This window comes from Eucalyptus grandis, chromosome 11 (assembly GCF_016545825.1).
Source record: "Eucalyptus grandis isolate ANBG69807.140 chromosome 11, ASM1654582v1, whole genome shotgun sequence".
NCBI lineage: Eukaryota > Viridiplantae > Streptophyta > Magnoliopsida > Myrtales > Myrtaceae > Eucalyptus > Eucalyptus grandis.
The window spans coordinates 16,753,605-16,804,777 of record NC_052622.1 but is presented as its reverse complement, the minus strand read 5'-3'; the positions used below and the strand labels follow the sequence as shown (position 1 = coordinate 16,804,777).

The following is a 51,173-nucleotide window of genomic DNA, read 5'->3' as shown; positions in this document are numbered from 1 at the left end:
GCGGTGGTGATGTGCATTAATTATTGTCCACAGTGGTACAATTATTCGCTAAATAATCAATTGCTAATTTTTTATATTTTTAATATTTTTTTGGCTTTGTGTAATGTCACATCACTTATCAAGATGACCAGAATAAGTGGTTCGAGCCAGACAGGCCACCAAAGCAACCGCTTATCTGAGAAGTCCTATTTTGGCTTTTTCTAGTCAGTTGCAATCGTAGGTAAAGAGAAAATAATTTATAAAATTACACGGTCAAATCATTGATTGGAAGAGAGGTAATGAATAAAAAGGCTGACAAGGGAGCTCGTTTAAAGAGTCATTTATGGCGAATTTTTAGGTCCAATCTACTTTAAACGAATTGCGTGTATCTTTTGTGTCAATAATACAACAAAGATATTAGACCCAAGCTAATAGACAATTGATTTATCGCAAGCATGATGAAAATTAGATCTAGATAAATATGTTGCAGATTACTTATTCGAGATTTTTATAATATAAAAAATTAATTTGAAATAAATATGCCGTAAACATGCTAATTTGGACATTGCAGTTGTGAGGACCGGTGCTACTGTGATCAGATAAGACATGTTGGGCGGCGGAGAAAGATTCCCTTTGAATTATAAGTACAGGAAACTATATGATAAGCATCAATCATGAAGCTAGACTAGAGATTTAGTTCAGAAAAAATAAAATAAAATAAAATAAAAATAAAACATAAAAGAAAAACCTGCGAAACTTAGGCATCGAAGCAAATGGTATACGGCCAGCGGGAACGTGATCCTGCACTGCAGCATCAGCTTCAGATCGTGCGCATGGTCAAGATTCTGATATTTAAACGCCAATAATACTTATGCTAAGTGACAATAACTGATATTAATCAAAAGATTCAAAACTCATCTTCCTAGGTATCTAATTTTCTTAATAATACTGCTATTTGAATAATGGCAACCCGTTTTCTCGTGCATTACCTATATGTAAGTATGTAATATGAATGTATTTTTAAGGATTGCTTCTAAAATCAATACGTAAGGTTCTGATTTACAACGGATTTATCTTCTTTTTTGTTTGCAAGAAATGTGTAATTTCCTTTTGCCACCTATTTAGTACCCTTGCCTCTCTATCGTTATTTCTTATATTCCAATATTAACTACTTTATATTAAAAAAAAGTTTTCCCACCTTGATATCAACATGAATTTTATATCTATTTATGCAAGTTCATTCGCTAAAATAAAAAGACAATAGTCGTGTTGTACTTAAGACGTGGTAAAGAACAGACGAAGATTGAAAGATCTAAATATTACTTTAATTATTTTACTATAGAAGTTGTTCAAAATGATTAAAATTATGTTAGCATTGGGATATTATGAAATAGATATGTTAATATGAGGTGGGAATCTGATTTAAACATCCGTTGCTTGATGGATATGCACATCACTTTGTTGAAGTCGGAATCTTATTTTGAGATTTTTCCAATTTTGGCAATTTATATGATTCAAAGAAATGAATCGATAAGAAGTGGTTTTATAATCCACAATAGTTTATGCCTCATTTTTGCTAATAGTGAAAAAAATTTCCACTCGCTCACTTTTCAAACAATACAAATGATTGAAATTAAGAAAAGTAATTTTTTTTTTTTTGTAAATTTATGCTTTTAATGGACAAATAAAGCTTTAAAATTTTGAATCACCTCTATCCAAATCCAAAAATTGAACGAGGGTCTTACAGGGTTGGGATGCACCCTAGCCCCGAAACCCAAGTCAGCATCCTTAGGCCGGTAGATTAAAGTGTGTTAGGTGATAGACAGGCAAGGTGCCAACACCTTATGAAGCATCTCGAGTTTGGGTTGATTTAACATTAGAGTTTCGAGGGCAGTTCTCAAATGAGCCAAGTAAAGTCATAGGTAAAAATATCATAGATGGACTAGTTCTCGAGTGAAATTGGCTTTTAATATATATCTATCTTATTTTAAAAAAAAAAAGAATTGTAGAGAAGAAGAGATTAGATCCGACGTGGCTCGAGAAGCTTTTGGAACTCCAAAAATTAAGTTTTATAGTGACAAGTCGATAAAAGCACCCGCAAACTGGTTCTTGGGTTCGCCTAACTAGTTTCAGTTCAATACCTTATAATTTGAAAAAGAACCGACGGTTTCGGTCTCAGGTCTACCCGAGAATTCTTGTTCGATTTCATACCTCAGCCGCTTCAGTTCTTGATCGATGGCAGCCCATCTCGGAACAGATCACCCCATTAAGGTCGAGAGAAGACTCGCTTGGAACGAACGCGGCCACAAATCCGGCCGCGTCGACTTCCGGGGGCGTAGAAATTTCCTTCATTGGTCCCTCAGCTTTGCCCGCGGCGGCCCCCACTTTCTGCCGCAATGGGGAAGAGGGGGACGTGTCCTCCGCGCGTCTCTTTCTCCCCATCCACCCTTGGATAGGTCGGCAATACCCAAGGCGACCGACAGGTGGGGGAAAGATAATATTTCTTTTATCATTTAAAATGCATGGGTTTCATTTATCTTGCTCTCGAATGCGTGACTCCCTCTCCTCTCTCTTTTGTTTTTTTTTTTTTTTTTTTTAATCTTAATTTCTGCTAATCCCTAGGTAACATTAAATGCTCGGTACGTGACATCCTAGGAATTCTCAGGACCGAACGGGCACAATCCGATAGACAATTTATTGATGACGAAGGCGACCGATCCGCGCACTCGGTCCAACCGATCGATTGGGTTTGTAGACACAAATAAATAATATTATTACACAGCAAGTGACACGATATGTTAATATGTCATTTATAAAAAAAAAATAAAGAATTTCAACATGTTGATATTCTTTATGTATTAAATAAATATTTATATATATTATTTTATTCAAATTTATAAATAAATAGCAGTAAAAGAGTTTATAATGAATTTATACTAAAAATAGTAATCGATCATTTGTCAATATCATTAATTGTTTCAACTTAATAAATTCAACTCCATTTCAATAATTCTTGAAACTTTGAGCAAAAAGAAAAAAACAATTCACATTATGAACTAGCATGTTCGAGCATGTTGGAAAAGAAGAAAAAATACAAACTTGGAGTGAGCTGTGTGTTATGGAAAGTGAGAGTTCAAAGATAAGAGAATATTAGATTTTTCTTATTTCTCTTTTATTATTTTTATCGTTTTATATATTTACATTTTGATATTCCATTTATTGAATATTTTTTAAATTGACTCTGTCGAAATCACATGTCGGAATTCTAAACCCGCATGTCAAAATTGCAAACTTATGCATCAGTGTCGAGAGAGTTGATCATGTGTCGAGAGTGTCTAACACATGCAAGAGTATCGAACACGATACGAAAACTCCCGAATATTGTTGGTGCTTTCTATGACACGATACGATCTCGTGTTCAGGTTGGGTCGGCCGTTGAGCGGGCTTGCACCACACTCGGTTTGCTAGGGCCTCGTGTATTTCCTCGCGTACGATGGATTTTAGTCCGTCGGTATTGCAGCGAGCTGCTGGGGATGCGATCTGGAATGGGCATCCTTGTCCCCTGCTCCTTGCGGGTGAAATTGAAGAGGTGTCGTTATTGTCTAGTCAATCGAGTTCTTTATGTTTTTTAGATATGTGAATTTATCGTTACTTGATTGGTCGATGATACACATTCATTCTTCCTCAAATTTCCGTCACATGATGATTTAGTCAAAATAATATTATTCTGAATATCATGTCAATACTGTTTATTTTCCAATTTCCATGTAGATGAATTTTAATGGTGCTTATGGGCAAATGTGTCACATATACAAAAAAAAAAAAAAAAGTTTAGAATAAATGCACAACACTGCACATAATTTTGGATTTTTTTGGGTGATTTTGGCACTCTTATTTTTACCGTCGTTTTCCTCCCAAACAAAAACCCACGAACTGTACTGAAGCCGCTCGGATTTCGCACAGTGATTTAATTTGACTTCCATGGGCCCCGTTAATCAGTAAGTCAAAGCTTAGATTTGGTTCCTCAACCCGAGAAGTCAAATCGGATTTTGAAACAATCGCAAACATTATCATCAATAGTTATAAGTCTAGACAGTTCCATTCGGATAAGATCAATCCCCTCTGATCACTAATCCAAACACAAAACGAATTCCCCAAAAATTCTCGTACCCTAAATTTATTTTATTCCTAGTGACCACCCTTCCAACATGGAAGAGGGAGGTGAGGGGTTCAAATCCCCACTTTTTTAAGGGAGATGGAGTGGGGACGCCTAAGTTTCAGGAGTGGGTTTCGACTCTCACGTTCTGCAAGAGGCAGGGCAAAAATCTTAGAGTGAGTGTAGAGTAGGAATAGAGTAGGACTGACAAAAAAAAAATTATTTTATTCTTTGGCCACTAGAAAATGGAATAATTCAGTTCACGAAACCGTCGAGATATCGATAACAATCATGGGGTCCCTCGAATCCTAATTTGAAAGAAGGGGGGAAATTTTATAATAACGAGAGGCCGTCGTAGTAGAAAGAAATTTCTTCGATGCTTCGTATGCATGCAAACTCAATACGTTTAGATTCCCATAGATCAAGAATGATATGTATTGGATTCATGTGTATCAAATCTTCCATCGAGTGGACGTTGGACCACGAAGCCTGCATGAAATCAGACTCGGGTTTTTTGCTCATCGAGAATCGAAATGTGCAGACGCACGGGGACAATAGCCCCATGTCCAAAAGCGAGGGGAGAGTTGCTGCGAAATTTCCCGTTGGTACTGGCGTTGATTACCCGTCAATTACGAAGCCGACAAGGTTTCGGGAAAATTCAGGAGATGGCCAGATCGCGTTCTCACGTTTCCATTCCATCTCCCGCCCGGAGTCGTCTCGAAGTCGAAATCTAATGCTAGTAAGGCGTCGAAATCTCTCCATTAGATCTCGAACACTACAAGAACACGACGCGAGTGCCGATACCTTGCCGATGGTTGTGGTACGATGGTACGGGTCGGTATTTTGCGATCGACGAGGTCACGGGAGATAGATAACACATGCATTTTGGCTTTGCATGAGAGTTTTGAATTTTAAAATGTGCCTCAACGTGCTTGGTATGACAAAATTGACAATCTCGTGTGCTCAGGTCATTATTCATGCCCGAGATGCTTTCCATTAAACAGTATCCATCAACAAACATGAAATCCTTGTGTTAGTGCAAGGAAGAGCTATTATATCTAGGAGTGGGTGAAAGGAATCACTCGAATCCAGAACCAATCAATTCTAGGTAGTTTCCAATTCCATAAAATTAGAAACAGTGAATTTCACTTTAGTTATCAACTTCAAGGGTGAAATCGTCTAACTAGACCGAATCATTTTTTTATATTTTATATTTTTATAATTTTATTACTACTTGAGTAATGCATAATAAAGTTCTTAGCTACATCCTCTTGAAGCGTTTCTTAACTTAGCGGAGAAATTTAAAAGATTATATATAGATTTTTGTTTATATAAGATGAAATGGAAGATGTAATCTGTTGATAAAAATGTCAATATGACTGACACTAGGACTTTGAGGATGGACAAGAGAAAAATTTTCCCCTTCGCTTTGTGGAGCATTTTATAATGCAATTGATCTCAAGCGAAATTTTATCCATTTGGAAGATAGATTCCTATTTACTGAACATAAGTAGGGGTCAAATTGAGTCATCCCTTCTCGTTCCCTTTATTTTCCCAAACTCATGCATTTCGGCTTTGATAGTAAGGAATTTCGGATGGCCACCTGGTCGCTTGACGTAATCTCCTGGTGAAACTACGTCACGCCCGGTCTCCGGTACCTTTAAGACACTAAGGGGCGTTTGTTTTCGTTTATTTTTTTTGTTTTTAAACAACTTTTCTGTTTTTTTTTGTTCCTGGGAACAAAAAAGGAACAGAAACATGTTTGGGTGCGTTTTTGTTCCAAAATTGTTTTTTTGTTCCTAGAAACACATCTGGAATAGAAACAATAATTAAAAAAAATTGTTTCTTGTTTCTGAAACAAATTTTAGAAACACTTTTCTTCTTCTCTCTTTTTTCTTTCTTTTTTCTTTGGCCGGTCGCCGGCCTCGACCAGGCCGGCGACCGGCCATCGAGGGTTGGTGTACTCGCCGAAGTGTCGGCGCCCTTGGCGAACCTCGGGCTCGCCTTGCACGGGCGAGCTCGCCCGGATCCAACGAGCCCGACCTCGCCCGGCGGCCGGCGAGGCTCGGCGTCGCCGGGCCACCGCCAAGTCGGCTCCTGGCGGTGGCCCGGTGAGGCCGTGCCTCGCCGGCCGGCCGGGCGAGGTCGGGCTCGCCGGATTTGGGCGAGCTCGAGCTCGCCCGACCAAGGCGAGCCCGACCTCGCCCAAATTCGGCGAGGCCGAGCTCGCCCGGCGGCCGGCGAGGCTCGGCCTCGCCGGGCCACCGCCAGTCGGCGTCATAATTAATAGGATTAATACAAGGATAAACTCTAAAATGATATACTATGACAAAGTTATTTTAAATTAATTTTTAACATTAAAAATATCAAAAATGGTATACATGTGATTAATTTATTATTTGTTAGTTTCCATTAAATTTTAGCATCAAATTATTGAATTAACCAACACGTTACGGTCAACGAATGTACTGGTTTGAAATTTCATATTTCATTTATTACAAATACACCAGCTTTTTTTACTTTTTGTGGATTTATTTAATTGTACCAATTTGGGATTTTTGGTAGTTAAAAATTAATTTCAAATAAAATTATTATAGATGTATCAATTTAGAATTTTTAATGATCAAAAAATAAGTTTGGAAGTAAATTGATTGCAAGTATATCAGTTTGGAGTTTTTTGTAACATTAACCTAATAAATATCTTTGATCACCTTTTTTTATACCGAATTTACTTGGCTGGATCTCCTTAAAATAGGTAATGCTTTTGGCTGTAAACTTCTGTGATTTGCACACTAGCTAGGGCATTAGGAAATTTCCATCTCAAATTACAAAGTTTTTATTATTATTTTATTTTGATGATCCAGGGAAGTCCCATACACCGCGGATAGCTAGAGTAAACCCTGGGACCTCACGGGAGGATCCACCACCCCCATGGAACAGGTAAGATGCCAAGCATCTCCGTGGCAAGTCGAACCCTCGCCCTCCGAGAAGGGGTCAGTGGGTCCCCCCACGATAGGGAAGACTTGCCAACGGAGCCACCGCGGCTGATGGTATCTCAAATTACAAAGTTCGTCTATTCAAATTCCACAAATTACGTGCAAACTATTATGAATCAAATCCACACATACATATCAAGGGTTTAACTTTAATCCTTTTATGGAACTATTAAGCCATTCTCTGGGTCTTCGAGTAGGACGGGTTTCCATGCCCGTTTCCTTCCATTAGTCCCATTCGCCAGCAAAAATCATCGGGTGAATGCGAACAAGCAACTCCATGTAATTGAGCCTTCGACGCTTTGGTAAGACAATTGGCCACGTCTGCGAGCCATCGTTTCCTTACAGGCGACATTTGTAATCAACACCTAATCAACGATTAACACATAATTAGTTCCGAGATTAGAACTGACTCTACTTGGACTGGAAAACAGTACTCACGACCCTTCCCTTTCAGAGGGTGAGATCTCAAGTCGAAGGTGTCCAGATTGCGTGATCAATCAGAAGGCTTCCACGAAAAAGGGTCGCACGAATTGATTGACATAATTCCAATCACCTTGTACAACGTGAGACATGAGGATTTTCATAGATTGCTTTTTTTGTTTTCTTGTGTGTAAATCACGAATTCTCGATAATTAGCCTAGGCTAAAGCTCCTTTTTGTTGCTAGTTACAATCGTAATTCCTAGGATATTGCCAATTATATAGGAACACACTTCATTTGTTATGATCTCCTTCACTTTTGAAAGCCACCGTATTGCCTACTTATCAACTTTCAACGACTTAAATGTAACAAAATAATAAGTAGTTTAAACATTCGGCGAGAACGTAGCTCGCAATAACAAGAGTACGTTGAAATGATATTTGATCATGTTGAAGAAATGATGGTCGACCCGAAATCAAAGCCGGGTTGTTAGGATTAGTCAGGAGCGAATATTACAACTCTCCTAATACGTATTACCTTGAGCTCCAATGATCGATCGTGCACCGACAGACTCTAATTTTAAGATAAATGATTTTTTTGGCCATTTAATTAACTTAATAAATTTAGGGTTAACTTAATTAAATCCGGAATATCAGCAATCAGATCTGGGGCCAAGAAAAGCGATGATGAAGTGACAGCGAAATGTGCGGTGGTGATGTGCATTAATTATTGTCCACAGTGGTACAATTATTCGCTAAATAATCAATTGCTAATTTTTTATATTTTTAATATTTTTTTGGCTTTGTGTAATGTCACATCACTTATCAAGATGACCAGAATAAGTGGTTCGAGCCAGACAGGCCACCAAAGCAACCGCTTATCTGAGAAGTCCTATTTTGGCTTTTTCTAGTCAGTTGCAATCGTAGGTAAAGAGAAAATAATTTATAAAATTACACGGTCAAATCATTGATTGGAAGAGAGGTAATGAATAAAAAGGCTGACAAGGGAGCTCGTTTAAAGAGTCATTTATGGCGAATTTTTAGGTCCAATCTACTTTAAACGAATTGCGTGTATCTTTTGTGTCAATAATACAACAAAGATATTAGACCCAAGCTAATAGACAATTGATTTATCGCAAGCATGATTAAGATTAGATCTAGATAAATATGTTGCAGATTACTTATTCGAGATTTTTATAATATAAAAAATTAATTTGAAATAAATATGCCATAAACATGCTAATTTGGACATTGCAGTTGTGAGGACCGGTGCCACTGTGATTAGATAAGACATGTTGGGCGGTGGAGAAAGATTCCCTTTGAATTATAAGTACAGGGAACTATATGATAAGCATCAATCATGAAGCTAGACTAGAGATTTAGTTCAGAAAAAATGAAAAAATAAAATAAAATAAAACATAAAACATAAAAGAAAAACCTGCGAAACTTAGGCATCGAAGCAAATGATCTACTGCCAGCGGGAACGTGATACTGCACATCAGCTTCAGATCGTGCGCATGGTCAAGATTCTGATATTTAAACGCCAATAATCGTTATGCTAAGTGACAATAACTGATATTAATCAAAACTAATCTTCCTCGGTGTCTAATTTTCTTAATAATACTGCTATCTGAATAATGGCAACCCGTTTTCTCGTGCATTATCTATATATAAGTATGTAACATGAATGTATTTCTTAAGGATTGCTTCTAAAATTGATATGTAAGGTTTTGATTTACAACGGATTTATCTTCTTTTTTATTTGCAAGAAATGAGTAATTTCATTTTGCCACCTATTTAGTACCCTTGCCTCTCTATCGTTATTATTTATATTCCAATGGTAACTACTTTGTATTAAAAAAAAAGTTTTCCCACCTTGATATTAACATGAATTTTATATCTATTTATGCAAGTTCGTTTGCTAAAATATAAATACAAGAGTCGCGTTGTACCTAAGACGTGGTAAAGAACAAACGAAGATTTTGAAATGTCAAAATATTACTTTAATTATTTTACTATAGAAGTTGTTCAAAATGATTAAAATTATGTTAGCATTGGGATATTATGAAATAGATATGTTAATACGAGGTGGGAATCTGATTTAAACATCTGTTGCTTGATGGATATTCACATCACCTTGTTGAAGTCGGAATCTGATTTTGAGATTTTTCCAATTTTGACAGTTTATATGACTAGTAAGAAGTGTTTTTATAATCGATAATAGTTTATGCCTCATTTTTCTAATAATGAAAAAAAATTTCACTCGTTCACTTTTGAAACAATACAAATGATCAAAATTAAGAATATATATTTATAAATTACTGCTTTTCAAGAACAAATGAAGCTTTAAAATTTCCGATCATCTCTATCCAAATCCAAAAATTGAACGGGGTCTTATAGGGTTGATATGCACCCTAGCCCCGAAACCCAAGTCAGCATCCTTAGGCCGGTAGATTAAAGTGTGTTAGGTGATAAACAAGCGATGTGCCAACACCTTATGAAGAAGCATCGTGGCTTCAGGTTAACTTAAGATTAGAGTTCCGAGGTCAATTCTCAAATGAACCAAGTAGAGTCGAGGGTAAAAATATCATAGACAAACCAGTTCTAAGGTGAAACCGGCTTTTAACCTGTATCCATCTTGTTTCTAAAAAAGTTATAAAGAAGAAGAGATTCGATCCAAGGGGGCTCAAGAAGCTTTGGAACTCCAAAATTTAAGTTTTATACTGACAAGTCGATAAAAGCACCCGCAAACTGGTTCTTGGGTTCGCCTAACTAGTTTCAGTTCAACACCTTATAATTTGAAAAATAACCGACGGTTTTGGTCTCAGGTCTACCCAAGAATTCTTGTTCGATTTCATACCTCAGCCGCTTCAGTTCTTGATCGATGGAAGCCCATCTCGGAACAGATCACCCCATTAAGGTCGAGAGAAGACTCGCTTGGAACGAACGCGGCCGCAAATCCGGCCGCGTCGACTTCCAGGGGCGTAGAAATTTCCTTCATCGCTCCCTCAGCTTTGCCCGCGGCGGCCCCCACTTTCTGCCGCAACGGGGAAAAGAGGGACGTGTCCTCCGCGCGTCTCTTTCTCCCCCAACCACCCTTTGATAGGTCGGCAGTACGCAAGGTGACCGACAGGTGGGGGAAAGATAATATTTATTTATCATTTAAAATGCATCGGTTTCATTTATCTTGCTCTCGAATGCGCGACTCCCTCCTCTCTCTCTCTCTCTCTCTCTCTCTCTCTCTCTTATCTTAATTTCTGCTAATCCCTAGGTACCATTAAATGCTCGGTACTTCGTGACATCCGAGGAATTCTCAGGACCGAACGAGCGCAATCCGATAGACAATTTACTGATGACGAGCCAGAGCGACCGACCCGCGCACTCGGTCCAACCGATCGATCGGGTTTGCCCATGGTCGACACAAATAAATAATATTGATATGCAACACACAATATGTCATTTCTAAAAAATGAAGAATTTCAACACTCTAAGACATTTTATATATTAAATGAATATTTTTATATATGATTAGATTAATTTGATTCAAATTTACTAATAAATAAATAATAGTAAAAGAGTTTAGAATGAATTTATAGTAAAAATATTAATTGATCATTTGTTAATATCATTATTTGTTTCAATTTGATAAATTCAACTCCATGAAATTTTGAGAAAAAAAAAAAAACGCAATTTACATTATGGACTAGCATGTCTGAGCGTGTTTGAAGAGAAAAAAAAATACAAAGTTGGAGTGAATTGTGTGTCATGGAAAGTGAAAGTGAAAAAAAAAGAAAAGAGAACATTAGATTTTTCTTTTTTTCCTTTTATTATTTTTTTATATATTCTGATTTTAATTCCTCGTTTATTGAAAAATTTTAAAATTCACTTTGTGTTGTTGAAACCACATATCGGAATTCTAAACTCACATGTCAAAATTTCAGACTTGTATATTAGAGTGTCAAGAGAGCTAACTAAGTGTTCAGAGTGTCCGACACGTGCACCACATGAAAGCTTCTAAATATTGTTGGTGCTTTCTATGGCACGATTCGATCTCGTGTTCAGGTTGGGTCGGCTGTTGAGCGGGCTCGCACCACACTCGGTTTGCTAGGGCCTCTTGTATTTCCTCCCGTGCGATGGATTTTAGTCAGTCAGTGTTGCAGCGGGCTGCTGGGGGTGCGATTTGGAATGGGCATCCTTGTCCCCTGCTCCTTGCGGGGGAAATTGAAGAGGTGTCGTTATTGTCTAGTCGATCAAGTTCTTTTATGTTTTTTAGATATGTGAATTTATTGTTGCTTGATTGGTCAATGATACACGTTTATTCTTCGTCAAAGTTCCGTCACATGATGATTTCATCAAAATAATATTATTTAGAGCATCATGTCAATACTGTTTATTTTCCAATGTCCATGTAGATGAATTTTTAATGGTGCTTATGGGCAACTGTGTCATGTTCACTAAAAAAGTTTAGGATGGATGCACAACAATGTACATAATTTTGGATTTTTTTTGGGTGATTTTTGCACTCTTATTTTTACGCCGTCGTTTTCCTCCCAAACAAAAACCCACGAATTGTACTGAAGCTGCTCGGATTTCGCACAGTGATTTAATTTGACTTCCGTGGGCCCCGTTAATCAGCAAGTCAAAGCTTGGATTTGGTTCCTCGACCCGAGAAGTCAAATCGGATTTTGAACAATCGCAAACATCATCATCAATAGATATATGTCTCGACAGTTCCATTCGGATAAGATCAATCCCCTCCGATCACTAATCCAAACACAAAACGAATTCCCCAAAAATTCTCGTACCCTAAATTTATTTTATTCTTTGGCCACTGGAAAATGGAATAATTCAGTTCACGAAACCGTAACCACTAGGATTCGCTCCAGTGGTCATCCTTCCAACATGGTAGGGGGAAGGGAGGAGTTCAAATCCCCACCTTCTAATGGGGGATAAGGTGGGGACACGTAAGTTTCAGGAGTGGGTTTCGACTCCCACGCCCTGCAAGAGACAGGGTAAAAGTCTGAGAGTGAGTGTAGAATTGAAATAGAGTGGGACTGACAAAAAAAAAAAAAAAGTTCACGAAACCGTCGAGATATCGATAACAATCATGGGTCCCTCGAATCCTAATTTGAAAGAAGGGGGAAATTTTATAATAACGAGAGACCGTCGTAGTTGAAAGAAATTTCTTCGATGCTTCGTATGCATGCAAACTCAATACGTTTAGATTCCCATAGATCAAGAATGATATGTATTGGATTCATGTGTATCAAATCTTCCATCGAGTGGACGTTGGACCACGAAGCCTGCATGAAATCTGACTCGGTTTTTTTGCTCATCAAGAATCGAAATGTGCAGACGCACGGGGACAATAGCCCCATGTCCAAAAGCGAGGGGAGAGTTGCTGCGAAATTTCCCGTTGGTACTGGCGTTGATTACCCGCCAAGTACGAAGCCGACAAGGTTTCGGGAAAATTCAGGAGATGGCCAGATCGCGTTCTCACGTTTCCATTCCATCCCCCGCCCGGGGTCCTCTCGAATTCGAAATCTAATGCTACTAAGGCGCTGAAATGTCTCCATTAGATCTCGAACACTACGCGAACACGACGCGAGTGCCGATACCTTGCCGATGGTTGTGGTACGATGGTACGGGTCGGTATTTTGCGATCGACGAGGTCACGGGAGATAGATAACACATGCATTTTGGCTTTGCATGAGAGTTTTGAATTTTAAAATGTGCCTCAACGGGCTTGGTATGACAAAATCGACAATCTTATGTGCTCGGGTCATTATTCGTGCCCGAGATGCTTTCCATTAAACAGTATCCATCAACAAACATGAAATCCTTTGTGTTAGTGCAAGGAAGAGCTATTATATCTAGGAGTGAGTGAAAGGAATCACTCGAATCCAGAACCAAGAACCAATCAATTCTAGGTAGTTTCCAATTCCATAAAATTAGAAACAATGAATTTCACTTTAGTTATCAATTTCAAGGGTGAAATCGTCTAACTGGACCGAATCGGTTATTTTTTATTTTTATAATTTCATTACTACTTGAGTAATGCATCATAAAGTTCTTAGCTACATCCTCTTGAATCGTTTCTTAAGTTAGTGGAGAAGTTTAAAAAATTATATATAGATTTTTGTTTATATAAGATGGAATGGAAGAGGTAACTGTTGATACAAATGTCAATATGACCAACACTAGGACTTTGAGGACGGACAAAAGAAAAATTTTCCCCTTCGCTTTGTGGGAAAGCATTTTATAATGCAATTGATCTCAAGCGAAATTTTATCCATTTGGAAGATAGATTCCTATTTATTGAACATATTTTGGACTGTTTGAGAACCGATTACCCCTAATTACGTCAAATTGAGTCATCCCCTCTTGTTCCCTTTATTTTCCCAAACTCATGCGTTTCGGCTTTGATAGTAAGGAATTTCGGATGGCCACCTGGTCGCTTGACGTAATCTCCTGGTGAAACTACGTCACGCCCGGTCTCCAGTACCTTTAAGACACTAATTAAAACAACTACAGGAGCCTAGAAAGTGAATTTCTTTCCTTTCTCGACCGTCTCGAAAACTGTAGAAATTACACAATTTTTAAGGAAGCCGTTCACTTCGCATGAAGCGGTTAAGGACAAGATGGTTAATGTTTTCTGATTCCCTCATCAGAATGTCCCACCGCAGGAGTAAGACCGCAGTTACAGTCAATCCCTCCCGCCCTCTCTCTCTCTCTCTTCTGCGTTGACGGTCGGGCGAGGTAAGTTAAACGAGTTCTCAAGAAAGCATCTTCCGAGATGCCGCGCACGACCAACCGGCAATCCACGCTCCTTGAATGGAAGACGAGCCGACTACGAACCCAAAAAAAAAGAAAAAAGATCGAATTTTTGAGAAAAGATTAATTTCATAAAATTGGGAAAAAAAAAAAAGTCTTCTTTTTAGCATTTTCTCGATCCTTATTTAAATCTCGATTTCGACTTACGGAGAAGATAGGAAATTATATGTTTACCAGGAGACCTCCCTGGAAAGCTTCCCTTCCGAGCGGATCAACCCCGATTCTTCCTCATCTACCTTTCCCTCCTGTTCCGCTTCTGCGTCCAAGTGTTTTCCCCCCGCACGAGCGCTCCTGCGCGCGCGTACGTATACCCGTTTCCTCTCCCATCGTCGTCTCCCTTCGTCTGCTCTGGCTTAACGCTGCTTCCGGCATTTTCCCCTTCGACTTCTCGATCTTGGGTAACGCGAAAGATTCCATTTTTACGTGTCTTTTTTCCTTTGGTCTTTCTTTCTTTTTCGGGGAGTTCTTCTCTCGCGAGTTCTGGTGCTTTTTCGTACCGCTTCACGTGGACGGCAGCGATTTCCGGGCTGCCCTGCCCTTCACGGGGCCGCTGTTGCGCTGGTGGAAGATCCATGGACGACGATGGGGGGGCGGCCATGTGAAATTTTTCTCCTTTTTTTGGCTGACGTTTCCGTGCGCTTAAATTCGTGTCCGGCGCCGGTTTGATAGGTTTATCGTGCTGGGTGGGGACGCTCTGGTTTTGGGTTTTCCGTCGTTTTCGGGTCGGTTGATAATTGGTACTCGGGCTCTGCGTTCCTTTTTTGCTTTTTGGGTTCGTCGTTTTGTCTTCCTGCATTGTCGAGGATTCGAGTTCTGCCTTTTCGCGTGACGCGTTTCTATTTTCGTTCTTGACGGTGCAGATTTGAGGGTCAACCGAAATTGGTGAACACGGCGAGGATTTGGTCCTCGGCTCGAAGGAAGTCTCGAACTTCTCGGAATTCGGACTCGACGGTTCGCATTTGAGAAGGTTCGAGCTGAATTTCAACGAGGATTGGAGGCCTAATCAAGCTTTGATCGTTTGTCGTGAACTGATTGCTCCGGAGGTTCCGAGGCGGTACCGGTGGATGTGCAGAGGGAAAGTCTCCTCTGTGAAGGCCGGAGAATATGCAGAGATTTCTGGCGATGGTGGCGGAACCGCAGGTCGGGGGGGAGTCGCTTATGGGGACGATCAAAATCGCGGTGCTCCCGATTGCGAAAGTGTTCACCATGTGCTTCTTGGGCTTTCTGATGGCTTCCAAATATGTCAACATCTTGCCCGCGAGTGGGAGGAAATTACTGAACGGGGTAAGCTGAATCGTATGCTTGTTTTCGGTTTCCTCTGTACAAGCAAATATGGAAAGATTTAGTGGAGTAATGGCGGCTGATTCTTCGTCACAAGAACATGGATTTTTCTCCATAGATGGTGACGGTGATTTTTTTCTTTTATGTGTTTACTGTGTTTTGCAGCTGGTCTTTTCCCTTCTGCTGCCATGTCTGATATTTTCTCAACTTGGACAATCCATCACTTTGGAGAAAATGATTGAGTGGTGTGTAATTCTGCCTTCTTTATTGACGGTGCTACTTAAAAGGAAAAAGGAATTGATAGCTAAATGTTGATTTCATCTTCTTGCAGGTGGTTTATTCCAGTTAACGTTGTTCTAGGAACAATATCGGGATCACTTATTGGTTTAGTTGTGGCGTATATTGTCCGGCCGCCTTACCCTTTTTTCAAGTTTACTATCATACAAATTGGAATAGGTAAGCTACTGTTTTGAGAGAGAGAGATAGAGAGTTTCCAGAAGCTTTATCGCTTTCTTGTTCATTCACCATGGACAGTGGCAAGATTAAGCTAAAGTCTGATTAAAAATACTTGACTAGAGAGAATTCTTATAAGTTTGATTATCATGCCCATTTTCCAACGACAAAATTTGTGGAGTATGGTCTCATACGATGCTATGGTTTCTGGACAGTGTATAGTCTCTTGATTTACATTTTGCAAAAAAATGACCTACTTATGTTGCATTGGCATTTAAATTAGTTAGTTCCCTTTCATGATATAGCTGTTGCTCGCAGGGAACATTGGGAATGTGCCACTTGTCCTGATTGCTGCATTGTGTAGAGATAAATCCAATCCATTTGGAGATTCAGAAACATGTAGTACAGATGGGACAGCCTATATTTCATTTGGGCAGTGGGTAAGTTTCATGCACATTTCTTTTAACCATGAAATTTTGCTATGAATTTACATGAGTTGCCAACATAACCTGTCAGATTGGTGAATTTCCCTTGTATGGGTCTTGGTCATTTTTTTATATTGTGACCTGTAACGTCATTTCTTTTGACAAACTAACTCTGGCGGTTAGATTTGATTGCGTTGAAGTTGCCACTTCTACAATAATATCTACATAGCAGTACAATTGATTGAGTCGCATAGATGAATTTTGTGCCTGTGGTCTTTAATCTTATTCTGGTGGTGAAAGAACACTGATAACAAATCAGTGTGCACCATTGCAAAGCTAGTCTCTAAGCGATTGAGTGCTCGGCAGACCATTAAAGTGTTCTAAACAGATGATGGTATGGGAATTAAATAGGTGGTAGAAACATCTTAAATAGTCAAGATGTTGACATACAAATAATGTTTACATCCTATTTCAGTGGACTGATTACCATTTGAATATCTGACCTGTTTGTAAGACAGGTGGTGTACAACTTTGAGTGGTGAATACAGCTGGAATTGATGTTGAGTACATTTTTTGTCATGGGTAACTCTTTAAATACCAAATAATCCCCGTTGTGCATGTGGTCAGGTTGGAGCAATAATCTTGTACACATATGTTTTCAATATGTTGGCACCCCCTCCAGAAGGAACCTTTCACATTGAGGAAGCAAATCTTCCCATAAGAGACCCTCCAAAAGATGGTGCGCAAATCCCTAAAGATGATTCTCCAGAACAAGTTCCACTGCTTACACAGGATGATTTGCAGTCAAATTCAAATCCTCAGAAGAATGGAAAGGTAAAGGCTTCTTGTTCTGCAGATGAACTTTTATCGTCATATGCCAAAATATGTGAGCCATGAATGAGCTAAGTCTTCATTTGTTGTTTTATATGTCCAAATATGCACTTGAAAACACTGTATTAAGTTTGCTTGAAGACCTCTCCTATATTGTTTTTGCCCCTTGTATTCTGATTTGTGAAAAATCAACAATGTAAATGGTAATAAAGATTTTCGACCAAAAAAAAAGAAAATGGTAATAAAGATGTTTGGCTACTCTTCCCCTCAAAAGAGGTCAATAATGTTGAGGTGGGGGCCTCAAATTAGGAATTGTGTAGTGGGGTCTAACAAGAAAAAGTCCACAGTGCAATGGACGAGAGACCAAGTATAGATTAGGGGTAAGACATGATGATATGGGGAAAGTATTCCTGCAGCACATGAAGCAGCATTTTACTGTGACATGAATCAAAATGCATATACCTTTCAGCAGTGGGTGAGCTAGGTCTCAACCCCGTTCAAACCCTTTTCTTCTGAGCATAAAAAAAAAAGAGTAGGCTATTCATCATCTCCAGTTAGAATCAAACTGGAAGGAATGGTGTTTGGCACACTTGCTTGTTTTGGCTCGCTGTACTCAGCCATGGAAACTGATGGGTTTGAACAAGAAAAATTATGATGACAACGAGTATTTCTAACTAATTTACAATCAAAAGTCACACAGGATAGGCTTTTCTTGACACATCAATGTCATGATATTGGATACATGTATCCTTGCAGTTGTCTTCTGGTGAGTTTTGGGTGTATAGAAATTGAGTTAGATTTGGATTCGTATTTCCTTAGGTGTGAGAATGTGAAGAAATTGATTATGAGTTAAAAAATTTAAATTGTGCTAAAATTTCATGAATTTTAAATCAGCAGCTTGAACTCTAGAGAGCAGTCTGGAAGGGCTTAGTTCCAAGTCGTTCTTCTGTGTTGTTAAGACTTGAGAGTATCAACCTTTTTGTATGTTTCTCATTGCAGATGAAGCAACTCCTTGTTTTCCTATATGAGAAATTGAAGCTCAAGCAGATTCTTCAGCCTCCAATCATTGCTTCTGTAAGTTATATTCTACTTTTGTTCGTCATTTATATCACAATTCCATATTCTTATTGGGAATTGATGGTGTTCACTGTCGTGTTGTCTTATCACTCTTGTTTCCGAATCTTGTTAGTATGTTTGATTTACGCCTAGAAAATGACAAATAGTCATTGAGAAACTACATGGAATTGTACTTTCCGGTTCAAAGGAAGAAAGGAGAGGCCAAAATAAATTTGATCAGAGATCCTGTAATTGTACTTCTGGTGGATCACCCTGATTTTGCAGGGAGATCTGGGTCATTGAATACTGAGCACCATCACCCTTTTGCCAATGATTTTGTGTCTATAAATCAATCATGACCAAATTTTCTTCCATATTGAGGTTAAAATTGAGTTGGTTATGGTGTTTTTGTTTTTTTTTTTTTTTTTTAATAACTTTTCCCTTATTTTAGAGTTTTGAGTTTGGGCCTTTATTTGATGAGCACAGCTTGAATCTTTGAAAACATAAAAATAACAACATTTAAAGTCACCTTTAGTTTTAGTTTTGTCTTAGTTATTCTTACATTTGGTGGGAAGTTTGGTGACTTTTTTGTTTGGTCAACCGATTCAGCAATAGAAGAAAGAAAGAACAAGGCAAATCATGAAGAAATGTCTGTGTTGGACTACCATTGCTCTTTCAATATGTACTCTTTAGAATCTATAGGCCAATAAAATGGAGAAATGTTGCCTGCTAACGGAAAGTGCCCACCATAACCTTGTTAAGATGGCTGAGATGCTAACTTTTGGATTTGTTATGGAGAATATCTACAGAATAATCAGACGATGCTCTATGTTTTGTTCTCTCTCACCACACGGTACTGCTTTTTGTTAGCTTATGTGTGTGATTGACATTTCCCATCACATGCAGATCTTGGCCATGGCTCTTGGAGTGATTCCATTTTTCAAGAAATTGATTTTTACATCTGATGGTCCACTTTTCTTCTTCACTGACAGCTGCATTATTCTTGGGTACGTGTCATATATGCTACAGATTTTCTTTCTAATTTTTCTGATACCTGCTGATCGGAACTTCCCTCTTGTATCTTTTAGATCTGAGTAGCTGTAGTGTTATTCTCCAGTTCCTGGTTACTGCTTTTATTGGCACAGTGATATCCCATGATTTTGTTGATTGCAGTGATATTTGAAATATGATATGCCAATTATTGCTTTCGCCATTTTGGCAAGCATGGCTGCTTTAAATCTAAAAATTGCACCTGTTCTGGAAGTTTCAGGGAAACTAAAACATATATTTTTGACATTTATGTAGTTATTTATGGGTTATATGTGGTTTGTAGTTTCTCAAAGACTATTATATCTCCTGTGAGCCTAATTATTTTCTCATATCATAAAGCATGTTTTCTTCTTAACATGCTCAATTTCATGAGTTTATAATTCTTTCACTTTCTATCAGGGAGGCCATGATTCCATGTATCTTGTTGGCATTAGGAGGCAACCTCGTTGATGGTAAGTGAAGTTCCTGGCCACAGTTGCATGCATATTGCCTTGACAACTTTACGTTTGGGTTATGGACCTAAGTGATAAAGGATAGTTGCATTCGCCATTCAGGCATTTGATTACGAGTTCTTTTGAGCTTGCAGGTCCTGGAAGTTCAAAACTTGGTCTACGCACTACGGCTGCAATTATTTTTGGACGTTTGCTTTTGGTGCCTCCAGTAGGTCTTGGTATCGTCACGCTTGCTGATAAACTGGGCTTCCTCCCGGCTGGTGATAAAATGTTTCGATTTGTCTTATTGCTGCAGCACTCAATGCCAACTTCAGTCCTCTCTGGTAAAGACCCAAACTCATATCTTCCAGGCCTTATTTGTTGTAAATGAAAGCGAAGTTAATAATTTCCTTGCCATCGTCCAAGGCATTTGGTATCTTGGAAATTATGATCTGACATTAGATCACTGCTTTCGGATAATTCAAAATAAGGTGATAATCTGGCATTAGATCACTGATTTCGGATAATTCAAAATAAGGTGATGATCTGGCATTGGATCTTCCTGCTTTTGGATAATCCAGTCCATCACCTCGATACGACATTTCATCACCTGTCCAAACTAAATATCCTCTAAATCTGTAGCTATCTGATCAATACACAGTTAGCAAGGGACTAGTTTTGGGACTTCAGCATGTAGGAATCTGCTTCTCACAATACTTTGAAGGTGTGCAAAGGAAACCACTGATCACTCGTATCTTGTCCACAGGTGCGGTTGCAAACTTACGTGGTTGCGGTAGGGAGGCCGCGGCTATCCTGTTTTGGGTTCACATATTCGCGATCCTCTCTATGGCCGGATGGGTCACTCTGTATCTCAATCTACTGTTCTGAATCTGGGGCGACCCCCTTGCCTCGGCCAGAAGCCCGTTACTTTTTCGCTTGTTCTGCATCTCCAAATTCAGCTGTCGCGCGAGCAGACCAACATAGTAGGCGAGAATTCTTTATATGGAAGAGAAAAGCAAGGAAGGGGGGGTGATGATACGGTCGAGGAAGGCTCGTGCAAGTCGTTCCCGATCTCCGATATATGTTATATATCTAATGATCATCATCATGTATTAGTCGTCCTTTTCTTGTTTCTCTTCTTTCCATTTACTAATTATTGCTATATCAGGAAGTAAAAAGGGCTGTTAACAGCTCTTGAGTTAAGAAGTTGGCCCGGTTCTTCGGATGATATCTCCATTTATTCGTTTCAAAAACGTTAGTGCAGCATCACTGAACAACGTGCCAAACAGTGCCAGATTCTGATTTTTTGTTCCCAGCATCAGTTTGGGACGAGAATCGTGTTTGGTAAATTTTTTGTTCCCAGGAACGATTTTGGACAAGATTTGAGAATAAAAAAAAATTTGATTCTACGTCCGAGAATCGAAAAAGAATCAAAACGTAAAACCCTTGGTTGCCATCCGCTATCGCCCCGCCGCCGGTTCGCCACCGGTCGCCGGAGGCTTGTCAGGCCAGGGCGAGGTCCGGCGAGCTCGCCGGAGGCAAGTCCAGCCATCGGCGAGGCCGGCCTCACCCAGCCCCGGCGAGGCCGGCCCCCACCGGGCGGGCTAGGGTGAGCCTCGCCGTGGCCGGGCGAGCCTTGCTAGCGGTGGCGAGGCTCGGCCGATGAAGGCCGACCTCGCCGAGGGTCGGCGACGCTCCGGTGGCGTCGCCGGCCCCTCGTCTGGCCGTCGCCGCCAGTCCAACACCGCCAAATGAAGAAGAAGAATAGAAAAAAAAAAAAGGGAAAAAAAGAAAAGAAAAAGTAAAAAGTAAAGAAATTATTTAAAATTTATTTAAAAATCAAAAGAAATTAATTTGGAACATAATCAATTAATACGAACCAAACGCAATTCTATTCCAGAATAAAAAATTTTAAACGATTACCAAACGCGCTTTTTTTACTCGAATCGGTTAGAACGAATAAAAAATAATTATTTCTAGTCGAATCGCTCCCGAACGTAATCGTTGCCAAACGCGCCCATAGCCTTCCTTTCTTTCGTGAAAATGTGATTTTTGGAAAAAGATTTTTCGAAAAGCTAGTTTTCGAAAAAATAAAAACATTTTTCGGTGTTGACTGAAAACCAAAATATAAACAAAGAAATATTTTGCTGTTTGGTATGGACAATTTCATTTAATTTTCTTTGAAAACTCAAAAATTTTGATTTTTTGATTTTCAATTTTTTTTCAATTTTTCCTTCTTCCTCGGCCTATGGGTGATTGGCCACAGGCAAGCAACAAGCTCGCCTTAGGCTATTTGCTTGATCTGGTGAGATCGAGCTGCTCGAGTGAGCTCATCTCTCACTATGGTAAGCAGCTGACCTAGGAAAAAGGAAAAAGTAAAAAGCAAAAAGAAAAAGAAGAGTGAAAATAAAAAATAATTAAAGTCATATTTTAGAAAATATATATTTATTACAGTGAACCTTTCATTGACCAAGGACTTGAGCTCGAGCATTGAGGATTCGGGCATGAGCGTCAATGGCCAAAGTTTGAGCATGGGGGACTCGAGCAGAGTCTTTATGGACCCAGGTCCAATTATCAGGGCATCATCAAGCACAGGTACTAGGGCTTCGGGCTTGACCTAGACAAATCCGAGCACTAAAGACTTGTACTTAAATGACGGAACTAGCGTTGAGGTTTTCGTGCTGAAGTATAAAGTTTTGGGTTCACACGTCGATCTCTGGTCATACTTTGAAAAATGTGTTTCGATTTTTTAAAGAAATGAATTTGAGCTTAGATTTTTTGTTGATTAGAAAAATATCTTCTATTGGTTTATTTTCCTAAATAATCTAAAGGCCGAAAAATGAGAAAAATATTTTTCGCGAAATATATGATGCATAATTCCTATTCCTATTCATTTGCTTAAAGAAGTACTAGTTCGTTTGTAATGAGGGGTTTTTGGAGAGGTCCATTCGAGGGCACTTCAATTCAAGTGCTTTTTGACCCAAAAAAAATTCTAAGTGCTTGAACAAGGGTATGCTAGAAATAGCTGCGATATCTTTAATACAGAAAGGGTCATGTAATTAATCCGCAATATTCGACCAAAAAAAATTAATCCGCAATAGGCCTATAATGTAATAGTTATTACCGCAACCAAAAGTCCGAAAGCATCAATTGACTTTGACCTTCATAAGATGAACGACCGAGGAGAGTTACAGAATACATATAATGAATTTATTTTGTAAAAAGAATAAGCGATTTTAAAAACTATATTCTTAAAATTCATAGCTTATATCAATTATAGAAATGAACAAACAGAGAAAAATTTCATCATCTACAAAAATGTCTGAACAAACGTTATTGATACTGAAACATTTGTTATTGATTAATTATTTCGAACAAGACAATTGATTATTTCTTAAATAATTCAATTTTCACAAAATAAACGAAGCGTTAAGTTTCTCCAGACATGCATGGATTTATGGTCCAAGATATCACATCTTGAAACTTCGGCCAACAGAAAAAGGGTGGCTCATAAATCATTTCCATTCGTTGACATAAATGCCAGACCCCAATTTCCCATGGAGAGAAAAAGGTTCAGGCTGAGAACACCTGCTTTTGACCTTCAGCGCAACAATCTGGATGCTGAACCCAAAATATAAGAGACATTATACTTCAATCTGAAACCAGAAAACCACCACAAATTGGTGATCGCTTTGACAGTAACAGCCCTGACAGCAACAGCCCACCTTGGAAGTTGCTGCATCACCTAAAACAACATACTTACATCTCCCATAGCCAAGAACATTCTCAGACTTGCGATGCTAGGCGGCAAGTTAACAGTTGATCACGAAACCTCTCATCCATGGAAAAAGGTTCTGATCAGCACACGTTTAGAATCAGCGGAACGAATATTTCACAAGACGACGCCTGCTTAAAATAAGATTTGATAACTGAATTAGCTATTGGTTACTCCATCAGCCGAAAACACATTAAAAGGGGAACCACCATCTCCTGTTTGTGCGATCACTTCTGTTAGATGCAGGAGCGCCAAAACCGGGAACCTGGCGTAAATGCCCTTCGGTGAAGTTGTGATTGTTAGTTGCTCTTCTCCTCTGAGCAAGAGGATTCCCCAACCACAACACGAGAGCCACACCAACAAGGCTAATAATTGGAGCAGCAGCAAGGACTAACCACCTGCCTCTTCCAGCCTCTCCATCAGAACCGTTAACACGAGGATACCCTTCTGAGACGTCTACCTGCTCCAAAATACTTTGGTTCAGTTCACGCTCTTCGTCTGCTTCAGCCCCATCCGAGGAATTGTCATCAATTGCTCCTGTCCACCTACTACTATCATCAATCTGCCTGCTCCTACTGATGTTCTGTTTAGCCTCCTCATAGTCTCCATCATCAGTTGGAAGTTCATAGCGACAAAGGGGGCATGAGTTGCGTGTATTCAACCATGGCAAGATACAGGAGGGGTGATAAAGGTGACGGCATGGAAGCTGGTTTGCTTCTGTCCCAACTGTTAAGATGTCCTTGCAGATTGCACAGGCTGTGTCATCATTCTTTAAATTATCCTCATCAATGACAATGAGAGGTAAACTATTTACAAAAGAAACTGCTGCAGGAGGAGCTCCTCGACGCGAATTCTCATTATCTGCAAGATAATCAAGCAATTCTTCAAAGCTTCTTGCATCCAGATAATCTCCTGAATGGCCAACATCTGATGGCAACTGTGATTCATCTAGATTAGCAAGGATGTCATGGAGATCTACTCGCCTACTTCGCCGCATTCTCCCACGTGTCAAACCCTCTCGGGGAAATACAATCAAGTGACTCCAGTCAGGGGAGCCACTGCCTTCGGCTGGACTTGAATTAACAGAAAATCGTATCTGACCATGGCCCTCTGCCGATTCAGGTATGTCTTCCTCTGCATCTGTTTCTTCCCATTCATCTTCTTCTGAAGAGTCTTCTTCCTGTTCTCCTTCATCTTCTTCTCGGTCATCCAAGCTCCAGTGGTTGATACCAGCATGCATTGGATCAATATCAGTATCGCTGTCTAGATTGCTTGCCTCATCTGGTTGAAAGAGTACTTCCGCATCCATGATACTGTTACGCCCATCAATTGATGCGTCTGAGTCCCATCCATAAGCACTAAAGGAAACTCCATCACTCTCGGCATGAACTACCCTGAACCGACCAAAACCGACACTTGTGTCGCTCTCCACATAAGTAGAATCCATATTGTCATAACCATCACTCTCTGCATCAGAAACTGCATGCCTCCATCTTCTAGAGCCAGTTGGAGTAGTGTAGGTGCTTGTCCGCTGCAATAACCTTGCAGAAGTTTCACCATCTGAGAAGTTCTCCTCATGCATATAGGCAGTTGACTGGTTTTGCCTGATCAAATTAAGCATTTGTGAGAACTGTCGTGAGAATCGACTCTCTGTAGACTCAGAACTGCTGTACCTAGTTCTTCTTCTGCTAATTCTACTTCCTCTGCGAAATCTATCACGGGATTCTCCAATTGGGTTCTGAAAATCTTCAATTAACAAAAATTTACAATCCCCACATATATTAGATGGTTCCTGATTGCCATTCTCAACACTACTGTGACAAATAGCACATACTGCTGGCTGGATCAAATTCTCTCTAGATAAAACATCAGCCAAATTGCCATTCTCCGTGGACTGGGGCAACTCCCCTGACACTACGTGTAGGTCCGCATCCATTGCAGGAGGACCTAAAGAAAAGCAAAAGACTGAAACTATGATATGAACGAAAAAACAAATAAAGAGAAAGGAAAAGAAATCAGAATCAAGGACCACATAATGGTCATGCAACAAATGTATTCATGATGTCCTCACAGCTTTAGCTAAAATTTCAAGGCAGTGATGGGAGAAGATGTATGGAGATACCCACAAGATACAAGTTATACATTCAAGAAATTTGTAATAGCGCATTCAGATCGATTCAAGCAGTGTAGAGCCAATATAGGATTGGGCCACAAGCATTAGGATGCTGAGTCTCAAGGAGAGAAGCACCACTACGGTTGGAAGTCGCAAATTCACAGGAAAAATTATAAAGTCATTTGCAGAATTGACAGGTCAACCTTTGATCTTATAAAAATACATCAGCAAGACAAGAACATTACACATGATGATGATAACCGCTGCAAGAGGCCTCCAGCTTGAAGGCATTCAAGGTGGAATTGCAAAACCAATCATATAGTAAAGATGAATATGCTTTGCATTCAGGTTTTCCAAGATACCATGATAAAACATTTCCCGAGAGATCTGCCATTTGACCTGCTCATCCCATGTCACGAAAAACCACTAACCTAGAACACTGAGATATCTCAGTGTTCCAACACCACAGCTAAGCATGTAATCTGGTCTTTTAGCCATGGATTGTGTACTTTAGTATGGATATCATCCGAAATGAAAATAGAGACCAGGTCGTCATATCTTCAACTACCTCATGTAGAGAACCTTTCCCCTATAGCTACACATCTTAGTCAAAGTCAGTTTCCACATACTGATAGATCCACACTCCAGTTAACCTTGCAAAAGAGACTTAGGCTCTTTTGCACATACTGGTAGATCCACACCCCTGAAGGTTTATAAAGTTTTTTTAAAGGAAAAAGCCAAACCAAACCGGTTCCCTTTATGCCTCTATCTTGTGGAAGGGCTGTGTTACTCATAGCCTTTCTTATACGACCCTTTATTGCTACACAAATTAGATCCACTCGTTCCCTCTAACCAAAAGTAATGCTTAACAGCAACCTTGCAGTTAGGATTCAGACACCGAAGAGCCATGCAGCACGCACATAATTCAAATTGCAAAATAACAAGATACCGATCCATTCGCCATCATTTCCCTTGTATGCATTCACCAGACGCTTAACATAGAAATTCAAACTAGCGACTTGCCCCCACTTGCTGAAGCAAACCCATGATTCTCCCACACTAATAGAAATCATCAATCAAACAATCAAGCAAGACAAGTCCTCTGAACATCCCCCGGGCCGAATCAAGAACCGCAGAATTCTCTTCTCGCCCCTCATCCACACCAAAAATCTACCAGAACCCAACAGCCAAAAGGGCACGACCGGCTCCGTACCGCGGGCGAATAACTCAGATGCCAGAAAAAGGGTAAATTCTAACCAACCCAGCAAAGTAAAGACGGAAACGCTCGAACCGGAGCTCGTAAAAATTTACCAGGAGAAGGAAACACGGCACTCAGTACCCACCAGCACAGATCAACAGCGACGGCGGCGGCAGTGTCGGATCAACCCCTCTCTCCCCGAAAGGCAGCGCGATCGACGATTTGCCCAAGTGGGTTCGGTCAATACCAGAGTCAATGCGAATTTGAAGAACAACCCTCCCCCCACCCACCCAACCAAGTAACGAGCGGGGAAGAATTTAGGGTTGACGGGACAAATGGACTTCGCCGGTCACTTCAAAATGAGCAGCCGCACCCAACATGGCGATCTCGAGCCAAGGGAGTGAGCCAAGATACGATTTTTTTTTCACCGTAGAAGGGAGAGAGAGGGATCAAAAGCGAAAAAGATGAGATTTTTATATTCTCCAAGAAGAGGAAAAAGAAAAAGAACAAGGACAGGTGATTGAGTCAAGAACAATAATTTAAGGTACGAGGGAAAAGAACGTGTGTGTGGGGGTACACACGCAATGCATCCAGAGACGGAAAGACTAGGCGCATGGAAAGGGGCAGGACGATCGCCTTCATTGTCATCACCTAACCTCCTCTATTTTGGCCTAACCTCGCCTTCCCCCGTCCTTGTCCTGTAAAAAGAGGAAACCCAAAGAAATTGGGACACTTTACATGGTAAAAAATTAGACGGGTTTAATGAATTGTCCAAATTGGTCCATACTACAAAAAGTAAATGACACGAATGGTCTATCGACTTTGACCTAACATTTAATGCAATCCTAAGTTTTTAATTTATTCAAGTGTGATCTCTGAATTTTCAATTTATTTAATGTGATCTCTAACCATTTTATACATATTTAATATAATCTATGAATCATATACAAATATATAATATTATTCTTGAATTGAAATAAATAAAAGAATAATATTGAATATTTTCTCATACGATGACTGACTTGAACATATGTCAAAAGTTAAAAAATCACATTGAACAAATTAAAAGTTTAAGGACAATATTACACATTGAACTAAAATTCAAAGACCACATTGCATATTGAGTTAAATTTTAGAAACTATTTATATAATTATCTCTAATATAAATTTGTACGCAAATATTTGCGTGTAACCTGAGTTATGATTAAGCAAGCTAGGCCATCTTTTGTGAGAACATTAACCAAGTCTACTGATTTACTTTTTGGGCATCTCGGACCTAGGGCAGGTCAAGTGAACTGTTAACTCATTAATCACCTCTATAAACTAAGATAATGGTAGGAACGTTTCTGTTCCTTTGCTCTTTTGTTTTTTTGCTCTCGAAAAAAAAAATCTATTTGGTAACGTCAATTAATTTTTATATTCTCCATAATAGAAAAGTAGTCGGGGGGATAGATTTTGAAAAGAAATGAGAAGTAGAAAAAAAGTTATTTCTTATTCTGAAACAATTTCTAGAAATAAATCATTTTTTTTACTTTGTCATTTTCTTTTTTTCTTCTTTCTTGCCGCTCCTCAGGGGCTGCCATCCGCCGATCGGTTGCCGTCGACAATCAACCGCCGCCCATGCTCTCCTCCACCCAACCATTGCCATCGCCTAATGGCGGTCGACAAGTGGCAGTGGTGATCAAATGCAATCCTATTCTTTTTATGAATTGTACAAAACGAATTCCTATTCTTTTTCTATTTCAAAATAAAAAATTTATATAGTTACCAAATACATTATTTTACTTAAAAATTATTTTGAGAAGTAGAAATAAAAAAGATCGAATCAGAAATGTTACCATCTGCACTCTAAAATCCTAAAACATGCATCAGAGCAAGCCATAAAACATTTCGACCGTGCAAAAGGTGTGTCGGCACAATTCGAAACTCGGCATGGGCAAACAAAAGAAAAGGGTGCATTTTTTCTCGAGCGATGAAGAAGTTGAATGACTTTTTTATTTAATTTTCCCTTTTACTATATATTTTTGTAACATTTCGACACTGACGTAGTGCACAATACTCGCATGTTAAAGGCGAGGTACAATGATCCTCGCCGTGTTTAGGTGAGAAATGAGAGCATAGCCCCATAAGCACGGAGAATCCAAAATGCTTAAGCACTTTTTGTCCTTATCGTAAACTCCACATTAATAAAAAGGGGCTTCATGTGACATTCGTCAAATTCGACGATAAAAATATATTTGAGTGCTTTCATTAAACATAAATAATAATTTTTCATTATTCAAGTTTTGGTCGGGTCGTTTAAGGTTTGAAGATTCCCTCTCCCTCCCCCAATCCCCGCGAGCATTTGTCATCCATTGGCTGAGGTCAATTTCTTGTGACAAACGCCAATGTTAAAGGGTCCCCTCCTTTTTTTATTATTCAAATTCTCTATACTTTAATATTTTAAAAATCAACGTCATTGACGTGACACCTACTTAATGTTACATCGGCACCAAGTTTCATCACATGGACAGCAACGAAAAATTCAACGTAGAGACACGTTTGACTTAAGGTCAACAAAGGCCAGCGGACTTTAAGAAAAACACTGGTTCGCACAATTTCCGCGAGTTTTCATTGCACGACCCTAAAGTCTCCAAAACTTAGGATATTTCCAGCCCAAGTTCTACGACTTTGCTGCATATATTCCGACATCATATTGCTCCTTAGACTTTTCAAAGGGTTTCATTTCCCTTCGATCAAATTTCAGTTTCGGCGAGAGATTTTACCAACCCGGAGACTCGTTTACCATCTCAAATGCCCTCGAAGTGTGTCACTCGCAAGCCGGGGGATCGAATGTCATCCGAATTCGGACTAACTTGAAATCTTGAAATGGTCTGAGATGCAAAAACTTCAAGGGGGTTATTTGATGCAAATCAAACTTGGGAGAGCATACTGCACCAAGTTTGAAAGACACAGTGAATGAGAATGATGGGAAATCAAGAGTAAGTGAGAAGAGAAGAGGTGAATGGGCATGTGAATAGGCTAGTGCAGCTCTTTACTACAGAATGCCTGAAGTCTCCATCCATCACTAAATACGTGAGGAAGATCCGAGAATCAATTCACATAATATCGAGATAAACAATAGCAAATCATGATATTGCATCGCAAGAACTTTCTCTCCTCGCCTAGAACTCAGACATGAGTATTATTTAGTTCAAATTTCGAATCCCCTATTGTCGCAAATGCAATACCTCAAGTTAAGCAGCCTATAAGATGAAAGCATATACCTTAACAGCCGGCACTAAGCATGCGCGTCAGTTCAAATGGAAGAAGGCTTTCATTGATGAAAAATGGGTAGAATTACATATGTCGATTGTTTTCTATGAAACATACTTTCTTCTATACCGGAGGTTAGGTACACTCGGCACAACATGTGAACATATAGCCAGTTTACAATCCAGGGCTACTTCGATCAATCCGATTTTCTCAGAGGAACACAAATATGGGACACAGCAAGATATTGGAGGATCTGCCTCTGCAGTTGAAAAGGCCAATGAGATTGTACCTGGGATTTGACTTCTTCATGAAACTCCAAGGCTTTTAACAATATAAGATCCTAAAATATCTGGAAGAACAGACTCGTTGATCCATCGCCAAATGATCTAAGATCTGCAGATTTCACCAAAGCCCTGCACAGTGGGCATGTCCTTTCCCTTTCAAACCTGTTTGTACAGAAACATTGATAATGACACCTTAATCTGACATAACGTACACAGAAGAATATGATGGCAAAATACAGCACAAAGAAAAGAATTGCAACACATGATTGAAAGTGAACATGCATCCGCTCGAAGATGAGTGGAGCCATATTTGGCCTCATTTCCCTAGAGAACACGGTGTATCAAAAGGTTATCTTTAACCATACTAAAAACTTCAATTTGCCCAGGCTCCAGCTTATCAACGAGCAGCTTATACAGACAGTCTAACCAAAATATATTTATCAGTTTCGGTGGGGTTGCAACAAAACTTTTGCATGGTATTCATTCTTAAGAAAGAACTTCAGTACTCATCTTTCATTTTGTTCGACACCCAATTTTCTCTTTCTTCCCATATTGCATTGGGTGTTGTCAGAGATATTATTATCAGGGGAATAAAGAGTATTTACAGCACAAACTGATGTAAGTCTATATCAGGCCTCATTTCTGAATAGTCCAGGTTCTCAGAGATTCTTTTTTAACAGACAAGAAGTTGCACAATCAATTAAAACGAAAGATGTGCAAACGATAAGAATCTGTAAGCTGACATGTGCAATTATAAGTGGCAAAAGCTACGTTCTCAGGGATGCAATATAGAAGAACTTCATCAGTGGAGAAAGTGTCATTCTGACCATTCAGAGACACAATCTTCACAAAAGATGTGCTTGCAGCGAAGTAAGATGGGAGCATGCATCTTTTCCTGACAAATTGCACACAAATCTCCAGCCGCATTCACCTGCATAACATAAAGTAACTCTTTCAATGCATGGGAAACTCTCAACTGGAAGAAAGGATAGAACAGAACTGCATGACCAATAGCTCAAAGACGAGTACAAACATTGCACGCAACCAGGTATTTATGCTAGGCATCAATGCATGCTATTATTCTAGCTGCTGAGGTTTGATCATGTATATAACCGCCAGTAACACCGTGTATAAAAAATCCTAGCATTGCTCTTGTAAGGAACAGCAGCATGGACATAAGACATGCAACATTCAGTTCAAAATATTAATCTGAGAAGAATAACAGATGTAAGTCCAATAACCTGCTCGGCAGTTGCATAAGCCCCGTAGTGGATGTCCTTACGAGACAATGCCTTTAATGCAGTAAAAAAGGACTGTACCTGAGAACAATATCGCAACAAAAGTATGAAACCATCAGGACATATGCTTAAAATCAGCTTCCACAAGAAGGAGATGCAAGTTTCCTTGATTTCTACCTTCTCGACAACAGATGTGAGCTTGAAAGTCAGATACAATCCCGTCATCAGAGAAGAGAAAAGGCTTCCGTACTCTTTATTCAAGAAAAACCGGTACCAAACAGGTGTCGGCAATAACGCGCGGTACAGCAAAAGCAGATACTCTACCAGAGTTAGCAATTGACCCTGCAAAACACATGATAATGGGTGAGAAAGCAATACTGAAACCTAATAAATGTCTGTGCGTGCATCTAGTACAAACCATCCACCTTTCCTGGAAAAATTAAGCAATGAGACAGCACCAGTAGATTGAAACAATGACAAGGCAACACATTAAACTCCATATACACCTGGAACTTTTACTCTCGTGGAAAGGTGAAAGAGTGCAGGGAAGATGAAGAAGGTGAGAGTTGAGGGGTAAAAGAACCTAGAGATGAGAAACCTACATATTCTACTCTTCTAACAAGGCATTTCAAGAATCACAAGTTCAAATGGACAAGTGTAACAGTTCTCTACTTGACCTCACCTGCTTGCGATAATTCCGCCCTCGACTGTTTTTGAAATATATTAGCAGAAGACACTTGATCACCATAGCTGCTTGCCGGACCAAAGTATCTAAAAGAATCACATTCAGAAAATTTAGAAAACAGTCAAGGAATAATTCCGGAATCTCATCAAGTAAGTAAGTGAGAAATAATGAAGAAGGCATCTCAAAGAAACAAGATTCAGAAAATTAGAAGAGGACTGAAACAAAACTTTGTCCCCAAACTATAAAGGATATAATGATACAGAAAGAAAAAAGTAGAAAAAGGCAAGTCATATGACTTGGGTCACAATGATTACTAGATGAACATGCACTTTGTACATCATGTGCCTATGTTAAACCCACCAGCATTGACAAAGATATATAACTTTCCATCAATTCAAAATAAGCCTTGAAAAGAGAACGCAACATAGCACCTATCAGGAAAGGCCACTCTTGTTTTGGCTCCAGAATCCCCTGGCTAACACACGCTTCTATCACGCATTTCTTCAGTTGTGATTAATGCCTAAAAATAATAATGCTCCACTCCAAACATTAAATCTTAAGATCTACCAGTCGAAGATCAATATGACTGATGTGCTACATCAAATATTAAAGGATAATCGAGTCATAGCTATAGCTTCCTACAAGGGTCACGAAGGATCTTCAATAATCCCACCTCTCCCTATTAAACCCCTCCTTTCAAAAGTCTTTCCTGTTCCACACCTGAATCTTCCTTGCTAAACCTTCTCCTAGCTTTCTATTGAGCAACATCCATCTCCTCTCAATTATATATCCATAGGGACCCACTATAATCAAATGAGTATAGGAGGCATGCCCAAGGGGCAGTGGCAACAGTGCAATATGCTTTGTTCAATTGAAGGCCGCACAGAGCTCACGAAGGCAGACAGAAGACCAACCCACTGATCCCAAGAAGTGAACCTTTTCCAATCACTTAGTTAACCTTCTTCCATTGTCTTTTGCTATCCTTATCCACTCGAGTTTCCTCCAACTTTATTGAAACATGACAAATTGTATGGTTGCATGATAAAACCCTTCAGTCTGATGAATGCATTATGTCAAGCAATCTCTGCGTAGTAATACGACAGAGTGGAGGAAGAGAAACAATCCCTCCATTTTAGCAGTTGCCAAATTCAGCTCAAGACTATCCAAATCCTCCCTTAATCTGGGCACGAAACACCAATCAAGGGAGACATTGCTTCACTCAAAATGGGCTACTTAGTTGGCTACAAGAAAGCTCAGACTCTTGTCTACGTTCTCTCGAAACTTATTTCTGGCAACACATGACATAATAATAACTATAAGGTAAGTACTAATATGCAGGATATGCCGAGTTACTGATGTCTCTGTTCACCAACGGTATTATACTTCAAAGACTTCATACAGATGTAGCCTGCAGTTATGTCTGCTAACTGGTCATAGCTTTTGCTTGGTGCGATTTAATTAGTGGACCCCCCCCCCATCCCCGGCCACCCACCAACGCAGTAGAATGTCTATTTATTTGTCACAATGATACGGACAAAACCCTTCTTTGCACTGATTTGCAGTAGCCAAAGATAGGCTCCCACTCATCTAATACAGCATTCAGAGGCCTTATATCTTTTATATCAGAGGTTGCGAGGGGAGATCTAGTCATAAAGGAAAGTTTTCCATGGTTCCTTTTGGCTGTTCATGAAAGATTGTTGATAATAAGCCTATAAAAAGATATCATAGCGTAATTCAGCACAGACAATTCCTGAATGTTACATTCTAATCGATCCATCGCTTAAATATGAATTTCCCAGTTCTCTTACTCTTTTTAAATGCCATGTGAATTAGGAATAGAAGGGTTTTTTCTTTTCCGAATGGTAACATAGGCTAGTACTCAAGCGCAGCACCAAAAACTGAAAAAAGATTGTTAGAGCAAGGGAAAGAAGAAAGTTACATTGGAAACAATACATCTATTATCATGGAGAAAAAGACATACCATTGACTACAATGACGAACATTGCGTGCCAAAAAGGGGGTATTCCCTTGGGAGGAAACATGATCAATGGGTACAAGAGATCGTCCTTTCGGTACCACCAGTATACCCCAACAATATGAAGTGTGAATAAAAGTGAAATGCCAATAAGATAAGAAATTTTCCTCTCCCCCTGCAACCACAACCAATCGCCCCTCTTAACCAAACAATCAAAGAACTCTGAATAATACGGACTGCCTATAAAATTAGGAAGTACCATATCTGTGAAAAATAAGCACCTTTAGAGCTGTTTGCTTCCGTAGGATATCATTTGACTTGAACAAGAAAGCAGCAATCCAAATGGTAACAAAGAAACCTGCAATTCCTTGCCAAAAAGAATTGTGAATCACTCAACATGAACTCCACTCTCATACACAAATTCCCTCCAGTTAAAAGGAAGATAATATGACATTTACTTCTACAGATCTACAAACGGAAAGCTATAGTGCTTTCAAATAACTAGGCTGTAGTACAAATTACTACTTCCGCAAGAAAATTCAATCACCATTTGCAATCTAAGGAGCCAAATCACATTGTTGCCCTGGGTGACCAAATATGGCAACCACTTTTGACCTCACAATGATTTGTTGTTACCATATCCAAAAAATGTTTCTTTTCATTTTGGCCAAGCCAGAAATGATCAGGACTTTAGCTCCTCCACAAAATTTCCCAAAAACTAAAAAATATCCATGCTACATACATATCCACACTAGACCAGGAGAAACAGCCTAAAATAAAGCATGCATTAACTTCTTAAATATAAAGTGAAAAGGTTAATAGTTTATGATAATTCCATAACAATTTCGCAAGTTTTTGTGCCCATTGATTTTAACATTCAGCAGAAAGAAATTTTGATTTGAACAAGAGTATGCTTGAGAGAGGGCTACTCAACAAAAAAAGTTCGTGAAGCAGCTAATATACATAAACAGTCACAAAGAGCAGCTTCAACTATAACAACCAAACCTTAAATTATTAGTCACCCAAACTCAAACCTTCACATTTCTTCCTGTAACAATTCATAATAACTTACAAATGGTCTCTGGATCATCACTTCATTCATAGTGATCATCAATGTCAAATTGCAGCAGTCATCCATTTGTAGAATAATTTCAAAAGATTTGATATGGCTATTTCATGTTCGTAACCTATACTAGCATTTCCTTTTAACGCAGCTTCAAACTGCACTTTCAGCTTCTCTCTCGGGCATTCTTGACATAACCAAATCAAAACAGGCACCGAAAGTTTTGGGAATTGTGTGATCAACCATAACATGCGATATCACAATGAGGTATAAGGACATCAGGGAAAAAATCCAAAAGAAAGTTAAAGCAGACAATCATCACTATGCGTTTGGCCATTTGGAAGCTATCGCTCTCTCACGAGCATTCATCTCTAGCCAAACTATCAATCTCTTAATGGTGCAGACCACTAAATACCAGGAAGATACCTTGCAAATGCTGCCGGATGAAGACCACCAGCAAGAGCAGTGAGAATGGCAGAATCTGCTCAATCCACCTCGCGGCCTGCTGAATATCATACCTCTGGTACGAAGACTCCCTGCCATTAGTTTCCCCGCCTTCTGAATCACTGCCTCCATTCCCCGGCTGCGAAGCCCCCTCACCTGCTCCACTCCTAGCATCTCCCTGACCATCGGCTGCCGCAATTGCAGCCGGCGATCGTGTCGATGCCTCATTAGTTCCGCCAGCTTCTCTCACCTGCTGACCCACAACCAATCCAGCCCTCTCCCTATGATGCTCCTGTTCTCCTGCCCCGATTATCCGAATCGAAACCTCCCCATCATTGCTCGTCACTGTAGAATCCTCCGCCCGACCGTGAAGACCTCCAGAGACCCCTCCATGGAACAAAGGCTCAGTCTCTAGATGGTTTGGCCTCGTTCTCAACAGACCTGAGTACTCCAGTAAAGTCGATATCGGCGCCTGTATGAGGTTCGAAGCCGATAATAGACTGTATCTTCTCGAATTGCTACTGCTACTGCTACCACTACTCCCGGTCACGGCCGATCCTCTGTACGGGTCCGAATTGCCGCCGCCGGACGCCTCCATTTGCCTAGACGCCGAAAACCTAGAAGTACCCATAAACACAACCACGCGCCCACGATCAACTATCCTCGAAATTCAGAACCTTGACCCACACCCACTTCAGAAAACCAATCAAGAAGACGCCGACGCCGCTTCCGACGGGTCCAGCGAGCAAGAAAAAGAAAAAGAAAAATGGGGTCGGCCGAACGCACCTTCGAGAGCGAAACTCCGTGGATGATCGGGGGAGGAATTCAAAGCGCGAGCTCGAGGTAAGAGACCATAACCCTAAGACCCACCGATCGCAATCGCGAAGAACGGAGATGGAGGAGGAAGAAGAGAGATGTAGAGAGAGAGAGAGAGAGGAGGAAAGGGTTGCGAAAAAGTCAGCGACCCAGATATGATAAAAGCAGCTCGGATTTGACCGGACCGAGCAGGAACCGCACCAGGATCAGCGATCTTATACGCGGGCCGCGTATACTTTTTTCCCTTCTCTTGAAAAACCCACCAAAAAACAAAGCAAAGAAAAGAAGAAAAAGAGAAAACAAGATAGCGTGGGCGAAGGGCAGGCGTAGGGGCGATTCAAGAGGAGACCCGCCCCATGACGAAGATCGATTAGAAAAATCCGCAAGAAGAGGAACAGGTCCCCTGTCGTCTCCTCTGACCGACCCTTTATTTCTTCCCCCTTTTCTTTTCACCTCTCAGTTCTCGCCGAAGAGAGAGAGAGAGAGAGAGGAGAAGGAGAAGGAGGGAGGAAGAAGAAAAGGACAAAGGGGAAACAGTTGAAAAAAGAGAGGAATGGGGTCGTCCGTCCTTAGCTGGGTTCTCGCCAATTCCTCTTTCCGCGTCGCGTTCTTATACAACTTGCCTCCTCCCTTCCTTCCTCCCTCCCTCCTTCCTTTTTTTTTTTTTGTTGCTTTTCTGTATGTATGCTATATGCTCTAAAGTCTATGAACTCATCTTATCGTTCTACTAATTCGTTCCATATATTAATTTTCCATGATGAAATGGGTTAAATCGGTCTCGCGAAACTACGGATGGATTGAAAACGATTGAGCAGACCTCTAAGCGCAAGGCGACACAAATTCCATTACAACGTGTCGGTAAGTCAATGCCGGCTTCTCCTAACTTCAAGAAAGTTCTTCGCCTTGAAAAGATGTACTCACAATGTTGGCCAATGGGCCTGTGGGCTCGATTCGGTCGGATTTGGTGTGTGACAAGCTGCTTGATTGGATAATTTGCAAAAGTTAGAAAGATTTGATTAGCAAAAAAAATAAAAAGTGTAAGGACTTAATAAGAAAAACCCTCCGCGAAGGGAGAAGTGGGGGATGGGGGTGGGGTTAGGGAGTTTGCCGAATTGAAAGTGCGAAAATGAGTCAATTACGTATTGTCGTTCGACCCACAAAAAAAAAAAAAAAATGTATTGTCGATCGTGGGCCGAAGAAGATAGTGGTGTCATAAAGCCCACCCCTATGTGGCCGGCCCATTGATGGGGCCTTCTCTTCGCCAAGGCTCACCTCCACCTAGAGTGACAATATCAGCGACTTGAGAAGCCCGACCGGCCCGGCCCAAGTTAACGAACCCAATTCCGACTCCTCTCCGGCCTCTTCTCTGGCATCTACAGCTACTTCGTGCAGTAGAGTATTACGGTCTTCTGGTTAAATATCCACGGCCCACGTAATCCGTTCTTTACACACCTCCTGGGGTGAGTATATAGAACTGCTTGGATCAAACCGAACCGATTGATTTTGGGCAGTTTTAAAGGGCACTTGTCTAATACCCAGTTTCAGGGTAGGGCTTGGACTGCCTGAGCAAGACCAATTTATATATATATATACTTTTTTATTTCTCGAAGAAGTAACTTGTAAATCTAAACTCTAATCTCCTCTCACGCATCGTTTGTTCCAAAAGAAGAAGCAAATCTGTATTTCTTCCATATTGTTATACTAATTCATCCAATTTGCTCCTTTCTTTATTTTATTATCTTTCTTTTTACTACAAAAATTCACCTATTTTGTCTCATTCACTTACTCGTGCTTTCCTTAAATTTGTGAGTCCATCATTTATGAAAAAAATCCACTAAACCCTCCTCTCTTTTTTTCCAGTGTGGCCCTACAATCACAACCCATCATTGGCAATTCAATCAACGTAAATTTGACCAAGATATGTGAATTCATCGGTTCTATTGGATTGTCAAGAATTAGGCTTCTGTTCAGTTCGATCGTAGGACCAGATGATTTGATTTTCGATTCCAAAAATTTTGAATTTTCTAGGTCAATGCACGCCTCTTTTCAACGGGTTCGACGGGTTTTGCGATATTGGCGATCGGGAGCTCTTTGAGTCTTCTCAATCAGGCTAATCTCGCATCGAATCAAGTGAATGTCAATGTGGACAACACACCCGTGCATCGCGGTCGTGATTTCCTGATCCCGTCGGTAATCATTGCGCTGGTAATTAGGGAAATGGTGGCCGTACAACATGATTGATTCGCGGAACCTACCTAAAATGCATCACAAAATGAATTGAAAGGCAGGACATAAGGTTAGTTAAAAAGGGCTTGAAAAAGCAAATTGGGTCGTGGCATGTGTGAAAAAAGGGCCTCTTTTTCTCCACGCCACCCCCACGGACTTTTGTCCCGTCTTCGTCGTCGAGTGAAAATCAGTTATCGGCTCCCTATCAATCATTGAGCATCGACCTAGGAGAGAATAATTATCAGCAGAAATACGGGACAACGACTGTGATATTGATGGAATGGTGTAATGTTCGAATTACACCAATCTCCCCACCCGATGCACGGGGACGGGATGGTTTTGCGCGTGTTCGCACAGGGGATTAACCGGGTCGGAAAGATGAGATCTTCGACGCGATGCGTTTGTCCCATTTAAGTCCGATTTATCACGAGCGAAGTGCTGTAAAATCTTCTTTGTACCATTTATGGTTAAGAACACTCCGAGGTTCCGAATTTTAGACATTCATCTACGCGAGACTGGCATAATAATTCACTCCACACGCTTGAAATCATTTATTTTTTTCTTGAAAAGGAAACGAGAGAGGCTAATTTAAAGATATTCGAGATGAGGTATACAATCTCCGAATCGTAGCTAGATTAAAATAAGTGAAGGGGACAACACTCGAAAGGCTAGATTGCAATATAAACCAGCATAATTATCCACTAGACTCACTTAAAATTATTTATCTTTTTTTTTCAGCAAAAAAAAAAAAAAAAAAACGAGAGATTAATTTGAAGATATTTGAGATGGGGTATAACAATCTCTAGGTTGTGATTAATTCAAAATAAGTAAAGGGGACAACACTTGAAAGGCTAAGATTGTGATATAGACAAGCATAATAATCCACTACACACACTTAAAGTCATTCATCTTTTTTTCACAAAAAGGGATCACGAGAGAGACTAATTTAAAGAAATTCGAGATGGGGCATAACAATCTCCGGGTTGTGAATTGACGGGGACAACACTCGGAAAGGCTAGATTGCTATATAGACCGGCACGGTAATCCACTCCGCACGCTTAAAATCATTTACCTTTTTTCCACAAAAAGGGATCACGAGAGAGATTAATTTAAAGATATTCGAGATACGGTATAGCAATCTTTTGGTCATGGCTAATTTAAAATAAGTGAAGGGGACATCACTCGAAAAGGCTAGATTACGATATAGAGCATGAATCGGGTGCGAGGCAGGTGGGTCCGAATTCAGAAATTAAAGATAGAGAACAAAGCGGCCTCTCTTTTTTCCATTTTCCCATCCGGACACAATTGGGCAATTCGATCCTTGTTAGGTAAGCAAGACGAGATCGGCGCATCACTCGCGAGCCCCCACAGACACGCAGACTCCCACCATTCACTTGGGTGCTCATCTATCCTCCTTCCCCAACAACCGCAATCTTCACAAAGTAAAAGGTGGTCCCATTTTCCCACTTCATTCATGCTCTCCCTATCTCTTTTTTTTTTTTTTTTTTTTCAAAGAAAAAAATGTGGCATTTGAACTCGCCCGCCCCCGCCCGCCCCCGCCGGACCGATTTCCATGGAAACCTACAGACATGGCATCGAACAAGGCTTTAGCATAACTTGAAGGTCGTGGTCCTTGAGACTGCTTTGAGTTAGCACCGTGAACTATTTTCTCTCCAATGCTTCGTACCTTGAAGAAAATTTTGTGTCAAATGATGATGTGGAGAATTGAACCGGGATGATAAATACGACAACTAGGTTGAAAATTTAATTGCGGGGTTTGTCGTATCTCTTAATACAAATTTTATGACCAGTGTAGTATACCTTTATTTTCATTTAGGTTCCTTCTTTTAGTCGATTCTCATTTATTTCTCATCCCCCGAATGTCTAAGCAATGTAGACAAAGGACTTGGACACTCGCGCCGATCTTGCCTTATAGACAGGAGTAAAATACGGCCATCCCGTTTAGACATTGCTCGGGAAATCAAATGCACGGACTCGATCGTGGGGGTGACCATGAACGGGTGCTTCTCAGACATCCCTCTAGTGTTAAAGTATATCTAATTCGCAATGTGTGGTTTAAAGTTAACATAAGAACACGTTGAAAACTGTTGCAATTTAAAAAACACACAGAAAACCAACTTAGAATACCAATCGACCGTAATCAAATGGGGATTTGTTAACGGATAGCTTGGGACATTAAAAGAAACTTTGTCATTTATAAACCATTGCTTTCCTTGTTATACGCAACTGTTAAATTAAAAACGTAATTGTTCATTTTTTTGTTAGGTATGGTCAATGGTTGCTTTGAAGGCACTCGCCACTAGTCCAGATTAAATTCAATGCATCTATTAAATTTTATTTTAATTTAACTAAGACGACTATTAAAAATAAAAAAAAAAGCACGAAACACAAAACGAAACTGGCGTATCACAGCTGTCGCTATTCTGGGGGTTTTGGCTATTCGAAGTTACTGCTTCCTCACTGGTCGGCTGGCCTCGCTGTCACGTGCGTACGGCGGAGGCGCGTGTGGACCACCGTCCGGAGGCACGTGTGGACCACCGTCCGAAGCCAAGGTGAAAAGTCGCCTCAGTCATTTACAAAGCGAGTGAAAATGGCTTGTGAGCTGGCACGGCATCTGGACCCATGTCTAATTATTTTTTCGCTTAGCTATACACCAAATTAATAGCTAAGGTTCACTTAACTTAGTCTTTAGCCAAACGGGTCTTGAAATTTCGTGTTCACCGGTGGGTTGATCTGAATAATGATTTTGGGTACGCGATACACATCTGACGAATGCACAATACTTTTTTCCGTACATTTGTATCATACTCGTTAATTCGAACTTACTAGCCGTGTTTATTCAAGTTGCGATTGTTAGTCCTAACTTTGCCTTTTAGGGGAGGTGGATGATTCGAATCCCTACATTTTTAGAAACTTGGGATGGAGACAATATCAATGTGGGTTTCGACTTTTACGCTCTATAAGGAAATAAAACAAAAATCTGAAAAGTGAGAATTAGAATAAAAGTAGGGGTTCGTTTGGAAACCACTTTGGAAAAGGGTCCAAAGCCCGTTTGCCCAAATATTAAGTGTTTGGGAACACCCAATGAAACTTGCTTTGAATAAATGTTGACATTCCAAAGCTGAAAATCCAGGGTAGCTTAGGGGCTGCCTTGGGCTTTTAGCATTTTGGGAATGGGAATGGCTGGGCACTGTTCATCTTCTTCGTCAAGGAGGCCAGCGAGGTATTGTGGTGGGTCGGCGACGGGCAAGAGAGGCTGGCATGGTCGCGGCACCCCAGCAACCATCGCCGACCAGTCATGCGACCCCATCAGGGGTCGTGGCAAGGTGGCAGAGGTCATCGGTCACGAAGGTGGAGGAGGTCGCGGTGCGCGACCTCCGCCACCTCATCGCGACCTAGATCCGGGTTCTAGGTTGCGACCTCCGGCAACCCAAGACGTGGCCGCGACCCATATTTGGTTCACGGAGGTCACCTAGGTCGCAACGCGCAACCTCCTCCACCTCACCATGACCGCCTGGGTCACAGCAGTCATAGAGGTCGCCTCACCGCGACCTCCGGTGACCCACGACCTTGCCGCGACCTAGATTTGGGTCACGGAGGTCCCCGGGTCGCGGCGCGCGACCTCCTCCACCTCGTCGTGACCTCCGGCGACCCATGACCTCATCGCAGAGGTGGCCGGAGGTCGCCTGGTCGCAGCGCGCGACCTCCTCCACTTCGCCGGACCGCCTGCTCCTTGCCGACGACTACTTGTTCTAGCTAGCCAACTTTTTTTTTTTTAATAACAAAAGGCTTTGCAAATATAATTTTCCCAAACACTGTTTTACTCAAAGATACTTACAATAGACTTTTACAATAAAATTTACCAAACACAATTTGTATTTTGGAAAACATCTTTAACTCAAATGTCTTTGCATTTTCTCAAAGATTTTTCCCAAAAGTCTTCCCAAACGCACCATAGATTAGTACTGAAAAAATAAAAAAGGACTCGCATTTAATAGGTAGGGTATGTAGGGTTATTATACGAGTTAGTTATATCTTGTGAATGGATTATAATAATATAGATGTTAAATTAGGTATGAGTTTATCTTAAAGTGTTTTAGCGATATATGCTAGTTTCCATATAAAAAATTAGATTTATATTATATGAAAATCAATCAAAATGAGTTAAAATGAGTGAATTTCAATCGGATCATTTTCAGCTTAACACATTCGTTTGACAAATTTAGTTAGTTCACGAGAACCTTGATTTTATAATAATTTTGTCTGCATTTCTAGCCTCACATAGGCATTTTCCCCTCTTTTAAAAAGGCGTTGCCGATGATTGGAATCACTGAATTCCTTAATTAAATATATGAGGTTGGTTCCTGTGGCTTGGCCACAGCTTTTTCCTTTTTTCGAGGCTCGAGCTCAAATAAAATATAGATACTCTCTGATGACTCGACAACTAAAAATATTCTCAATCAACTGCCCTTGTTGAGATTATAACATATTAGTTAATTAACCAATTAATTATAAAGAGCATATGCTGTCACGTCACTCTAAAACTTTCATTAATATGCACGTTAGGAAAGTAGAAAATCTATCCTTAAGTCAGATTCGTCAATCAACTGATTGACCGTATTAACGCGCTAAAAAAGTTGACTACTCTATCCACACCAATGGTGCCAATTATCCACTCTCTCTGATAATCTACTTTGCCAACTTTTTTTTTTTTTTTGACCGAGAAATAGCCAAAAATTACCTTTCGAGAATCACATGACCCTTCAATGCTCGGTGGCATCATCGGGTCTAACCGCAAGCTACTATTTAGACGTAAACTTTGGGGGAGGCTAGCTAAAAACCCTAACATTAAGACCCTACTTTGTCAACTCTTTCATCTTTCCAAAATTCAAAATAATTACATATCTTTATTATTTATCTTTTTTAAGGATGGAGACGAATCGAGTTTAGTTTGGGCTCAAGCGTCGGATGGCAAGTAAAATGTTTTGTGGGGGCAAAGCTCAGTCAATGAGGAGAGGTGAGATCAATGCTAGAGAAAACCATGTTGGTATTCTTATTTATGGATTCCAAATATGAATAACAAGCTAAGTGTTTTCAAGGATGTGACTATTATGGTAAGTGAGCGAGATCTTGCCTTATTGTAATTACATCATGAAGAGATTAGCGAATGGTGTGTCGCCACATGTTATGAGGACACGAGACCATAAAGCCCTTTAAAAAAGGTCGAGGGTAGACCTTGCTTGGCTTCCTAAGTGAGTCTACTCTGAATTTACCAAGTCAAATCTCTCTAATATATCCCGAGAAAGAGATAATCCAATATTACATCACTAATCTAGAGTTATCTCTTAAACCCTCATGATCACGAAACATAACTAATCCACAGATCTGAACTTTCATAATGAATTCAAAACTTCACAATGATGAGCGACTTATTTATTTATTTATTAAAATTTCAAATATCATATAGATGCGAAACTGCATTATGTCCTTTTAAATTGTTTTCGACACTTTAGGATGATTGCAATTCTACTTTGTCATTATCAGTCACCACCCTTCTTCTCGAAGCAATCGAACATCCGTGGGCTCCATGAAAAATTGCAATAAGCTTGATAAGAAATACTATCAATCGACCGAGGTGGGCACAAGTGGTACGATTCGGCCTTCTATGCACGATTGGGCAAAAGATATTACCCAGATATAGAACGGGCAAAAAAAACAAATCCATAAAACTTTATGCTACAAATTTCTTTCCCTAATTTCATTTTTCTCGTTCTCTACAATTAATGGCCACAAAAGCCGTTCCATCTCATCTCAAATCATGCTCGGAGCATCACCACCACGACCCGACGACGAGTCTTAACCTCATTTAATGACCTCTTGTTGGGGACTTGATTTGATTAAATCTGGGGAATTAAAGGCTAGGGAATAAAAATCAAATCGAGGAATATTCAATTTCATTCCGAAAATGGAGCGGATGGAAAAAATTGGGGAAAGAAATTTCGACCGAAAAAAAAGGAAAAAAATAAAAAGCAAAATTGGAGAGGAATGCCCGGGGGGGACAAGAAAGAGAAGGAGACAACCTGCTTCCCCCCGCATGGTGTGCTCGTATCCAATTTTTTCTGCTTTCCGCACTCCTCTCTTCTCTCTTTTCTCTCTCTTCGGACCAGTCTTCTTGCTCCACTGGCACTGACCGGTAAAAATCCTTCCTTTCTCTCTCTACCTCTCCCGTTCTCTCTCTAGAATTTACAGTCCATCAATGCACTCATCCTGTCCTTCTCTCTTTCTCTCTCGCTGGCTCGCATTTAGCTCCGGTACATCCCCTCGCCTCGTTGCTCCTTGACTGCTTCGCCGGCGATACCCGCTCCCCATTGCCGCCCCCCGCCGCCGCCGCCCGCCGCCGCCGCCGCCGCCGCCGACGACGACGGTCGCTGAATGCGTCGGCCCGCCGCCCCGTCCGCGCCTCGCGAGCACGGCCTCGCGCTCCTCCTCCCTCTCTCGCTGTCCGCTCCCCTCGCCTCTGCCCAGATTCGGTCGTAATGCGGTCGGCTGCTTGAGGGCCGCCGTCCGATCTCCGTCTCCGGCCGGCGCGTTGATGATTTACCTCAAGATCCTGCGGTCCTTTGCGGATTCTGGCGCTTCCGGGGATCCGCATTCCGGCTTCTCGCCCAGGGTTTCCCCGCTCCCGAGCGGCCGGCGCTGAGCAGGCGTTCCGGCGCGGGAGGTCGCGGGGGCTTCGGCTCCGGATTCTAGGGTTTTGAAAGCGAGGCTTCATCAGGTACTTCGCTGCGACCGCCCTACGTTTCCCTGCGTCCTTTCGGATTTGCTCTTGGTTGGATACGCGTTACTTTCATCGGGGAGGTCCTGCATCTACATGGCGTTGGCGACTAATAAATGCCTTCTTTATTAGCGATAGCGACGCCTGGTTGACCGTTCCAGGACGGGGGAGGTGATCAGACGGCAGCTGCCCCCCTTTTTTTTCGCGTCGCTCTGTCCGATCCCATCCGGAAGGCGAGACCTTTGATGACGAGGATGGGAATGCGCGCGAAGTGATGGGCTCGTTTCCTCGTGGAAAAGGCGGAGCTTTTGAGATTCTCCAGCAGTTGTTGTTGGTCCAGGAGGCCGGGGGCAGTAGCTTCTTTCGCAAGGATCGGCAAAGGGGAAAAGTAAATCTGGGCATTGCCTTGTTCAGGAATTGCAACGGCTGAATAAAGCTTTTTGCCTCTCGCCTCCTCTCTGGAAACCCACGTTCCCCTCTCCCTTTTTCCTCTGCGGTGCCCGTTGGTGCTGCTCGTCATTTGATTGGAGATCTTTTTCAAGAATCTGGAATTGCAGAAACCCAGTTTCTGGAAGACAGTTTACTGCGCCGCTCTTGGAGTGTTCGTTTACTTTGTGGGTGTTGAACTCGGATATCGGTTCGAGTAGAGTGGCATTCTGCCGATTTTCACCACCCCACCGGGAGCATCCATGGGGCGTCTCTGGGGTCTCATGATGCATGTCCTTTTGTTATGCTTATTTGAGGTTGAGAGTTCGAATGCCCAGTCTACTGTCGGATCCCCACGAGCTTTGGATGCGGTTCTCCAGGATTATGCATATAGGGCTTTTAACCGCGCTAGGACAGGCGTTTCCTACGACGGAACTGTTCCCCCAAACTTGACAGGGATTAAGGTATCTGCAATGAGGCTTCGGAGTGGCAGCTTGCGAAGCAGAGGTGTTACGGCGTACAAGGAGTTTGAAATTCCAACTGGAGTTACTGAGACTCCATATGTTGAGAGGCTGGTTCTTGTGTATCAAAATCTGGGAAATTGGTCTGCGGTGTATTATCCGTTACCTGGTTACGCGTATTTATCACCCGTTCTGGGTCTTCTTGCTTATGACGCATTTAACTTGTCGGCTACGAATTTGCTAGAGTTGGATATCAGGACAACTGCTAACCCCATAGTGATTAATTTCACAGATGTGAAGTCTCCTCCACTGGGGTCTGTTGCCAAGTGTGTTTCATTTGATATAAATGGTTCTATCAATTTCAGCAATCTGATATCGAGCAATGTATGCTCTACAACAGAACAGGGACATTTTTCCATAGTGGTTGAATCTATTGCTCCGTCCCCTTCTCCAATCTCTCCGCCTCCAACACCTGGTGGAGGAGGACCAACACCAGGAAAGGCAGGTCATGGAAAGTCCAACACCAAAGTCTGGATAATTGTCGGGTCTGTTGTGGGGGGATTAGCATTGATTTTGCTACTGAGTTTGTTAGCGTTATGGGCACAAAAGTTCAAGCAAAGAAAGAATATGCAACAGATGGAGAAGGCTGCAGAAGCCGGGGAAACACTGCATATGACTTCGGTTGGTGATACGAAAGCACCAGCAGCTATGGTCACCAGAACCCAGCCCATTCTCGAGAGTGAATATGTGCCCTAACTTCAAATATTCTGGCAAGCTTCCACGTTCATGGAGCTGCCGCTTCTATTCAAGTTCACTTCCTCTGCCCAGAGAAGGATTTTTTCCCCCTGACCGCACCTTCTTTTTGGTGGTGTCTCCCATCTAATCTCTTCATTCATGGTAAGTCCTTTGCTACTAGTGTGGGCAAACTAGGATTTTTGTGTAAATCTGTTTCTTTCACTTGTGAGCGTCCATAATTTTGTGATTCGTTGTCGTGTGCATTTAGTGAAAAAAGTCAAATTCTAATCGTGTTGAATTTTACTTGCCAATTGAGAAGGAATAAAAGGAAATTTCCGCATCATTCAACTCTTCTGTCTGTCCTGTACCGCTCACTTTTGATTAACAGCATGATTAATCAGACTGGGACGTGACTGTTTTCCAAGGGCCTAGACCGCCTTAGAGTGTGTCTTCAACTAGGGTAGTCTTAATGTGCTCTCACGAAACGTTGCAATCAAGCATTATCATGTCTGCTCGTCTCTTTTAAGTTTCACCCCGGACCCATATGATTGCGAACTGTTACTCTTTAGGAGGTTGGGTTTTTGGGTCTGGTGTAAGAAATGTGTACACAGGTTCTACACAAGTTTCTATACAAGCGCAAGCTTTCAGGTCGCCCCGCATAGCGAACCTTGACCTCCATGAAAGGGACTGGAGTACTTCAAGAACCCTATCAGTCCCACTTGTTTATGTGGTATTTGAAAATGATGATGAGCATTAGATGTGAAGAAGTCGGAAAGTCAATTCCTTTTTTCCACCCTTCTGCTACGGTAAGGTTGCTTTCGCTTTCAGCTTTGTCAAACATTGTATAAAAGCAAAATGGTGTGATGGGGAATCCTCTTAATTAGCTAAGCCTTTGGCCACTATGTCCAAAACATGTTGCTCATTACTCTTTATTGAGTCGGACTGGCCTGCTTGTCTCCTGTCTCCATCCTCACCAACTTGGAATCAGAATGTCGGGCCGAGGCTTTTTCGTGCTATTATGATTGACTGGTAGATGATGGTTAAATAGCCTTCAAGAAAATCGCACGAATTTAGCTACTTCTTATTGCTAAGAAGTTGGGTCAAACTCGAAGATCTCGAGATCGAAAGTTCTATTCCAGGTGGAGACTGAGCTCACTAATGTTTTTGTATATATGACATTATGGACAATTACGTAATAAAATGGCTAAAACATAGATAAAAACAGATTTGACGAACTACTATTGTTTGAATAAAATGGAATGCGGGTACTTTTCCACAATTCCAGAAAATCACGAGGAAAAACAAAAACCAAACGTTTGGGTATTTTATGAAAAAAGAAATTAGCATCCTAACAGAGGTCATAATGTCGAGATTTTCATGAGTGAACATCTCACATGGAGTAATCAAACTCGATCCGACAATTACCTTAAGCTTTCCAGCCGGACTAAAGCAACTAAAATAAGTTTACCCCACTCGATTCAATAATGCCTGACGACAAATTCGATCCTACGTTTGTCTCAGATTCTCTTAAAGTAGCTGGTTGCTTCAGCATCACGAAATAGAGAGGCGTGAAAAGAAAAAGATCAGTACACAACCGTCCAAATGAACGAATCGAGTTGCTTGGGTTAACTGAAATCGAGCGAATTGCAATTATGATTCTCTGTTTAGCCCAAAAAGAGATAGAGAAGAGAAAACGATAGTACATGTACCATAATAATCTTGGAACAATGTGGTAAGCAATCGGATTAAAGGGTGGGAACTTCCATAGCTAAAAAGAAATGGTGCTAGATCAGATAGATCCACGGCACCACACGGCCAAGCGGGACGAGGAGATCAGATTCGAAAGTGAATTTGGGTAATCACGGGAACATCTGTTCCGTCATGGGTTTACCTCCCTTTTGCAGAATATCTTGTTATTGCGTTGTTATTTATCGTTTATCACATTAATGAGAACAATATGAACAAAATTTCCTCTGCGAAACACGCTCCACTGTGACTTCACGTTCTCTCTTTTGGTATCAGCTCTATTATTGTCCTTATGCAGAGGAAAGAGCCCCTAGTAATTGTCCATGTTCGACACGGATGGTAATGGCAAATGAGCTCCGGCTTTCGAAGCCTATGTCGGGGTGACTTTGGCGCTTGGTTCGAGTTTTAGGCCAAAAATGAAAGCTATTGCTTTTGTTTGGTTGGCTTTAAGTACCGTCCTTTATATGCTTTGCGACGTTCAACATTCACCTAGAGTTAATGGAAAAAAGCTAAAAATTTCAAAAGGCAAAGCTTCGTACCGAGCATCCCGGCTTTTACGGTGCCTTTTTCACTCGCGAATGAAAATGTTTATACATGATCATATGGCATATCCCAACTTGAAGCAAATTTAATATGCACACGATTGGTAAAAGTACAGTATTTTCCAATGACACAATGACAAAACCCTATTATGGTACGGGAGCACGTGTTGACAACTCTTCCCTCCAATGATTTGCCAGATTGTTTCCACCCAGAAAGAAAAATGGGCTGTACCTAAAAAGCCGAGGATAAAAAGAATGAGAGCCCCTTTCATGGTTGGGCGTTTCTTAATGATGATGGAAAGCCACGAGTCGGAGCAAGTGGGAGCCAGAAGCCCCAAAATCATGCCAGCAAGTGGTAAGTCAACTGTTATAAAAGTCAGATTAGGGTACGAATAAGGCATAACTACAAGCTGCCCAAAATTTAGAGAGGAACAAGAGGATTCCCATCCTTTTGATAAAAAAAATAAAAAGGACCTGTTCAGAAAATGGAGGAAACTAATGGCTTTCACGTAAGGACATCAAAATGGGATAATACTGGCACTGAGGACCATGTGCCATCCCAACCATTGGTCGGGTCAAAAGTGAGTGAATTGGGTCAAGTCAAAAATGGTCAAATCCATATTGACCCATCTTCCATGCAATATAAATTTAATGATGTACTTGACCTAACTCATATTAGCAAAAAACATTAATATTTAGCACAATTTATGAAAATCCATATCCATTTATTTAACCCACTCCAAGCTCTTCATGTGTATATGTTATTAGGATTAAAATTCCACATCAGATTAAACAATTAAAAAAATAGTAAATAAAATAAAGAACATAAAAAACCTATAAATCAAAATACTTATAAAGAACTCAAGGTTAGCAAAATGAGTTCCATACTCATTTTGAGACTCGGATTTAATGAGCCCAATTTTGTATGAGTAACTCGTTTTTTTCTAAATGGGTCATAAATGACTTGAAAAAAATAAAGTTAAAAAAAGTCATAAGTAGGTCAAAAGCCCACACCAGCACCCGCACCTTTTGAAGTAAGTTAGTTGTGATTTAACAATTAACATTATAATTAAAAGTCAATTACTGGCCATAGGTCAAAAGACAACCTCAGATGCGCACTCATTGATATTGCCCCAACAGCTAGTGTGGGGGTGATTCTACGCCTCTTAAGTACTCTTAATCGTGCTTTCGCACTAATTCAGTTGAGCTCAATATTCAATCTCTGATCATGCTCCACTTGGCACAAACCTCCCCCTCTACCTCGCGTTCGGGAATCGTGAGGAGTCGATGCCTAGAGGGAAATTTTTGGATTGAAAGTTAGGGTTCAGGGTTTGGATTTGATTTGAGTTCAGAGGATTTGAAGGTTGTTCAGCCAATCATATGCTATCGAATCACCTAGAGAACAGCATCGAAACAGCCAGGCTAGTCTGGTCTCGGCTTCCAAAGTCAAAGACAATGAGTTCAATGCAGTCGGCGTACTGAATA

General features: G+C 40.7%; 4 protein-coding genes across 12 annotated transcripts; 2 read left to right on the top strand and 2 right to left on the bottom strand.

Annotated features, from left to right (window-relative positions):
• Positions 1–14,519: 14,519 nt before the first annotated feature.
• On the top strand, positions 14,520–21,163 carry LOC104425134 (protein PIN-LIKES 6). 3 transcript variants are annotated; one of them, XM_039304920.1, is made up of 11 exons: positions 14,520–14,781; positions 15,244–15,667; positions 15,830–15,909; positions 15,996–16,120; positions 16,436–16,557; positions 17,170–17,376; positions 18,373–18,447; positions 19,336–19,436; positions 19,879–19,931; positions 20,066–20,254; positions 20,677–21,163. In XM_039304920.1, the coding sequence occupies exons 2-11, from the start codon at positions 15,488–15,490 to the stop codon at positions 20,796–20,798; spliced, it is 1,254 nt and encodes a 417-aa protein (XP_039160854.1). In that variant the 5' UTR covers positions 14,520–14,781; positions 15,244–15,487; the 3' UTR covers positions 20,799–21,163. The 3 variants fall into 3 exon arrangements, with proteins under 3 accessions (XP_039160854.1, XP_039160855.1, XP_039160856.1); XM_039304921.1 differs by lacking the exon at positions 14,520–14,781 and adding an exon at positions 15,082–15,105; XM_039304922.1 differs by lacking the exon at positions 14,520–14,781 and adding an exon at positions 15,097–15,120.
• A 2,154-nt stretch (positions 21,164–23,317) lies between these two features.
• Positions 23,318–27,617, bottom strand: LOC104425133. Of its 5 annotated transcripts, none has more exons than XM_010037728.3 (2): positions 27,110–27,617; positions 23,318–25,632 (listed from the first exon to the last, which is right to left on the bottom strand). In XM_010037728.3, exon 2 carries the CDS (start codon positions 25,619–25,621, stop codon positions 23,879–23,881), a length of 1,743 nt encoding a protein of 580 aa, XP_010036030.2. In that variant the 5' UTR covers positions 25,622–25,632; positions 27,110–27,617; the 3' UTR covers positions 23,318–23,878. The 5 variants fall into 5 exon arrangements, with proteins under 5 accessions (XP_010036030.2, XP_010036031.2, XP_039160802.1 ...); XM_010037729.3 differs by having other exon boundaries at positions 27,142–27,617; XM_039304868.1 differs by having other exon boundaries at positions 23,318–25,289; positions 27,110–27,616.
• A 2,672-nt stretch (positions 27,618–30,289) lies between these two features.
• Positions 30,290–37,331, bottom strand: LOC104425131 (E3 ubiquitin-protein ligase RNFT1). 2 transcript variants are annotated; one of them, XM_010037725.3, is made up of 9 exons: positions 36,727–37,331; positions 35,923–36,557; positions 34,715–34,800; positions 34,440–34,608; positions 32,456–32,544; positions 31,951–32,115; positions 31,777–31,854; positions 31,363–31,466; positions 30,290–30,697 (listed from the first exon to the last, which is right to left on the bottom strand). In XM_010037725.3, exons 2-9 carry the CDS (start codon positions 36,536–36,538, stop codon positions 30,592–30,594), a joined length of 1,413 nt encoding a protein of 470 aa, XP_010036027.1. In that variant the 5' UTR covers positions 36,539–36,557; positions 36,727–37,331; the 3' UTR covers positions 30,290–30,591. The 2 variants fall into 2 exon arrangements, with proteins under 2 accessions (XP_010036027.1, XP_010036028.1); XM_010037726.2 differs by having other exon boundaries at positions 34,715–34,791; positions 36,727–37,326.
• A 7,758-nt stretch (positions 37,332–45,089) lies between these two features.
• Positions 45,090–47,743, top strand: LOC104425130. Of its 2 annotated transcripts, none has more exons than XM_018865801.2 (2): positions 45,090–45,196; positions 45,310–47,743. In XM_018865801.2, exon 2 carries the CDS (start codon positions 46,468–46,470, stop codon positions 47,419–47,421), a length of 954 nt encoding a protein of 317 aa, XP_018721346.1. In that variant the 5' UTR covers positions 45,090–45,196; positions 45,310–46,467; the 3' UTR covers positions 47,422–47,743. The 2 variants fall into 2 exon arrangements, with proteins under 2 accessions (XP_018721346.1, XP_010036026.1); XM_010037724.3 differs by having other exon boundaries at positions 45,108–45,778; positions 45,911–47,743.
• The last annotated feature ends 3,430 nt before the right edge of the window (positions 47,744–51,173 follow it).

Coding starts and splice junctions, on each gene's coding strand:
- LOC104425130 (XM_018865801.2), top strand. CDS start 46,468: ATGGGGCGTCTCTGGGGTCTCATGATGCATGTCCTTTTGTTATGCTTA.
- LOC104425133 (XM_010037727.3), bottom strand. CDS start 26,089: ATGCCTTCAAGCTGGAGGCCTCTTGCAGCGGTTATCATCATCATGT. Junction 25,633..26,043: donor AGCGGTTATCATCATCATGT/GTAATGTTCTTG, acceptor GCTTTTCTTTAG/GTCCTCCTGCAATGGATGCG.
- LOC104425134 (XM_039304920.1), top strand. CDS start 15,488: ATGCAGAGATTTCTGGCGATGGTGGCGGAACCGCAGGTCGGGGGGGAG. Junction 19,437..19,878: donor GACAGCTGCATTATTCTTGG/GTACGTGTCATA, acceptor ACTTTCTATCAG/GGAGGCCATGATTCCATGTA. Junction 20,255..20,676: donor GCCAACTTCAGTCCTCTCTG/GTAAAGACCCAA, acceptor TCTTGTCCACAG/GTGCGGTTGCAAACTTACGT.
- LOC104425131 (XM_010037725.3), bottom strand. CDS start 36,538: ATGGAGGCGTCCGGCGGCGGCAATTCGGACCCGTACAGAGGATCGGCC. Junction 34,801..35,922: donor CATCCGGCAGCATTTGCAAG/GTATCTTCCTGG, acceptor CTTTTTGGCAAG/GAATTGCAGGTTTCTTTGTT. Junction 31,467..31,776: donor CTTATGCAACTGCCGAGCAG/GTTATTGGACTT, acceptor TATGTTATGCAG/GTGAATGCGGCTGGAGATTT.